Genomic DNA, 72,089 nt, shown 5'->3' with positions numbered 1-72,089 from the left:
TACATCGTAACTTGCCCACAAAATATTCTAGCTGACTTGATTAGCCAATCCTTTTATCTATTTCTCTCTTTCCTAAATATATTGTGTCCTACGCATCTACGGTTTCCTAGATTAACACCTTATCGACCCATATGGTCGAGTTGCACACTAGCCGCTCCTCATTTGGGGCGCTATCACAAAATGTGCACTCTAAGAGCACATATGGGGATAGATTTACAACTTGGGGCTGATCATTGATTATATCTAACAGTGGGCTCTATTCTTGTCCTTGGCATCTGGAACTGACGTTCTGAACGTCGTTCGAAAAGGAGGTTATCGCATCGTATCGCTCAACTGATTGTTTCTGTGAGCGACTTTGGTTTTTCGGGGAAAGTCAAGAGTCAATCCTTGACATCATTATGTAGGCCATAACGAAATTGCTCTATCAACGCTTGGTCATCCCAGGGAATATCGGTGGTGAGAAGACGGAAATCCGCGGCATAAGCGGAGGCTGGCCGATCACCTTGACGCAGTCTTCGGATTTTGTTGATTGCCATCCTAACGCTATTAGTATCTCCAAAACATGCTTTAAACTCGCTAATAAACTCTTCAAAATTATTTAACAACGGAGAGCCTTTTTCTAATAAAGGGGTGAGCCATGCCAGAGTTGTGCCATTAAGTAGTGTGCCTACTGGTCCCACTCGTGATGCATCAATGGGATATCGAGAAGGATGCATTTGAATCACCAAATGTACATGAGTAAGAAATCCTCTAAATTGTGATCGTGTTCCATCAAACTTCATAGGAAGACCGATCTTGGGTTCTTTGGGAGTTCCTTGAGTGCTTGATCCCTATTGTTGTAGTGACACAATATTTTCTTCAAGTTGTTGCACATGTAACGTCAGCTCCCCGTGTTGTTTTTCTAGAGCTATTTGTTGAAGATCCCCCAATAGACGTTAATTTTCTTGTTTTAGTGCTACAAAATTCTCTTTTAAGCACTGGAGCTCCGAGAAAACGGATTGGTATTCTTGAGCGCTAACAATTGCCATTTAGTAGGAAGGATAAGAGGATTCGTATGAAGGGAAGGAAGGATAAGAGATTCAATTCAAACTGTCAGAGATAGTACTAGAGACAGGGAGAATTAGTACTAAAGATAGAGAGGAAGAATGAGGATTAGTACTAAGAAGGGGAAAAGCGTGTGGAGACTCACGGGCACGCGCAAGAGAGAGAGAGAGAGAGAGAGAGAGAGAGAGAGAGAGAGAGAGAGAGAAGAGAGAAGAGAATGATGATAACAAGTGGTATATTATATGAAGATAAGATACAAGAGTAGCTAGGAGGCTTAAGACTGGCGTTGAACCGAATTGGTTCTGAACAATGCCATGTGCCTCTATTTATAGTACTCTCAAGAGTACTCCTGAGGTTTCTAGAATGTTCTAGAGTAATCTTGAATATACATGAATTTCCTATGGTAAAATAATAAATGAAAATAATATTGTTTGTATTACAATGCATGCTTTGATGGTAAGGGTTCAACCCATGTAATACAAGGTCATGGGTTCAAATCCTTTTGGAGCCATATCATGACAACATCTAGTATTATACAACTATGGCACCGCTCATGCTCTTGCGTCTCTCTTCCTCTCTGTTCTGTTACTTTCACGCTTCTTCACACATATCCAAAAGCTCTAACTTGCATACTGAAAGGATGATGATAGAAAGAAAAGATAAAGAAGATATATAAATCTAGAACTACAAAGATCCATTGATAATGAATGATCATGATAGAAGGAAGAGAGAAAGAAGATACATAAATCCAAATATAGAAAGCTATATTGATAACAACTAAACCACACTACATAAATGGGCAAGAAAACACAAAATGAAATAGTCTCTCTCTCCACCACCTTACTCTTCTTGCTTTATATGAAGGTCTCCTCCATGGTTGTTTACGTACCCGTATTTAACGTTTAAATACATATAGTACCTCATCATTTGTATACTACGTACTATACCTCAATGTTGTTCTGTCAAATATCATGTACATTTGTCCAATACGGTATTTAACCTATTTATACAAAAACAGGTATAATACGTATTTATAAAGAAAATGTAAGTAAAACCCTAACAAAAAGCAAAAGAAAAAAAAGATTTTAGTGAAAAAGAAGCCAAAGGAAGTAAGAAAGAAGAATAGAAGAGACGACAATGAAGAAGATGAAGAAGAAGAAGAGCGAAAAGAAGACAAACCTATCCTGAGTGTGATAATCGCAGAAGATAGAAGAAGAACAACAACAAAATGAAGAAAAGAGAAACCTATCATGAGTGTGATAATCGTAGACGATTCCTCAATCTATGAAGGCATAATTGTAAATAATTACAATTTGAAGTAGAACATCGTGATACACACTTACACTGATTTATAGAATAAGGGAATGTCGACATCCATATTACTACAAGTATTTTAGGATGTAAAATCTTCAAATGTCTTATATGCATTTTAGGATGTAGAACTATATTGTACATCACAAAATTGTGTAAACATAGATGTTTTTTACAATATTATAGATATTTTTTAGAAAAGTAAATAATTTTCAAATTCTAGAAGTATTTAATGTACTATACGTAAAATACGTATTTTACGTACTTTACGTATTTTATAAGTATTTAACATATTAAGAAAACGTATTTAACGTATTTTTAAATTGGGAGGTACTATACGGGTATTAATACGTTAAATACGTATGGTATCCGTGCCGTACCTAACAACCTTGGTCTCCTCTACTAGATAACTTTCCCTAGCTTTCATTTTTACGCTTTTTTTAGAAGTTTTCCATCTTCTATTCTTAGCTATGACACAACAATCTTCTAATCGTCATATCTCCCTCATCCGAGATCCAAATTTAGAGATCTAAAGTTCTAGATAGCTGACTTCACGAGCTTTCTATCCCATATTTGCACATTATAGTTGGGTTTCAAACGAAAGCGTTATGATGGTTTGTTTCAAACTGTATTTTCGTGGCCTGCGTTTTTCTTCTTTTACTTTTCTCCATGTTTCTTGCTTTTAGTTTGACTTATCCTCAAGACCTTGGTTCGTGTTCTTGACCTCCAGATGTGAATGCACCATACCTTATATTCTTGTAGTGTTTAATACCTTGAATTCTAAAAACACTTTCACACATACATACCATGAGGTTTGCCCTAGGTGTATTTATACTCGTAAAAAATATCGGCTATTTACAGATATGGTTGTTGTTATTATTATTATTATTATTAGACAATAATAATAATAGTCCTTAATTAGTCAATTGATCGGCCCGACTAGCTGACAACCATGTCAGTTATCCGGTTGACCCGACTAGTCAATCTTGTCTTCTACTTGGATCATCTATCCAATACTATCGACTCTCCGCGTCGACTCTCCCAATCGACCCTCCATGTTGATTTTCCTAGTCGACGGTCCATATTGACTCTTTCTTGTCTTCGACTATTGGCTCTTCCTTGGCCCGACTAGTCGACTATTCCTTGTTTCCAACTATTGACTTCTCCCATAGGAGGGACATATTCCTAACAGTGAGTTGTGTCATAAGAGGCTTGGCCACATGAGCGAAAGGGGAATGCACATACTTGTTGAAAAGGATCTCCTCCTAGAAGTGAAAGAACACATTTGGAAAAATGTGTTGATTGCCTCGCCGATAAGCAAAATGAGATTGCCTTCCACTCTAGGCCTCTGATGAGAAGAGAACATGCCTGGATGTAGTGGCATACCGTGGTGCACAGTACTTTGTGATGTTCATTGATGATTACAGCAGAAAGTTGTGGGCTTTCGTGTTGAAGAGCAAAGATAGGTGTAGTTGGCCAAGGCTAAAAGAGAATCCATACAGAAGTTGAAGGTTGTCTGGACTGGTAACGGTGGTGAGTACAAAGGCCAATTTGAGTTGTATTGTAAGACTCAAGGTATCAAACTTGAGTATACAATGCCGAAGACATCTGAGCAAAATGGTCTGACTGAGAGGATGAACCGCACCATAATGAAAAGGGTAAGAAGCATGTTGTTTCATGCAAAATTGTCAAAGTCATCTTGGGCTAAGGAAATGTTGACAATTGTCTACCTTATAAACATGTCTCCCTCAGTGCCTCTAAAAGGTGATGTCCCAGAGAGGGTGTGGACAGGAAGAAGTGTCTCTTACCAACAATTGAGGGTGTTCAGATTCTTGGCTTATGTGCCTGTTGCAAAGGATCAAACGTCAAAGTTGGACAACAAGTCAAAGCCATGTATCTTTCTGGGATACTCTGAAGATGAATTCAACTACAGATTATGGGATCTGGTAGACAAGAAAGTGGTAAGAAGCCGGGATGTTGTATTAATGGAGGAAAAAACGAATGAAGATTGGAAACAACAACTACCAGTGTCGTCTTCCAAGCTAGCTACATGTATGGATTCGGCATTTGATGACACCAGTCCCACACAGCCGTTCGGAAGACAACAGTCGACCAAAGCGACTGAATCTGAGCCGGTTGCCACATAGTAGCAGACTTGTGCAACCAAATCCAAAATGGATGATGAGTTGGGAGAAGTAGTTGAACTTGAGCTGATTGTTGAAGGAAGAAGATACCCGCTTAGGCAAAGGACGACCTCTTCTCGGTATCCAGCCAATGAATATGTCCTACTAACTTATGAAGGTTAGCTAGAATGCTTTGAAGAAGCCACGTGAGACGTACATAGCAAGGAGTGGTGTAGTGTCATGCTAGATGAGATGGATTCCTTACATGAGAACCACACCTATAAGTTGATGGAGCTGCTTGAGGGAAAGAGGGCACTCAGAAACAAATGGGTTTACAAGTTGAAAACTAGAGAAGATGGCAGCCCACCCAGATATAAAGCTTGAATAGTGGTAATGAGTTTCCAGTAGAAAAAGGGTGTTGATATTGATGAAGTATTTGCTCCAGTAGTAAAGATGGCATCCATCTGAATTGTTTTGAGCATAGCTGCTAGTATGAATCTGGAGTTTGAACAGTTGGATGTAAAAACAATATTTTTGCATGGAGAGGAAATCGACATGCAACAGCTTGAGGGCTTTATGGCGAAAGGAAAAGAAAATCTGGTATGTCGACTGAGGAGGTCTAAAGCAAGAACCTCGTCAATGTTATAAGAAATTTGAATCCTTCATGCTAAAACACGGATTCCACAAAACACAAGCCGATCATGGTGTATTTGTGAAGAGGTATGATGAAGCTGATTTCTTGATTCTCCTACTTTATGTAGATGACATGTTGGTTGTCGAACAGGATGCTAAGAAGATTGTGAGCTTGAAGAAAGCTCTAAGAAAATCCTTTGTTATGAAGGATTTAGGTCTGACAAGACAAATATTGGGAATGCATATTGTCCGGGACAAGACTAAAAATATGCTTTCAAATTGGTTGTCACAAGAGAAATAATATGTGAAAAAGATCTTGCAAAGATTTAATATGTATAAATTATGCAAAACATGTTGGATCGATACAAGTAGTAAACTGTAAGCTGAAATCTAGTTAATGTCTGAAAAATAAAAAGGATAAAGCTGAGATGGAAAAGGTGTTGTATGCCTCAGTTGTTGGGAGCCTAATGTATGCTATTGTTTGGTGTCTACTTACTGCTTTTTGTGGTTTTCGGTCTATTGTGAGAGACGAAAATATTACCAAGGTTGTGGCCTTGAGTCTTGGTGTTCTCCTAGTGATCTAGGGATATAGTGAATTGTCTCTATACACTACTTCCTACATAGTGAAATATTTGGAGTCAGAGGGCTCTGGTAGTTTTTCCCGTTTTAGGGCTTTCCACGTAAAATATCGAGTGCCTCTGTGTTGTATTTTACATTTATGTTTTGTTGGCTTTGTCAGTTGATTCATATCCCTGAGTAGCCAGTAGTAGGCTAAGTAGTTGGCCCATTCTGAACCCCTAAATACAACGTTTCCTCCTTCACCCTCTGACTTTCCTTCATCTCATGCTCCCACACATAATTTTCTTGTAGGATAGTGTGGATACATTCCTGCTCCTCAAGAGTGTTTTCATGCATATGGCCTTTTTGTTTTTGTTTTAGTCAGTGACTACTTCGCGCTCTTGTGTCTTGGGAACTCGATATTCCTTTGCTACCTTTAGTACATCGATCTCACATATCGAGGCAAAAGATTCCCTAGCGATTAAGTTGTCAATGTCGTCGTCATCAATTTCGTTGACCATGTTAAGGCCTTTTTTCGACCTCATCGAAAGGTCACCATGTCCTTGAACCAATTCGGTTCGATTCGGGTTGTCGTGAGCAAAGGGCTTCCCAATAGCCTGAGAAAAGCATTTATTCCCAATTTTAGGACAACAGTTGCTAGTTGGATTAACCCCCGTTCCGAATTGTGAGATCCCTTTTTGTTGGGATTACGGTCCCTTCGGATGGGATGGTCGGATGTCGGAGATGAATGCCGACAAGCCCGGTTTCGGTTTCGGAACCGGATGATGAAGACCCCGACTTCGGAGCCGGATGACGAATGTACCCGGAGAGCGATCCGAATGCAGGGACATATCCGTGAATATGTCTGCTATGGGCCCCTGAGGCTATAGTTGTAAATAGCCCCAAAGTCATATATGTATAAATATGACTTAGGGCAAACTGTTTTAGTGCTGCTGATCATTTTTCTGTTTTTCCACTCAAGAGGAGTGACGAGGGAGCAGCCGTGAGAGAGAGAGAGAGAGAGATAGAGCGCGAGAGAGGAAGAGGACGACGCCTCTGTGTATTTCCGCCGCCTGTGGCGAGGACAGCGAGCTCAAGGTCGTCGCCTTGCAGCTCGCCATTGTATACTTCTCTTTGTATAGTGTTGGTTTGGAGTCTTGTACTCCCGTGGTTTTTCCCATCTAGGGTTTTCCACGTTAATCCCTGTGTATTCGTGTGTTTCTCTCTTTGGTTCCTATTTTCTGCTGCATTGATTCGCGATTACTCGGTTGTGGCCGAGCGGTGAAGGTGAATCGAAGCAACGATTCCCAACAATCTGGTATCAGAGCGAGCTGTTGCAGAAAATGGAAGGCGGCGGCAGCGGGCAGCCGGGGATGATGGTGCTGAATGCGAAGAATTACGCCGACTGGAAGATCAAGATGGAGGATCTTCTGATTGTTCGGGACCTGTACGAACCGATTGACAGGTCGGAAATACCGAAGGGGGTACTTGAGTCGGAGTGGAAGCTCCTGAACCGGAAAGCCGTAGCGACGATCCGACAATATGTCGATGTAAGCGTCCTACAACATGTGGCGAACGACACCAACGCATATGAGATGTGGAAGAAGCTGTCGGGCCTCTACGAGAGGAAGAATGCGTTGAACCGGACCTCCCTGATGAGGAAGATAGTGAACCTCAAGTACCGGGACGGCGAGAGTATGGTTGAACACGTAAGCACGTTCATGGGATTCGTGAACCAGCTTGCGGCGATTAAGTTCCCGTTGGAGGATGCAATGCAAGCCATCATCCTGATGTGTACATTGCCGGAAAGCTGGGAGAACTTGGTGGTGACTCTCAGCACCTCCTGCACCGAAGATAACTTGTCCTTACAAACGGTAAAGACAAGTATTTTGAACGAAGAAGCGCGTCGAAGAGATAAAGAACCGGCCTCCGACTCGAAAGCGCTGCTTACCGAATCGGATCGGGGAAGACAATGGAACCGGAGTCCGCAAAGACGGGAGAAGTCGGGGACCCGGTCGCAGTCAAGAGGAAGGCCCACATGCTTCCACTATGGGAAGCCGGGGCACTTCCGAAAGAATTGTCGGCATTACCGAAAAGACAACGGAGCCGACGACACCGATTCGAAGAAGTCACCGGAGAGAAACAGTGCATACCGGGGAGCCACGGACCGGAGAGGTTCGGATCGGCGAGGGCAGGACCGGAAAGGAACAACGGCACTCGCGCCAAGTGAGGAAGAAATCATGCTCATCACCGAAGAAGGTGAACTAAACATTGCCGGCGATGAGACGACCTGGGTGGTCGATTCCGGAGCATCGTTCCACCTGACCCCGGAGAGAAGATACTTCTCATCCTACACAGCCGGTGAGCATGGCTGTGTTCGGATGGGGAATGAAGGTACGTGCCGGATTTCCGGCATAGGAGACGTGTGGTTGACAACCCCGACCGGATGCAAAATGCTGCTGAAGGATGTCCGACACGTTCCGGAGGTTCGATTGAACCTGATTTCGGCCGGGAGGCTAGACGATGAAGGCTACACAGGTAGCATCCGGAACGGCGTAATGAAGTTCAGCAAGGGGAGCCTGATAGTGGCTCGGGCCCGGAAAGACAACACACTGTACCTGATGAATGCCCGGTTATGTCCGGAAGAGCTGAATGTGGCAGCCGACACTGCCGGTGAGCTGTGGCACAAAAGACTGTGCCACATGAGTGAGAAGGGGATGAAGAGGCTTGCAGATGACAACCTTATTCCAGTGAAGCATGTGCACCTGGAGAAGTGCACCGATTGCCTGGCCGGTAAGCAGAACCGAACCTCCTTCCACTCAAGGCCACCGACGAGACGTAGCGCACCATTGGAGTTGGTGCACACTGATGTGTGTCAGGTAGAAACGAAGTCACATGGCGGAGCCCAGTACTTCGTAACATTCATTGATGATCATAGCCGGAAGCTGTGGACGGCACCGCTGAAGACAAAGGACCAAGTGTTGTGCGTCTTCAAAGAACTCCACGCGAGAGTGGAAAGGGAATCCGGCAAGAAGCTGAAAGCGATACGAGCGGATAACGGAGGGGAATACCGGGGGCAGTTCCAGGAGTACTGTCGCTCGAAGGGAATCCGGCTCGAGTTTACTGTGCCGAAGACGCCGGAACTAAATGGGCTGGCCGAGAGGATGAACCGGACCATAATGGAGAGGGTCTGGAGTATGCTGGCGCATGCGAAATTACCCAAGGGGTTTTGGGCTGAGGCAATGTCGACGGCGACATACGTGATAAACAGATCACCCTCAGTACCTTTGGACGGAGACACGCCGCAGAAAGTGTGGACCGGTAAGGAAGTGTCCTACCGGCATCTGAAGGTGTTCGGGTGTCTCGCATACGTGCATGTGGCAAAGGACCGGAGAGGAAAGCTAGATCCAAAGACCCGGCCATGCATATTCCTCGGTTACGGCGACGACGAGTTCGGCTACCGAGTATGGGACCCGGTCGACAAGAAGATATTCAGGAGTCGAGACATCATCTTCATGGAGGACAAGACACTCGCCGACTGGGAGTCGGAGAAGAAGATGAAGAGCTCCAAGTCGACCGGTGAGGATCAACTCTACGAGGAGCAGTCCCGACCGGCAAGGGACCGATTAGCACTCGAGGATCCGGCCGAAGACGGTGAAGAAACAGAACCGGCCGAAGAAGATGAAAATGATACCGGAACCGGCCCCGATCCCGAAATGGATTCGGATGAAGAAGAATCGGAAGAACCGGTTACCGAAGCTCCGGAACGGAGATATCCTCTAAGAGAGAGAAGGGCCCCCCGGAGATTTCCGGAACCAGAGCACGTGCTGCTAACCGACGAGGGGGAGCCGGAGAGCTTTGAGGAAGCAAAACATGACACCCAGAGCCGCAGGTGGTTGAGTGCCATGCAGGACGAGATGGATTCCCTGCATGAGAACCACACATATGAACTTGTGGAGTTGCCGAAAGGAAAGCGGGCACTTCGAAACAAGTGGGTGTTCAAGCTGAAACCGGGAGATGCCGGAAACCCCCCGAGATACAAAGCCAGGATCGTGGTGAAGGGGTTTCAGCAGAAGAAGGGCGTCGACTTCGACGAGATATTTGCCCCGGTAGTGAAGATGACCTCCATCCGGACGGTGCTGAGCATAGCGGCAAGCATGGACCTCGAGGTAGAACAGATGGACGTGAAGACGGCATTCCTTCACGGTGACCTCGATGAAGAGATCTACATGCAGCAACCGGAAGGATTCGAGAAGAAAGGGAAGGAGCACCTGGTATGCCGATTGAAGAAGAGCCTTTACGGACTGAAGCAGGCTCCTCGGCAATGGTACCGGAAGTTCGACTCCTTCATGACCGACGAAGGGTACCTCAAAACGCAGTCCGACCACTGCGTGTTTGTGAAGAAGTTCGAAGGAGGAGACTTTCTAATACTCCTCCTGTACGTGGACGACATGTTGATCGTCGGACGGGACCAGGTCAAGATACGGATGCTGAAGAAGGCTCTTCACCGAACCTTCTCAATGAAGGACCTGGGTCCGGCGAGGCAAATACTAGGGATGCACATCATCCGGGACCGGAAGAAGAAGCAGTTGTGGCTGTCACAGGAGAAGTACGTGACGAAGGTGCTTCACCGGTTCAACATGTCGGAAGCAAGACCGGTCGGATCGACCCTCCCGGCAAACTGCAAGCTGTCCAGCAAGCAAAGTCCCAAGACAAAGGCTGAAAAGGAGGATATGATGAAAGTGCCGTATGCCTCAGCCGTCGGGAGCTTGATGTACGCCATGGTGTGTACGAGACCGGACATAGGATATGCAGTCGGAGTGGTGAGCCGGTACATGAGCAATCCCGGCAAAGAGCATTGGAACGCGGCCAAGTGGATACTCCGATACCTGAAGGGCACGGCAAACGTGTGCCTCCGATTCGGCTCCGGTAAGCCCGAACTCGACGGCTTCACCGATTCGGATATGTCGGCTGATGCAGATACCAGCCGGTCCACATCAGGGTATGTGATGACGTATGCAGGGGGAGCTGTTTCGTGGCAGTCGAGGCTGCAGAAGACGGTTGCGTTGTCAACCACGGAGGTGGAGTACATGGCAGCTGTTGAAGCCGGCAAGGAAATAATATGGATGAAGGACTTCATTAGAGAGCTCGGTATCCGGCAGGAGGAGTACCGACTCTACTGCGACAGTCAGAGTGCAATCCACCTTGCGAAGAACGCGGCCTATCACTCCCGGACGAAGCACATCCAGCGAAGATATCACTGGATCCGGGAAAGGATAGAAGACAAGGAGTTCGTGCTGACAAAGATCCACAGGGACGAGAACGGGTCGGATATGCTGACCAAGGTGCTCACACCCGACAAGCTGGAAGCATGCCGGAAGAGGATCGGATTGGAAAGACATCCCATGCCGAAGTGAAGGGGGAGTTTGTTGGGATTACGGTCCCTTCGGATGGGATGGTCGGATGTCGGAGATGAATGCCGACAAGCCCGGTTTCGGTTTCGGAACCGGATGATGAAGACCCCGACTTCGGAGCCGGATGACGAATGTACCCGGAGAGCGATCCGAATGCAGGGACATATCCGTGAATATGTCTGCTATGGGCCCCTGAGGCTATAGTTGTAAATAGCCCCAAAGTCATATATGTATAAATATGACTTAGGGCAAACTGTTTTAGTGCTGCTGATCATTTTTCTGTTTTTCCACTCAAGAGGAGTGACGAGGGAGCAGCCGTGAGAGAGAGAGAGAGAGAGATAGAGCGCGAGAGAGGAAGAGGACGACGCCTCTGTGTATTTCCGCCGCCTGTGGCGAGGACAGCGATCTCAAGGTCGTCGCCTTGCAGCTCGCCATTGTATACTTCTCTTTGTATAGTGTTGGTTTGGAGTCTTGTACTCCCGTGGTTTTTCCCATCTAGGGTTTTCCACGTTAATCCCTGTGTATTCGTGTGTTTCTCTCTTTGGTTCCTATTTTCTGCTGCATTGATTCGCGATTACTCGGTTGTGGCCGAGCGGTGAAGGTGAATCGAAGCAACGATTCCCAACACTTTTGCTCCTTCCATTCTTCGGAAGATAGATATCTTCCGAGGTCTCCCTCGTGCTCTCACCTTGACTACATTAATTGTTGGTTCATCGAGTCGCTCATAGGGCAACTTCGACGATCTTCGTCATCCGAATCCCTCTCGGAGACATCCTCTTATCTCGCAACCTTTTCTCCGGTCCACAACCTCAAGGCAATTAAGCATACTCAATCCTCCCTTCATTCTCAATGATCTCGTTGAGTGAGGCACTTGCTAGATCTAGGCCTCCTAGGTTACTACAAATACCCTTCATAGTGCTCTCACGAATATGTGGGAGGTCTATATGCCACTTCTAGTCTTTTGAATGTGGGGCCAAACTTTAATGCGAAGTTTGCTACCGACTTGGCAGACCTCTTGTGACAATGCATAAAGCTTGTTCAGGACATGAGGTGAATCCCTCTCCTTTGGATCGAAAATGTTTTAGGAATGCAATGTTGACGTCTTCGAATCGAATCGAATCGAGGGGAAGTGGTTATCAATCATATGATTGAAACCTCCGTTGCTTCCTTTCTCAAGGATCGACGGAAAGTTCGAGATTTTTTAGTTGGCGTTTTGCGGCTTCTGCCAGCGTTTGACTTCAAAATTTCGCACTCCATGTGCTTAAGAAGTTATGCACATGGATATTAGGATCATTACTTGGGTAGACTTCAGGGTATGTGATTGGCATATCTATCGTCCACACTCAGAAACTTTGAACTGCTGCTGTTGTGGCCTTTCAGCTCACCTCCTCTTCGTACTTTCTTTTTGTCAGGTTCTTCCTCATCAGTCTCCTCTCTCTCTCTCTCTCTTCGTCTGATTTTTCGATCGAACCGTCGGCCTCTTCCTCGGATAAGTGTCCGCTAATCTATGCAATCTCCTACACCCTTTGCTCGAGGTTCCTCCTGCCACTTGATTCGTTTGCTCCCTCCTTCCGTTGGGGGAGTTCGGTTTACTCAACGTGGAGAATTTTCAATGGCAACAAACTATTGACTTCCTGGAACGAATTTCTTGAGGTTTCTTGGGTTATACCCCCATTGCTCCTCCACTCAAATGTTTTGATTCTTTTTACTTGTTCTAATGTGTCTGTCTCGTGGCGGTTGTGTTATTGCTTCAACCTTCTCTCCTCGTCTCCCCTCAGGTTGTAATTGAATGTCGATCCTTGTCCTTGGCTAGATATTTAGGTCCAGGTTCACTCCCATTCGCCAATGAAAATTGTTCGTCGTGGTCGCTAATGCGTTTCCTCTAAGAAAAACGTCCAAGATATTCACCACTGTCGAGCTCATAGACTTGCAAACAATTTGTTATCCAAATATATGTTCGTCAATTGATTCTTCTCTCATTCTAACTCCCTGGATATTGATTCTTATACATATCAGCTGTACAAGATAAACCGACGAGATCTGAAACGGTGTAACTGCCAAGATCTGAAATGGTGCAACTGTTTGAATATCTAATTCGATGCTACAAATTACAATATTATTTAACAAATAATGCTAGGAACGATCATTCCGTTAACTGCAATCACCATCACTATTGACTGAATATTTCAGACTAACGGAGAAAATCTCACCACATTACAACTTTAATCTACATAGCTCGTGCCGCCCATATCATGCTAATCTTTGTGTCTATGCACATGTATGCATGTCTTAATAAATGGAAGTTCACATAAGCATGTATTCAACCACACAGTGGTTTCCATTATATCCTTGAACATGCAACTAGCAACAACAATGATAAAAAGTTGACATTCGAAAAAGGAAAGTATGTACAAACTCGTACTGCAGTGGCTGACACCAATTTCATGTCTGATAGGTACCTATGCATGGCTTTATAAATTTCCACCCATCAGTACCCATAAATTTGGGTTATGGATTGGAGGCTGATAGGACACTCAATAACAGAGGAGCATGTCTAGCTTAATACAACATGAATAAGCATGAGGAAAAAAGAGCATATGTCACCTACACGACATGACTAAGCCAGATACAATACTCATTACACGCAAAAGGAAAAGAATCACATAAATATTAGAATGTCATCCTTAAGGGGGCATCATCCAAACAAACAGCCATCCATCTCATAGACGAGCAGGTGTGCACTTATTCAGTTGTTTGTGGGCGTCAAATAAATTTGCTGAGGTCAATACAGTTATGACGGTAGAATTAGGGAGAATGCTCCACAGGTTCCCATGAGTCTTGTTGGCCATATACATCATCTCATTGACAACATACAAATTGTTCTGAAACGATACTTGCAAAAAAACTGAACTCAACACTTGCTAGAATAGTGTCTCTCTAAGTTCCCCGAACTGTGCACGAGGTAGACACATCTAGGAAAACACCCTTCTATCCAAGTTTCTACGCCAAAATTCTGCAGTTCATTGTTGATGCAGTAATTCATCAGTATCAGTCGTTATTTACAGCTCTGAGTACCTATTGCTTTTCCAATAATGGTTGTTTAAGGCTACTCAATTTTGAATCAGCCTTCTCTTTCTTGTCCAGTAGCAATTTCTGGCTGTGTGCATGCCTCGAGTTTTTCTGTAAAAAAGACATTCATTTTTCCGATCAAACTTTAAATCACTATTAGACTGCAATTTGTGATATATATGCAACATGGTACATAGAAAGAATGAAAGATATATTAACATCTTTTAAGGGACCAAAATGGCCTATAAGACCGAACAAGAGATTATATCTTAAAATGTTGTCTTATCTTTGAGAACAGCGAACCAAAATAAACATAACTAAGAAAAAAAGTAAATAGAAATAGAATTAAGACATTAGTAAAAAAATCTTGTCATCTATACATGTATTGATTCTCAAGTCAGATACATATTGTACTTTTTCTCTTCAAAAGATCTCTAGCATAAGTCAATCAAAAATGGAGAGGTCCCCAAAAGCGAGGAACGCACTTGCGATGGTTTGAGATAATGGTCTTTATCTGTCGATGACAAGAGTGGTGAGATTGTGGTCCATGAGGCCAGGGCCTACGTGTACAACAGATGTTATTACCTGATCTATCGTAACCCCTTTACAATGTCCCGGTTGGGGGCCCATTTGTGTAACCCTTGATTGACTTGTAGCATAAGTTGGAGTGATAGAACTAAAATAAGTTGTGATTGTTCTTTGTTGATGAGCGTGTTTGGCTGTATTGTTGTCCAACGACTTCTCCCTGTATCTCTTGAGTTCTAACAAGAAAAGACCCAAGCACCATTGGTTCTCATATTCCATTACCTTGTGCAGCGGGCCAAAGCCTTGCTTAAAGAGGCAATGGTATCACAGTTCACCCTCTTATTTCATAAAAAAACACTGTAACAGTGACAAACATAGTGTTCTTTAGATTCCAGTCCCTAATGAACAATTGGTAGATTCTTTCTTCTAGAGGTATTCATGCATATCTGTCTACCTCAATCTCTTAACTGATGTGACGAAATTCACAGCTGCCCTATCACACTGTGTAACACAAGCGATAAATGTATGTCCATATAAGAGGGTCTGATGATGACTCCATACCCCAATGTGTGCAAAAAGTGTCTTATAGTGGGCCATCTTCCTAGAAAGAGAGATGTTGTGGGGATGATCCATGTTACTAGTTTGGATAACTCTATTCTTTTCCACTTTGTTCATGTTTAGATGGGGGCAATCCAGGCTATTCTAGAATAGAGTGCATTTATGCTTGTGCCATGTGACTCCTCTCTTAAGAACCCAAAATGTCTATGAGACTGAACCACAAACCAAAATCAATGTAACTAAATCAGAAGGACTACAGCATATGCCTAAGGTACCAAAGAATCTTGCTAAGCACTTATCATTCTAAACATAGATGAACTGAAACTTTGCCTCCAAAATATCTCCAACATGGGCCAATCCAAGGCAGAGAGATCCTCGAAGCAAAGAAGCAAAAGAAGCAACTTTAGAGCCAGGTGATAATGACCTTTTTATCTACTGATGACAAGAGTAACAGGGTCATGGTCGAAATGGATGTGGCCTGCATGCATTACAAATGGCTATTACCTTATCTATTGTAACTCCTTCCAAAGTATTGTGGTCAAGACCCTACTTGTGTAGCCCTCGATTGACTTGTCATGTGAGTGATGGAGCAAAGGACAGTTGCAATGGTTCTTTCTTAGTGACCTGCTGTAGTTTTATGTTTGTCTAACAACTTCTTTCCTTGTCTCTTGAGTTCTAGAAAAAAGGATCCCAACTATGTAGCAGAGGAGGACAAAATGTTGTTTGAGAAGACAACGCCATCTCTCCTCTTATTGCATAGAAAACAGCACTATGGAAAATATTGTCCTTCCAATTCCACCCCCAATGGCACAATTGGCAAATATATGCTCTTCAAGATCGGTACAATGGTATGTAGTAGGGAAACCTTTAGATAGCCCTATAAAAGAGTTGTCCGCAAGGAGGCACAAAAGGTAATTGGCATACTAAAATGCTTACCTGTTGGGATTAAAGGCCCTTAGATTTCTTCTATTAAACTAGAAAATCATTTTTATATATTTACACTATTTTCTGATTTTTGTTAAGAGTTGTACAGTCTTGTTTCTAAAACTGTACTACAACTTCTAAAAGATTATTTTGTACATTGAATGGGATCCTTGGACAAGATCCTCACTCAGCATTAAATAGGTATTTATGAGACCATGACTTTGCTGTCCCATCAGCCTTTGAAGCTCTTCTTCTAAGAGCATATTCTATGTATCTTGAATATCACACATATGAGGTGTGTGTGTGTGCACTCCTACCTTGTACATTTTCGTAAGTGGTGAGGTTTTGTTTCATAAAACTGCTGCTTTTTTTAATCTCTCCTATGTGTTAAACCCCATAATTTTATTAGTTTCTCAATTGTAGGTGCTTCCTTCAATTCGGAGACATTTCCATTCTGGATCGACCTATGCTAGAGATCTTTTGAAGACAAAAGCTACAATATACCTAACTTGAGAATCTCACATGTGCCAAAAACCAAATTCCCTCATTCTTCTGTTTTCATCTTATTTACTTTTATATTTACTATGTAATATTTATTTTATTTTGATTTGTTCTCAAAGACGAGACAACACTCAAGATGTAATCTCTTATTTGGTCTTATAGGCCATTTTGGCCTTTTAAAAGACGTTAATATATCTTTCTTTCTTTCTATCTCAACCTTTAGATATTTCAGAAAACTGTTATTCTATCTTCTACTTCTTTACAAGTTGTACCAGATCAAGTGTTGCATCCTTTCAGGATATCCATTGCTTAGTCTTCCACCTTGAATAAGTGGGTGTTTTGTTTTCGTGTCTAATCTGTATTCCTTCTTTTAACACAACCCCTTGTTCAGTTAACACAACCCCTTCTGACTTCATTTCACCTAACAAATGGTATGCCTCTTCTCCTCTTTTGTGCCTACAGAGGAACATAATGAGTGTCCCATAGGTGATAATTGAGGGTGATACCTTCCTTCTGATCATTTCAATCCGCAACCCAAGCGCGAAATCAAGTTTCCCAACCTTACATGCCCCTACCACAAGAGTATTATATGTGTACTCATCTGGATTATGACCCCGAGAGATCATCTCTTCTATGATTTGATAGGCTTCGTCTATTTTTCTCACTTTGCAAAGCCCTTTCAGCAAGACATTATATACAATACCATTTGCTGATGATTCTAGGACAAGCTCTATTGCCTTGTCGAGTTGGCCCAAGCTACATAGCCCTTCAACTAAGAAGTTGTGGGCGTACTCATTGGGTTGGATTCCATCACATTTCATTTGATCAATCATGCCCAGCACAAGATTGATCTTTCCTTCTTTGACAAAAGCATTGATGAGGTTGTTGTATGTCTGGACATTAGGTTTAACACTGCACCTTTTCATCTGCTCAAGACATTGTATGGCATCATCAACAAACCCAGATTTAGCATAGTATTTGATCAATCATGCCCAGCACAAGATTGATTGCATTAGGTTAAACTACAAGTGAGGACGTTGGCCCTCTCCAAGAAAGGGAGAGGAAGGTTAAACATGCAACCATTGTAGTATAATGGTAAGTATTCCTGGCATATTAAACAAGTAAACTAGTACTAATAGGAATACACTCACCACACTTCAATTACTAAGTCACCACAACACATACAATAAAGAGAGAGAGAGAGAGAGAGAGAGAGAGTGTGTGTGTGTGTGTGTGTGTGTGTGTGTGTTTGTGGGCGTGTGTGGGTGTGGGCATGTGTGATAAGAATTTAGCTTTGATGACTTTTAGCAATTGGGGCTCATCAGCTCCCTCTTGGTTCATTTAGTGCAAGCATGGAAAATTTGTCGCGCCTTTTGGAAGATTTCCCAAATTTTCCCAATATTCCCACTGAGCTATTAAATAGGTCTTTATGATGCCATGACTTAGCTGTCCTATCATCATTTAAAGCTCTTTTATTAGAGATTATTCCTAATGTAAGCATAAGACAAAGAATTATGATACATAATAAACAGGATCAAAGAAAAAGAAGGGTGTCGATCCACCCAACCACCCCCAAGTGAAGGGATCGAGACGTACTTGAGCCTTGGTCAACATCCCATACAACTGCCATGGCATCAAGTCGTACCTGGTATTGGCGTGCGCTCGCCACAAGAGTCTGTTCACCACAAGGTCACAATCTTGACGTAGTTGAATAATGTGTTAATGAAGATATATAGGCCTCATATTTCTAGCCAGACCTAAGGACCCCCAGGCAAGTTCACACTGGGCCTTATGGGTTGTCTCAATCTCTAGGATTGAAAGTAATCCTCCCTTCTTTACAGTCTCAGTTAACCTTCACACTTTTATTCTTGTGAGTAGAATACTATGGTACAAACTACCACAAGATAAATTATGATCATGCTCGTAACATCTTTTAAGAACATATCCTATGTATCTTGAATAACATTTATACACATTGTGTGTGTGTGTGTGCGCGAGCGCGTGTGCATGCACGTGCACTTGTACCTTATACATTTTCTTCAATGGTGGGCTTTTGTTTTGCAGAACTGCTTCTACTTTCTTTAATCCCTCCTATATGTTAAACCCATAATTCTTTTTAGTTTCTATAATACTACATTTAGATATTTCAGTAAATTGTTGTTCTATCTTCTACTTTTTTACATCATCTACCAATTCATCACAATCTTAGGCCTTTCCAAATTGTAACCCCAGATCTTGGGTTACAATAGATCAGGCAATAGCAATTTTTCATGCATGTATGCCCCAAGCCCCAAGCCCATGGACCACGATCTCAACACCCATCTTGGGCGCTTCCCTCGCTTCTGAGACCTATCCATTCTGGATCGAGCTATGCTAGAGATCGTTTGAAGATAAAATTTACAATATAAAGAATCTTACATGTGCCAATAACAAGATTCTTTAGTCTCTTTTGATCTTATTTATTTTTATGTTTACATCGTAACATTTACTTTATTTTGATTTCTTGTTCTCAAAGACGAGACAACACTTAAGATGTAATCTCTTGTTTGGTCTTACCGGCCATTTTGACCTCTTAAAAGACGTTAATATATCTTTCTTTCACCTTTTGTGAAGTAAAAAATGTGGATTCACATGGGTGTGGGAGGGGAGGATGGAATGTCCTAGAGAACCGTGGTATATAAATATCAAGTCTGAGTACATTTTTCATGCTCTTTTACTTCCTTGTCCTAGGAACAAGTCGATCAAAAGATATACAGTGGCAGGTCAGCATATAGAGGACAAAACTCACAACATCAACCCAAGGCGGGCCCATAATTGGGTAGAAGGGACGAAAATCACATCATATAATTGAATGTGCTTTCACCTCTCTTGGGATTCCAACATGTCAAAGTATCTAATCTTGGCCATTGAAACAAACCCTTGTATATCACAAATCCATGTGCATTACCAAGGGCTAGAATGTGTTTGAGTGAAGTTTTCAGGTAGATGTAACTATAATTGTCTTGTAGAAACTGTCTTTACAAGAGTCAAGAGATCAAAGGATACTCAGTGGCAGGTCAGCATACACAGGACAAAACTCATGGCATCAACCCAAGGAGGGCTGATAATTAGTAGAAGGATGGCGATACCAGCAAGTAATCGATTGTCTTGCACTTCCGTTGGGGTTCCAATATGTCAAAGCATTGGAGCTTTGGACATTTTGATAAACCGTTGTATATCACAAATACATGTACATTATCATGAGCTAGAAAGTGTTTGCCATGTTTTGTTGCTTTGCTCCTACCTTGAGCTCATTTTGCTACGCCAACTTCTACTATATCTTCTCCAGACATGGCCTTGTGCGTGTAACAAAGTTGTTTGTTCATCCTTAATATGTCAGTTGAAATCCCAAATAGTATTATATCGCCCATACTAGCAAATCTTATGATATAAATGTATAGTAGTAGAAATGGTGATTCTCTGAGAGGTACAAACCTTGAGTAGGCAGGTGAATAACAAATTACAACATATAACTCTCTAAGATCCCCTCGGATTTGTATCCGCATAGAAAGAGAGAGATCTTGTTAACTATTTCGTGTTGCATAAAACAACACTCATTGGATTTCTTGCAATTTTGCATCTGTTGTGGTATAACCCAAAACACATGACTCCTACAAACAGGAAAAAAAGAGACAAAAGAAAGAGATGATACTCACCCGTGACAAACTCAAGATGAGAGCTGCCGATGCAGTCCTGGAAGGCAACTTGGGAACTCTAATTCTGCTCTCAAAAAAGATAAAGAATCATTGCATAAGTATGTTCTACAACTTAAAGAGAATTAAGGCCTTTATGAATTTATCGTTTCTATTTGAATCTTAACTATGAAAGTTGCAAATAATAGAAAATTGACTTCATTCAATCATAAGATACCTTTTATGAACATCCACAAATTCATCTGTCTCATCAACGATCTCTTCCTGCAATTGTTCATGAACGCAATATGCATAAGAACAACTCCTTACAAGCATGTACATAAGGAATGAATGTATTTTCTCCCGTATATTTGTTGTCAGTAAATATATCATTCATCTCTCTTAAAAGCATTCATGAAATACATTATAAGCTCAGGTGCATGCAGATGGAAAAACTGATATTCAAATGGATAATAATAGGGATGCTGTAAAAAAAGATGGATCGTGCTAATTTGATGATAATTCTCCATGAGAAGCTTAGGGCTCGATGATTTGCAGGATGATTGAACTATAATATTAGGGTTTAAGAATATGCTATGAGACTAGGGTTCAAGAATTTACAGGCAAATTGCAGAAACTAACAATCAAAATAAGAATAATGACACCATAAAAGAAGAGAGATGTTGCACTAGGTCTTGCTAATTTTATGATATATCACCAAGGTAAAACGCCTGTTAAAGAGCTACAGCATCCCAAAGATGTCTATACATGTATCAGTACATTATATTTAGAAACCCCCTGCGTAATGCACAACCATATGGTTCAAGGGGCCAGTAAATTCCAAAATAATGAATGTGATAAAGCAACTTACTTGCAGCAGCTCCTCAATAACATCCTCAAGTGTAATAATGCCTATAACTACCCCATCTTCAGATTGCATTGATTCAGTCCTTGATGCTGCTTGATTTCCTGTTGAGCTATCCGGTAAATCATCATTTCTCGTTTCTATATCAATAATAATTTGTGATGCAACTTTTACATCAGAATCATTTGATTTGTCTTCCTTTGAACCAGAAACATTCTTTTCATTATCTTCAGTGGTGTTTTGTGTGTTGGAGATACTCCTGACAACAGCTGCCATGTGAGACTGCCCTTTCTGGAATTCATTCAGTATATCATACAATGGCATATCTGCAGGCACTCTACATAGTTGATGAATTAATAAGAAACGCAGTGTTATTGAAATCTGTTAAACATATAGCGATCAGTACTTTCAAACTTTACCGTGGTATTCTCCTTATAGAAATTGCACTTATAGGGGTTTCAGCTTCAGCACGAACTGTCAAAAGACTTTTAACCTAAAGATGGCCACCATATTAAAATCTTCGAGCCAATCATATATTACATACAAGTGATGTTGATTCAATTTCAACCAAGGATCATACGGACCAAAAGAACTCCAATTATATTTTGGGGGCTCCCTGAATATACTGGAATGCGACTATGTCCTGTAGCCAATATTCTTCCCATTGCTTCCCTGCACAATCAATTTGTTTTAACAATGAGTTTTGAGTATATTAATGCAAGAAAATTTAATATAAGACACACATCATATCTTTCAGACATATACAGGTTCCAAACAGTGAAATTGATGGAAGCAAGTTTTTGCATCCCCTTCATGGATCATTCATGATGAGCTAAATCTCTATGACTTATCTTAGTCTCATAAGGAAACGTATCTGTTGCTCACAGACTTTGTCGTGATCTAATATCATTGACTACCTCACACGTGACTAGTTGGCAGATTATGGTGAGTAGAGGGATGAACCTACAAGGGAAGCAATGAAATTTGAGTGTTTTTTGATCTGACGTCAGTAAGTCAAGTCCACTATCTGGCAGAATATGGTGTGACATCAAAATGATGAAGCATGGCTCTTGAAGCATGGCTCTCTCTTTCTCTCTGACATCATTGTATGCAAGCATATTACAAAAGTGAAGAATATGCCAGATCACAGATTCCCAAAACTTGCATGGAACGTGGATGCAAGATACAAGAAACAAAAAAGAGTAAAATTTTCTCATCTTGTTGGATGCTGACATCAAGGAATTGTTCAAAAGATGGGGTGTCAATGATATATTGAAGCTCTCAAGTATATATCATCTAAGAAAGGATAATACTGCAAAAATCAACACCGAAGACATATCAGCCAGAAGAGAAGGAACAAGCGTGGCATTTGGAAAAGAGGCTAATGGTATAGTGAGAAAAGGGTCAAACATTGTAAAAGCAACTTCTATATGTCTTTTAACCTTCTTCTTAACTTTTAGAGAACTTGAGCTGGAGTTTTAGCTTTTTCTAATTTTATCTCCTCCTAAGCTATAACTTAAATATTAATCTTCTTATCTACTTCCACTACTAGGAACAAAACTTAAGCTTGCACTTTAAGTGTTAGAACCATTGTAACTTATTGGAGAAGACTCCATACAATTGTTCGTTCTGTGTTCTCATCCATTTCATGTCTTTTTTGGGTGTATTTGGGGGTGAGGTTTAGAGTTTACTTGTTCATTCTCAAGTGTTCGCTAAATTGCAAGTAGACTTCAGAGTGATTTGATAACCCCTCCTACTCATCTTGCCAATGATAGAGTAGACGTTGTCATGGACCTTATTGATCTCGATTCTAGGTTTGTGCGGACTAACTAGAATGAAGTGCAGTAGGGACTGAAAATCCACAGACAAAGAAATATAAATATATATATATATATATATATATATATATATATATATACACATCTTTTAAGAGGACAAAATGGTCTATAAGACCAAACAAGAGATTACATCTTAAATGTTGTCTCATCTTTGAGAACAACAAATCAAAATAAAATAAATATTACTAAGTAAATATAAAACTAAATAAGATAAAAAGAGACTAAAGAATCTGGTTTTTGACACATGTAAGATTCTCAAGTTATATATATTATAACTTTTTTCTTCGAAAGATCTCTAGCATAAGTCGATCCAGAGTAGAGAGGTCTCCAAAGCGAGGGAATCACCTGCAATGGTGGGAAATAATGGCTTTTATCTATCGATGACAAGGGTGCTGAGGTAGAGGTCCATGGGGTTAGGCCCTACATACATGACAAATTTCTATTGCCCAATCTATTGTAACCCGTTTGTTATGTCCTGGTTGGGAGCCAATCTGTGTATCCCTTGACTGACTTGTAGCATTAGTAGGAGTAATAGGGCTAAAGAAAGTTGTGATTGTTCTTTGTGGATGAGTTTCTTTGGCTGTACAATTGTCCTTCAAAAACTTTTCCCTATGTCTCTCGAGTTCTAGCAAGAAAAGTCCTAGACATTGTTGATCCTCATATTCCATCACCTTGCGTAGTGGGCCAAACCCTTGTTTAAAGAGGCAATGGTATCTCCCTCTGATTTCATAAACATGGTGACAAACATAGTGTTCTTCGAATTCCACTCCTTGATGAGACAATTGGTAAATTCTTTCTTCTAGGGGTATTTGTGTATATCTGCCTACCTCAATCTCTACTGATATGATGAAGTTCGCGGTTGCCCTATCACACTGCGTAGTGCATAGGATGGATGGATGTCCATATAAGTGGGCCTGATGATAAATCCATCCTCCGATGTGTGTAAAAAGTATCTTGTAGTGGGTCATCTTTGTACCAAGTGATATTTTGGGGCTAATCCATGTTATCTTGTTTTTCAAGTTCATAATTTTGGGGATAATGGCCCCAAGAACTCTCCTTTTTGTATATTTTGACCCTTCCATGTAAAAGCTCCCTTCGAGAGCTTTCTAGACACATCTTTACTATATTTTTGGCCCCAATTTGGGTCTTACAGGCATTTACATTATCTTTATAACTTTTGATCATTGGCCATGTATGAACATGCCCAAATGACCTAAAAGCTACTTATCAATAAGAATTGGTTCCAACCCACTCATAATGAGATAAGAGACTTGGGTTTCCTCTCCATTTTCTACACAGTTTTATCTACTTTCTCTCTCCTCACACAACAGACCACTCCCATAGTCTTTTGAATCTAACCACGCCATCACATCATCTCTCTTTCACTAGTATCAGAGCGAGAGAGTTTCATCACGACAAATTTTTGTCTCATCAGGTGATTCTGCACAGAACAGCAAGTGGTTTTATCTTTTTTTGGTGAATTTTTAACTGCAGCGTGCAAAAATGACTGCTACCTCCTCTTATCTCAAAAGTTTGTTTGAGATCAAGTGATTTGAAGGTAGTGAATTTGATTTATGGAAAGAGAGACTGCTAGGCATTCTCTTTTTGAAAGATTATGAAGAAGCATTGCTTGAAATCAAGCTTTGAAGATATGACAGATTTAGCATCGATGAAACTAAATAAGAAGGCCCTCACTTACATTAAGATGGTTGTATCCGATGAGATCTTAGTGGATTTGGAAGGCCTCACAAATGCTTTTGAGGTATGGGAAAAGCTAAAAGCTACTTGTGAAATTACCACACCTATAAATCAAGTGCATCTCATGCATAAGCTGGTGTGTATGCAACTTGATGGGTTCAGCCAATGTGGCTAAAGGAAGAACACAAAAGAAAAGTGAAAATTTACAGAGGAATAGGAGCAAAAGCAAAGGCAAGGCTGAAGTGACTTGTTATCAATATGGTAGGAAAGATCATAAGAAGCCTAATTGCAAATATTACAAAGCTAATTAGAAAGAAAGAAGAACACTAGTGACAAGAAGAAATGTTACAACGAGAATGAAGCACATAACAGCTTTAAGGACAAGGATAACGGAAAGGCCTATGGCCTCTAGTGTCATTATATGAGAAAGCCATCAGATGCAAAAGATATTCTTTGTGCTACCATGGCAACAGATCATGCTGAAGTTAATGATGGTTCTGTTTTTTATTCATGCACAAGATATGCAGATTACAAAGAGCGATATAATTGATGGCTTGCTTACGCTGAATGATGCTTGTCACAAACCTGGATTGTGGATTCAGGTGCATCATTCCAGATTACGCCTATTAAGGAGTGTTTTACTACCTTTCGTGCAAGCAGCCATGGACATGTGTATCTTGGAAATAACCATGCTTGTTCTATTGAAGGTATTGGCATAATGCATCTCATTGTGGATGGTACTAATGAGCTGGTTTTACATGATGTAAGGTATGTACCAAGCATCAAGAAAAGCCTATTGTCTATTGGACAAATGGACATGCATGGATATAGTACCCTCTTTGAGAAAGGGTCATGGAAACTTATCAAAGGCTCTAGGCTAATTGTTAAAGGTACAAAGAAAGGGACTTTGTATTGCTTGCACGGTAAATTTTTTATGGGCAAGTTTATTGCTATGGCTAAAATCCATTCACGTATGGAATTATGGCATAAAAGGCCTTGATAAACTATGTAATTTGGACAAGTTCGATGCTAAAGGCTCAAAACTTGATTTTTGTAATGAATGCCAATATGGTAAGCAAGTAAAGAAACTTCGCTACATTTAAGAAATTTCATGCATTTGTGACCACCCATACAAGTAGAAAGCTGAAATGCTTAATTTAACAGATTTTGTGAAAATATTGGTATTAAGAGGGAGCTAACAGTCCCATGCAGCCCCTCTTCCAATGGTGTGGTTGAACGGTATAACAGACCTTTATATGAGAGGGTGAGATGCATGTTGTCCACAGCTAATCTCCCTCATGGATTAGGCCTTGAAACTGCAGTTCATGTTTGTGATAGGTCACCTCATATGTCCTTAAAGGTGGCATTCCTGAAGAGGTTTGGTCCGGCAAACCGGCTTCATATGAACACCTATGCATCTTTGGCTGTGATGTGTTTGTGCATATAAGGCCTGAGTTGAGAAACAAGTTAGATGCAAAGTTCATGAAAGGAATCTTTATGTCTTATGGAGATGAAGGTGAAATAGTCTACAGATTTTGGCTACCTCAACTCAAGAAGGTAATACAAGGCGAGATGTTGTATTTAATGAGGCAAGTCCACAAGTATACACATCAATTGTCTTGCGAGTAAATTGATACTTAGCCAGCCCACTCTGCTTAGCATATACATCCCTTCTGCATCCATCCTTCACCTCAAAGCGTAAATATGCATGATCTACTGCCAAACCAATAGGTGTAGGATATAGTGAACTCTCTTATTTCAGGTATAAGAGATGGAGACCGTATTAGGCAATCGATTGTGCTTGCACCTCCTTTTGGATTCCAACATGTCAAAGCATCCAATCCGGCCAATTGTGACAATCCATTAGATATCACAAATCCATATGCACTTCCCAAGGCTAGAAAGTGTTTGCCATTTTCAGTTATAGCACAGATATTCTTGAGCTTGTCACTTTAGACCAACCTCTCCTGCCATAAATTCTCCATAAACAACTTCATTGATGTCAAACATATAGAGAAAGATATATTGACATCTTTTAATAGGCCAAAATGGCCTATAAGACCAAACAAGAGATTACATCTTGAGATTTGTCTCATCTTTAAGAACAACAAAGCAAAATAAATTTTACGAAGTAAAAAAAAAAAAAGAGTAAATAGAGACATAGGGAATGAATCCTTATATTAGCATATGGTACATAGAAAGAAAGAAAGATATATTAACGCTTTTTAAGAGGCCAGAATGGCCTACAAGAATAAACAAGAGATTACTAACGAACGACAAACAAAAATAAATGTTACTAAGTAAAAATGTAAATAAGATAAAAAGTGATTAAATAATTTTGTTATAGTACAAGTAAGATTCTCAAGTTAAATAGATTGTAATTTTGATTTCTAAATATCTCTAACATAGGTCAATCCAAAATGGAGAGGTCTCCAATGCGAGGGAAGCACCTGTGATGGCCGGAGATAATGGCCTTTCTTTGTTGGTATGCTAAAATGCAGCAATGATTCAAGTCACATGGCATGAGTATAAATGCACCACCCCCATTCCAATATAGTTTGGACTCTCCCCATCTAAATATGACCAAAGTGGAAAAGAATAGAGTGATCCAAACTAATATTATTAACTTGGAAAACAAGATAACATGAATCAGCCCCAAAATATCACTTGGTACAAAGATGGCCAACTACAACACACTTCTTACACATATCGGAGGATGGATTCATCATCAGGCCACCTTATATGGACATACATCTATCCTATGCATTGCGCAGTGTGATAGGGTAGTTGCAAACTTCATCACATCAATTAGAGATTGAGGTAGGCAAATATACATGAATACCTCTAGAAGAAAGAATTTACCGATTGTGTCATCGAGGAGTGGAATCTAAAGAACACTATGTTTGTCACTGTAGTGTCTATTATGAAATCAGAGGGAAATACCATTGACTCTTTAAACAAGGCTTTGGCCCGCTACACAAGGTAATGGAATATGAGGACCAACAGTGCCTAGGACTTTTCTTGCTAGAACTCATCCAAAAAGAACAATCACAACTTTCTTTAGCCCCATCACTCCTACTAATGCTACAAGTTAATCAAGAGATGCACAAATGGCCTCCCGACCAGGACATAACAAAGGGGTTACAATAGATCGGGCAATAGCAATTTGTCGTGCACGTAGGCCCCAGCCCCATGAACCACGACCTCAGCACCCTTGTCATCGACAAATAAAGGCCATTATCTCCCACCATCGCAAGTGCTTCCCTCGCTTCAGAGACCTCTCCATTCTGGATCGACCTATGCTAGAGACCTTTTGAAGACAAAAGTTACAACTTATCTAACTTGAGAATTTCACATGTGCCAAAAACCAGATTCCCTCATCTCTTTTTATCTTATTTACTTTTATATTTACTGAGTAATTTTTATTTTATTTTGATTTGCTGTTCTCAAAGACGAGACAACACCAAAGATGTAATCTCTTGTTTGGTCTTATAGGCCATTTTGACCTCTTAAAAAACGTTAATATATCTTTCTTTCTTTCTTTCTGTCGATGACAAGAGTGGTCCATGAGGCCAGACCTACGTGCACGGCAAATTTCTATTGCCCAATCTATTGTAACCCCTTTAGAATGTCCTGATCAGCAGCCCAGTTGTGTAGCCCTTGATTGAGTTGTAGCATGCGTAGGAGTGATAACACTAAAGGAAGTTGTGACTGTTCTTTTTTTATGAGCTTGTGTGGCTGTTCATTCTCCTTCAACAACTTCTCCCTGTCTCTATTGAGTTCAGTACAATATCATCAGTATATAGTAATAGTTGTATGGCTATACCTGCTAGGCATGTTCCCGAACCGCCAAATTTTTCGATGTAATGTGATATCTCATCTATATAGAGACCAAAGAGAGTGGGTGATAGTGGGCATCCTTGTTTTACTATAATTGTGCTAGGCACAGCCTCTGACAAAATATTGGGAGACAGCACTTTTCCTGACACAGATTCATACAGTGCATAGATTCCCCATTGCATATTTATAGAGAAAATCACACATCATCACTTTCAAAGGACAACACCTCTCACAACAATGCATTAAGGTGTAACCATTGAGCTAGTAGAGGAACATTCACAACAACAAAGACAGTAGGCACATGATACCAGACACGTGCGATAACACAGCCAAATCATGGAGATCATTGTTCGTGATGTCCGAGATGCTAGTGACATCTTGATGTAATCACTATCATCACTTCAACCCCAACCCATGATATCAAGGAAGTTCTTCATGACGGCTCCAACCCTGATATTAGCACCTTGAATTGTGAGGTTTGAATTGTGTCAAGCATCCAGGTTCAGGTGGGCTCCTTGTGAGAGTAGGAAGGCTAGTTTTTTATGCCTCTTTTATGAACTTTGGGTCTTATAGTGCTGGGACGATTTGCTGCCCAATCTATATTGATTGGTTACAGGGTGAATCGATAAATAGGCGGCTTACATAGTCCATGGATGGAGCTTGTCCGCAACTTTGCAAAAGCCTAACCCATGCTTTCGACCTCAGGCTCTGATCCTTCACTAATTCGTCTGAACCCCATTACCCATGAGCACCTACACTACTGCACAAACGTTGACAAACTAACACATTGTACTCCACACAATAGCTCTGCATGTGGCCATTAAGACTAACTCAACTCCTCAATATCTTCTTTATAAGCAGGAAGCTTAATGGGAATGTAGGAGCATTTACGAGTAAGCTGGTGTCATAACTATGTGCAAGTACTTGTAGTCATTGTGTTACCTCTTTCACTCTATTTATATATGTTTGGGTTGCATCTGTCACGGAACATTCCAGGTCAAGACTGTGTCGAGAATTGTGTTGTTTTCTCAATAGTTGGCAACATACCGCTGCTCACTAACACTTTGTTCACTTATTCAAACACCATGCACACTTTACTCAAGATTATATATGTTTCATAGCATTGCCCCAAATCTCATATTGAAATGCCCTCATTCTTTTAGATCTTGAAATAATCTAGAAAGGAAGCAAGAACACACCAATCTAATTTTGATTCAATATCCAACGAAAATGTTGACTCGATGGGAGTCATCGCTTCTTCTGCTTTCTGCATAGAAAAACATAAATCTGATCTTTCCTTACTTGCTATAAAGGCTGTTGGAAAAGTTTCAATACCTTCAAGGTTAGATCGAGTGCGCCATTAATGATTGTAGTTTCATCATGTGTAAGCTCACCTCCTTTGCCTTCCTACCTCAAAAGATCATAAATAATCTTTAGCCTTCAAGCTTCTATAGTCATAGAAATATAAAGGATGCGCGACTCACCTTTTGCCCATGAATGGATACAAGTGCCTTTAGCTGAGCTCTTCGAAACATACCAGCAGTACTATGACCAAGTAGTAGATCCAACAACTGAAACAAAAGTAAACAATTAGGTTGGTATTTATACTCCCCTAACTGAATTCATCAATGATATATGTTTAAGAAAATAAGAACTTTTCCTAATGATGAAAAGAATAGGTGATTTACTTTGGCCACTGGATATGCAACTGGAAAGCAAATCACCATTAATATCCGAACCAGCCAAACCAAATTGGCTCCAATTGCAAGTCCATATCTAGAACAAATTGCTTGAGGTATAACCTGCAATGAACAATAGCTTGATTAATGTATCCACCTCAATAAGAAGTACACACAATTTCTCGCAATCTTCTTTCAACCCAATCTGAATAAATTCTAAATAATTTGTAAGATGGATTATAATATTGATATAATTGAATTGAAATACACCTCCAATGAACAATATAATGACTCATGCATCCACCTGAATAAGTACACACAAGTTCTTGCAGCAGTTTCCGTTCTACTCCAAACAAACAATTCAATTATACTAAAAGTATAATTCATCTTACAAATTAATTTCTAAATATATTCTGGATATTTGGAGTACCCAAAAACTTTATAGAGATGTTACAATGACTAGAAAAAGGATATTTGTAAAGGTTTTAATATCTCACCAAATGCCAAAAGGAACATTAATTGAAATGGTAACATCAATAAGATTAAGTTTGGATATAATACCTCACCAAATATCAAAACGAACGTAACAGACAGAATGACTGCAACCACTTCGTTGAATATATTATCCAAAAATATAGGAAGTGCCTGAAAAAGGACTCCATCATTACACCACAAGAAACAGTGTTCTTATAAACTGCAAATTCCAGGTGTGGGGATGAAATTTGACCTCCATTGCAAGTGCATTGCATAGTAGAAGTGTTACCAATAGCTGATGTTGCTTTTTCACCACAGGGAAAATGGCAGCTATAAAGAAAGATTGTTATTAAACATTGTTCATGGTCTTGATTCTTAAATGTAGAGAATACACTGTAACATACACTTAGTCTTTAAGATGAAGGAGAGATATTGATACTGATGGTGATGACATACACACAATAAAAGGAAAGGCGAGACATGATAAAATGTATATGTTATACATATGTGCATAGCATATACATTTTATCATGTCTCTTCTTTCTTTTTTGTTTCTTTCTTCTTCTATACACACAATAAAAGGGAAAAGAGAAACGATGAAATATATACGTTCTACATAGATATGTATCTTCTTTTCTCTAGTTTTTCTTGCTGGATACTAATTAGTCAGCCTCGTTAATGATGGGTGTCCTAATCTAAATAGATCCACCATAGATATCAACTTGATCTCCACAAAATGGAGTAAAATATCAAAAAAAAAAAAGATTTAACAAGCAGAACATATGAGAAAGTTTAGTAAAAGGCCAAAAATATTTTCCCTGTTCATTATGCTAAGGGATAATGTTATTTATTAACTATTAATGAACATAATTCTTGTGCAAATAGATTATCAAAATATTAGTGCTGGTTTTTAATAATCAATGCATAGTTTACTAACATTGGTCAATGTTGCTATTAGTCGTCGTTTCAAGCAGGGTGTATTGTGATATGTTTCCCAAATTACGAGGAATACTTTCAACATTATCCTTCATACAACGGGTATATTAACTTCCCTATAAATTGATATTCCTATCGTATGCAGATATGAGCATGATCTTTTTAAAGAAGTTAAACTAAGAAATCAAGTTCCTAATTGGATATTTCAAAAATACATGAGGATTGTGTTAAGGGAAATAATGTCATATTCTTTAATTTTAACAATCCTTCAAAGTTTAATGTTTCCAGTTTAAAGTATTTTTCATAGACCAAAAACATGGTCATATTGTAATTTGTGGGGAATTTTCAAATTATATATAGTTAGAGTTTTTTGGACATGAGGACATGAACAGGTGAAGGACCGAAAACATCATCAACCTCCCCCTGGTGTATGGTGAGAAACCACCAGATACTTGCAATCCTCATTAATTACAATCTTTCTAATAAGTGTTAAAGTTTCATCTAAAAATAGATTAATATAAAGCCCCTATCTCTTCTTTCTATTCTGATCAATATCGTCGAAGGTGGTGGATGATTGAAAATTTCTTCGTGGTCACTATGAAACCAGGAGTGAGATCAGGATCTATCCTCTGAACAGATGCAGGGAGGCGAAAATTAATGTTGAGCGAGAAGTTGACCCAGGGTATGTTGTGGTATATTTCTCAAACTACGAGGGGTACTTTCGATATTATCCCTTATATCAGCAGTATATTTGAATCTTTTCCACAAATACTTATTTCGAAAGACGGTACACACACCTGCTTGCTTCTGTTCTTCGGGTGTGCCACTTCTTTGAAGAACCTCCATTTCAACAAGATCTAGAGACATGAGTCCAAGGGTAAGGCCAGACATTGTGCCACCAAACAAGACCAAAATGATTGAGACGCATCCATCTATGAAGGTTCCCCATGAGGCTGCAGGTTCTCTGCAAACCAGAGGAAGCTCAGATTCCATTAAAGTTTTCATACTAACATGTCAAGGAATTAAAGCACTTTGATTTATTAGAAATGGAGATTGATTGCACCATGAAATTCAACCACTCAAATTGATTAGAGATGGACACATTTACACCTCCAAATCAGATTCTCTAGAAATGCAAGAGTTTACACATTAGCACATTAATTAAACAGCTCAGATTCATTAAAAATTTAAAAATATACAGATAAACACATTATTAAACAACTCACATCCATTAGAATGGAAATTTTCACAGATTCACTACATCTGAAAGTAAATAGTTTAGTTTGATTAGAAATGAAACTTTTACACATTAGCACATGACTTAAACATTGAAGATTGATTGGAAATGGGAATAAGAACTAAACAAATTTAACAACTCAGATTCATTAGAAATGAGAATTTTCTAGGGATCAACATGTCAATTAAACAGCTCATAATTTGTCAATCAACACATTAATTGACGATCACAGATTGACACATCAGTTAATACAGCTCAGATTTATAAAACAACGCAAATAATCTGTAGAAAAATGAAGATTTTACAGAAGAACATCTGAATTGAACAGCTCATAGGAATGGAAAATTTTGCATGCCAACAGATCATATTCATTAGAAAAAGGAAATTATTTTGAATCAGAATTTTACAGCCACACAGCATCATATTAGAAATTAAAACATGAATATTTAAACCCAGAGTTATTAAAAACGGAAAATATAGCACATAATTTGTAATGGAGAAGCTTAATTCAACCTGCATTGGAAAGGTAGAAAGTGTAACGCATGAAACCAAACAGCATCATATTAGAAATTAAAACATGAATATTTAAACCCAGAGTTGTTAGAAATGGAAAATATAGCGCATAAATTTTAATCGAGAAGCTTAATTCAACCTGCATTGGAAAGGGAAACTTTCTACCAGTAAAACATGGAATACACATCTCATAAGGAAACTTGTACAGAACAAAGCTCTTAAACAACAAAGATTCAGTAGAAATGGGAAATTTATACAGATTAAGATGTGGATTATTCATTTACAATAGGCCATTTTAACAGATTAACATGTGAATCAAAAACCTCGAATATAATTTTGTGCATACAAATACACGAATTAGTTCCCTGGCATTCATTATAAATGCTTTTAGAGATTGAAGCATGAAATTAAATACGAACTCAGTTGAACATGATCAAGATTAAAAGCAATAAAGCGACCCAAATTGGCTTCATGGAATTAGATAATAAAAGAACATGAATCAGCTCAGTATTTTTTAAAGATTGAAGCACGAAATTAAAAGGGATGGGAAGGGGAAGCTTTGACAGGATTAACGCCGTCGGAAAGCTTTGATGGATGGCCATGCTCAGGAAAAAACTTTTAAAGGCAAGAAGGGGGGGGGGGGGAATCGCTTACACGAAATTGAAAGGCGTGGTGAGGTTCATGGCAGATTGCAGAGAGCTCGGGGAGCGGCGAGGCGGATGGATATTCTGCAGGAAGCGTCCAAGGAAGAAGGAAGAAGGAGAGAAAGAAGAAGATGCCACAGACTATGAATGAGAGAGAGAGAGAGAGAGAGAGAGGAAGCATATCATGATGTGTTAGTGCTTTAATTTTAATGTTTTTTCCGTGTTTTGCTTTTCTCCCTTTCTTTTGCGTTTTGCTTTTTGCTCCTGCTTTTTGCTTTTCTTGTTCTATACAAAATCTGTGTCGGTATTTATTTTTATTTATTTTTTTAATCTCTTGGGCAAAGGGACTCGTTTTTTTTGGGGGTGGTTTTCTTTTGATCACATCCGAAAAAAAAAGAGTCCCAAAGCCCCAACACCTCTTTCTTCCGTTAGTGTGCCTAACAATCGGCAACGGTTCGGTTCGGTTCGGTTCGAGAGGGTCCAAACCAAACCGTTTAGAGATGTTGAAACCGTGATTAAGCCATTAAACTGGTAAAATCGCGATTTCGTGGTTCGGTTTCGGTTTTCAGCTCGGGTCAAATTTTAAAAATTTTAAAAATTTTCCCAAAATGTGAGAATAAGGCATGAAAATGAAAAGATTTTTTTTTTTTTTTTTTTTGTTTTTGAATTTAAAAAACAAATAATAAAATAAATAATAAAAAATTGTTAAACCATTTAAACCACGGTTTTTAACTGTTGAAACTGAACTGAACCGTTTTAAGCGTTAAGCCGCGGTTCGGTTCGGTTCAAACCAAACCGTTGCCGTTTGTTAAGTGTGCCGCCTTCTTCTTCGTCTTCTTCTTCTTCAGTGGTGACTGCAACGCAAGCAAGTTCCCACCTTTTGTCACCACACGTTTATACCATAACACTACCTTTTTCTCTTCTCCCATCTCTCGTCCATCAGGTCTCGCGACTAGCTACCTCCCTTGTTGTTTTATATATATATATTGTCCGTTCACAGACTACAGTCCCAAGTTAAGAGCTTCTTCTTATGCGTATTTGAATATGTTCTGATTCCAAGCCTTGTTCTCTTGTGATATCCAAACGGTCCGAGATTTGGGCTTCTCGTATTCCAAGTAGCCTTCGCTAACGTGTTGTATGGCTTATTTGCATGTTTTTATGTCTTGCACAAATATGAAACATTTATGTGGATTACATGAAAAGCCAGCTCAATCCATAGTTACGGATTGCAATGCCTCCTCTTCTAACATTTATTGTACCTTCTCTTGTGTACATAGCACAAATCTTATTTGCATGATTTTATGTCATGCACAAATATGAAACATTTATGTGGATTACATGAAAAGCCAGCTCAATCAATAGGTACAACTTGTAATGCCTCCTCTTCTAACATTTATTGTACCTTCTCTTGTGTACATACATGGCTGAGAGCAATAGCTACATTCTATAGTTATTCTCATCATATGCTAATTGGTTTTGTTCATGGATTGTTTTAGCTTTTCTGCATGCCTTTATGAGGTGTACTATGATTTGTTGGTGAAACCTCAGCCTTGACAATAGTTACATTTTTGCAATTAATTCTTATTTTTTTACATAGATTACGTCTTTTTCATTATTGTTGCAAATTCAAATTTCAATATAATTGCAACAATCCAATTTTTGTTAGTGTCCATTGACTTCTGTATTTTAGTGGGTTGTATAATTACTTCATTGTCACACAAACTTCATCGATAACTTGATGGTAATGCATTTGCATTCACCAATTCTTTCTCGAGCACGCCATGATGGTCAAGATTATCGAGGATGGGTGGAATTGAGTTTTACCATGATTTATCTTAGGCATTTTGTCAAGGTTTTAAAGTGGGACCAAGAAATACTTGCAAAAACCCAAGACAAGTAATTTGGAAATAGATGTAGGTTCAATAAGCGATCTAGAAAATCTATCTTCACTTATGTTGTCTTCAACTTCACATTTTCCCTTGGTGGTCAGTTCAACCTAATCTATTATGAAACTTGACATTTCGGTCTTTTACTCCCTTTGCACATGCTACCGCACGACAACACACCCACTTCCCGCCTATCAACTTGTTCACACATTGTCCTACACCACCCTACTTACATCAATCCCATCTCCACCCCAACCACATCCTCATCACCTCCCCCTCTTCCCTACATATAATTCTCCCTCTTTTGAACCAAGTTTCCCTCCCCTTTGTCCACGACTTCCACATCTTCCACTTCATCCCCGCCTCCAACACCATCCACCTCTCCAACCTTCCTTGACTCTGTAGACCACATCTAGGAAACTGCACTGAGGAGTTGCACTCATTAGGTCGGGGGGAGGTTTAAGTACCTATCATACATTTCACAACTCAACAATTATATTGGCATGGTACCAAGTGTTAGTGTTTTTGGCCTCACACTTTATGTGTGTGTGAATGGACCATGGATGCTCTTTTGTTATTTTTTAAATATACTGTGAACAAAATCACAAATATACATGCTTACAAGTTGCATACATTTACCCATTTTTTAAAATTGAGAAAGAGGGGGGGTGGGGGGTGTAACACATCTGATGTGTTGAGGGGTTCCATGATTGGAACCACAACACCCCACCTCGACGGATTGAGGTGAGGGCCTTTCTCGACGGATAGAGAAGGCGCCCATGACTCGAGGTAAGAGTCATGGGCTTCTAAGTCTTCTCGATGGATGGAGAAGACACTCATGACTCAAGGTGTGAGCATGGGGCTTATGGTACATGTACCATTCCCAAGGTAAGGTGCACATGGGGAATGTGACATCTAGTGCATTTAATACCATAGTACTCAAGTACCTAAGTGGGGAAAGGGAATCTCCCTAGGCATTTGAATAATCTTTAAATGAAGTCAACTACCTATGTGGAAGAAGGGAATCTCCCTAATGACTTCTATTAAATACCATTATGACGGATGTAAGGTACTTATGTACTATATGGGAAAACTTATGAGAGAAAAGGAGGATCTTGTATATAAGTTGGATAGAGAGTGGTTGGGCGGGGTTCAACATATCCAAGTTCTCTCCCTTAATTATATTTTCCCTTAGTCAAAAAACGTAGACACGCGAGTTCGAATCCAATCGGCGATCCACCCTTATCGCGAAATTTCGGTGGTGTTACAGGGGGGGGGGGGGTGGGATGAGCTGATTTTTGTGTGTGCATAGTTGAATCTTAAGAGCTCAATTTCACTTATTTGCTTCCTTTATCAAAACCTTGTTGTACAACAATTAAGTGTTGACAATTGACATCTTGGACATCCACCATCTCCATCACTTACTGCATTGATTTTTTGGTTGTCATTTCACCATGTTGGCCTTATGTATTGGAGGATATTTTACTCTCTCCTCTTTGCATAACGTTGTACTCTATCTTGAGTACGACTTTTCGGTACTTTTTTTATCCATTGATAAAATGTTTATAGAGTTAGCTCTGTGGTTTTTAATCCCTCCTAGAGGGTTTAATGATGGTTATTACATTACTCATAATTTGGTTCTGATTTCCACCTCCCACATAACTAAGGAAATCTATGCATAGATTTTTCCTCAATATTTGGATTTTCACTCCAAAAATCCGTAAAATCCTCAACCAAATACAAATGACAAGGAAACCACATTTTTTCATGAAGTGTAAATAGATCCCTCAAATTACAACAATTTCTTGAAAACAACCAAAATCAGCTACAACAAATAGTTTTTTTCAATGATTAACCCTATTATATAGGGTGTGTGAAATTAGGGGGACATGCAAACAAAATAGAGAGGGTGGAGCGAGATCTTTAAATTTCAATGGCACGAGTTTGCAACCAATAGCCACATTTCCTTTCATCATAGCCCTTCTATGTGCCTAAACACCCCCATTGATGGTGGTCTAATTGATTTTGAATTGATCCCTACGATTAATGATACCACACATAGAAATGCTTCCCTACAAGAATAAAAAAACAAGGATGTTGATAAGCCATGTATTGTAGGTGATAGGGTTGACTCTAATCATGATGTTGTTGTACCACAAACATGCATTGAGCAAGGAGAGGAAACTTCCTTGCGAGATGTGGCTAATCGACTGATGTAAAGAATGCGGAAGAATGTATGAGGACCTGTAGTGACATGAACAACAAACAACACAGATACGTGACAAGAAGAAGAAACAATATAGTAAAGACTTAGATTCAAGCTTCAATGGAAGTTCTTATTCCCTCTTTTTCTCTATAACTCTTTCTCTCCAAGACTCAAGAAGATCATCGTTACAATGTTAGTGTTGAGCTTATATACTCATGCCCTAGATATGAGACATATTCACACTAGGATACAAAGTGCAAGGAATCAGCCTTTTATGCCAACAAACTCCCTGTAAAAGGGCTACTCTTTCTTGTGTATACAACTGATTTTTGGGGTTATCTCCCCCATAAGCCTAGATTACAAGTCTAATCTTAAGTTACAAGTATACATACAATTTTGTTGGCATTCAACCGAAATTGCAGAGGTGAAGTCAGAATCTAGCTTGATTTTGCTAGTTGTCCGGATTGTATGTCATCCGAGTCGGCTTGTCTAAGTTGGTTGGATTTATTTGTTCGAATCGTCTTGTGTTTGAATCTTCTTGACCGATTTCCTACCACAATCTTCTTGACCGAAGGTTCGGAGTCGAATGTTCGACCTATTGTGTTTGTTGGATATAGTAGTTGATTGTCGGCAGATCAACACAATAATTTGGCACGCCCGGTTACATCTGCTATAGGTAGAGAAAAAGAGGAATGGATGTCGTCTAGTTCGGAGAGACCTGTGGGCAACAAAAGACCACGCATGCGATCAGAGACCCGACTACAGATAATTCTGAGAAAAATAATCAATGAAAATTGTTATCTCCTTCTCGGGGATACACCTTGATTACTCCCCTCCCCGAGTAATCAAGTCAAGGAATCGTGGTTATGTAGGAGGGTACGATAGGTCCGAATAGGACAATCAGTTACACGATAACCGGCCACAACCGGTATTCTACTTACAACTTAAGAATAGTCGAATAGACAGTACGGGTTACAGAAACAAACATAAAGATGACCCAATAAGTATGTATATTGATTACGGAACACAATCAATTACAAGGAAACACAAGCTGAGTACACTAGTCACTCTTCCTTATAACATATGCATATATCTATTCGCTCTCTTTCCTTCTGTTGTTTCCACGATTTATATAGCCTCTGTGCTCCAACTACTTCCCCTAATTCACAACCTTTATTGTAGGTTGCATATATTTCATTCTCCTTCCTCGACTATGAGTTCTCGGCCGATTCCCTTTTTACCTACTCGTCTCTTTAGATTCATTTCACACCTCATGTCCTTTTGTCCTATGGATAACAAAAATCGAACTGACTAGGATCAGAAACTCCATAGTGCTTTATGGGCCTTTCGCACCACTTATAAAACAATGATCAAGTCGACTCCGTTCCGAATGGCGTTCGGACTAGAGGCAGTGATGCCTATTGAGTTTCAAAATCTGACACTGTGCATACAGGTTACCGAACGACTCAATGAGGAGCAGTCGGAACAGTTGCGAAAGGTGCAACTTCTGTTGATGGAAGAAAGTCAGCTACAAGTCATGCATAACTTGGAGCAGAAGCAGAGGCGAACTAAGGCGTTTGTGGATCGACACTGACACAATAAGGAGAAGCTATTCAAAGTCGGTTAACCGGTGTTGGTTTTCCAAACGAAAATGGGTTTGATGCCGGGAAAACTAAGATTCCAATGGACCAGCCCATACTGGATTGTCGATAGCAAGAATGGCACATATCAATTCAGGACATTAGCTGGAGAAAACTTGCCTAAATGGGTTAATGGGTTCTGACTCAAACCATATTGGGGACAGACCCCGACAAACCCATTCGACAATGACGCCGAAATAGGTAGTCCATCGACCACAATGTGAAAGCTGACGATAGGACAAAATTGTAAATACTAGTATATAAATAAATAAATAACCGAAAAATGGAAAAAGAAAAATCAAATCTTGGTAGAAACACACGTAACAGAAAAGTAACCTTGTCATAATTAATTCTTGGCATTGTCCCTTTCAGACTATAAATGGACATGCAATCTTATGATTCGATATTCATTACGAGTGGTGGTCATTAAAGAGCTAATAATAGCAGATTCTAATTGTAACATTCTGTCTCGAAAAATGGCCCATCTTTTCACAAAAATTCCTTTGGCTACTTTTTTTGTCAAAGTAAAACACAGAAATATAGAGGCAAACAAAGCACGAATCATCCTCCCACAGGCAAAAATACCGAGTGCAACAGACAATAGCAGAGCACCCGCACAACGCTCAGGCTTTCTCCATCAAAGACTGACAACAATGAAGTGAGTTACGTAGAAGAAGTAGAGGACATCATGCCGATGCAAGTATCGGAGTGATTACGACGATGGCTGGAGATGGAAGGCCTACATATGTACCTCTGAGTAGTGGACGTAGAGCCTCACCCTCACGTAGAAGCCATCATCAAGGAGATCAACATCGCCAAACTCACAAATAAACAAGTGCATTGATTCCTTAATTTGAAAAGAGAAGGGTATGATGGAATGGATACCCTCAAAGCAGACATTCCGCAATCATATTTCGGGGAATACTCTCCATCTACAAAAACCTACAATGCGTCTTATCTTGAGGGCACATATGGCTCGAACACAAAAGATGGTCATCAACTCATTGGACAAAGGATGGCAAACATGGTCAGCACAAGCAACCGAATTGCAACTGCTCCGAGCCAACAGAGAAAAGTGGAAGAAGCAAGGCATAACCTTCTTCAAAATAGATGACGAAACCATCACTACCGACTTAGAGTTTGACATGCGATATATACGAGCTTATTGCAAGCCACTGGGAGGAGATTACACGATTGATGAAGGAATACGATGCCCATGAGATCGACATTGTTGTATGACTGGATGGATATAAACAAGAGTGCCGACAGTGGACTAACCAATTAGGCCCAAACACAGAAAAACCAACCTCTCTAGCCGACTTAGTGCACACAATACCACTAAATGAAGATGACATTGACTCGGAACCAGATCAACGCGACAGTCGGAGGAGGAACAACATACGATCGATGCCGACATCCGAGCTAAAACGGAACGAACATTGTTTGACATTCTAAATGAGGAAGTAAGTGGGGATGACGAAGATGTCGAACTTGACGAGGTCCACGACCAGGAGTAAAGGGTACGGGTTCGATCATGTAAGGAATTGTCCCACGGGTTTGCCAAGTGTTAGTTGGTCGGGTATACAGTGTTGAAGAGGTCAGAGTCGGACAAGTGTGAAAGAAAGTCGGAGTCGGAGTCGGCAATGTTCAGTGTCGACAATGTGAATAGGAGTTGAAAAGGAAAAATAGAATTAATCTAATTTTTACCAAGTCGAAAAATAGTTAGTTAAAACAATTTTGTTATAGTTCTTGCCAAACAAGGCAAGTGTATTCTTGAAAGAAAAACTCTCGGATCACCTATAAAAAGGGACCAAGAGCATTGTAATTTTATTATTCTATTTTGAATTAATATAAGTTAGTAGTTAGTATATCTGTTGTGTCGGCTATATCGTATTCTTAATTGCGTCGATCATTAGTGCTTAGCAATCAGACTAGTATTCTCTATGTAGTAATTCTGGAGTATAGAAATAGTGCGATTAGTCTAATTTCCTACCACAATCTTCTTGATTGAACGTTCGGAGTCAAACTTTCGACCTATTGAGTATGTCAGATACATCAATTGACTGTCGATAGATCAACAACCATGGCTAAGGAGACAACAACATTCTCATTATGGGAGAAGTTATAGGTTGTATTTGAGAAGAAGTCCTCCTCTTCAAAGTTTATATTGATTCGATCGTTATTCAACATGAAGATGAAAGAGATAGATCCAACAACCTCCCACATCAACAACTTTAGTCGGGTGTTGTCAGAACTCTTCTCCCAAGGGATTAACTTCGAAGAAGAAGTTAAGGCCCTTGCCCTCCTTTTGAACTTGCCAGCGAATTGGGAGGTATTCTGCATGGCTTTCGCCAACAACTACCCTAGGTGGAACTTGGACGAGACAATTGGCCAAGTCCTCACAGAGGACATTCAACGAAAATCGATGGGACTCACCATCAATGAGTCAGCAAAAACCCACCACTCAACCAAGTTGATTGAGCGATCGAGCCAATCGAGAGAACAAGTCGGAAGGACCGGTCGGAACACCAGTCGATCGAGAAAGAAGGGAGACTAACAATGGTCAAAGTCGAGGAACCGTCGACCAAGTGACTTCTGCACACATTGTAGAAAAACTGGTCACAATGTTTCCGACTGCTTGTCGATAAAGAGGAAAGAGATTGATCGACGATTTGAGCGGAACTCAGGACGATCCAACTCAAACCGTTCCCCAAATGGCAACCAAATCCTCTCCTGATCAGGAGAAATCCTCTCCCTAGAGGACTCGATGATCGAAGAAGTCCTTAATAGTGTGCAAGACGCACAAATGTGGCCACATTTCATGTGACCCCGGACATCGAATGGTTTTCGAACTATTCAACCGGAGCTAGCGGCACAATCCGACTAGGCAAGGGGCAGGAGTGCGTAATTGCAGGGATCGGAGAGGTCACCATCCAATTGCCGAACGACAATACTATCACCCTGCACCAAGTCCGACATGTACCGCGCTTAGAAGGAGTATGGTCTCCATTGGCATGCTAGCTGAAGATGGGTACTGAACGATTCTTAGTGAGTCGACATGGATGATCTGCGAGGAAATCGAAAAATCGGAAGCAGACACAAGTACAATAACTTGTACCCACTTATGGCGATCAATCCAAAAGGGGAAGTGAACATAGCCGAATCGTGGGACTCAAACTTATGGCATGGCCGACTCGGCCATATGTCTCAAGGCGGATTGGACTAACTGATGCCGATCGGCTACATCCCAAAGCTCCAGTGAAAAGCGGACTTCTACGAATATTGTCGTTACGGGAAGCAGACCGGAAGTTCGCACTCTCTCCACTATGAGACAGTAAGATAGCCCCTAGAGCTCGTGCACACAGATATATGTGGGCCTATTGCCGAGCAATCACTAGGAGGCTCTTAGTACTTCATCACATTCGTAGATGACTATAGATGGAAGGTCTGGGCCTAATCGATTAGGTCGAAAGATGAAAGGCTCGAGGTCTTCACTCGATGGACAATTGAAGTGGAGAACCGATCAAGATACAAAATGAAGACACGCTGATTTGACAATGGAGGTGAATACACCTCCCAAGCCTTCAAATAGTACGTGCCCAACAAGGGGATCCAGCACCAAAAGACCATTCCATACACACCCATGCAGAATGGAGTGGCAGAACAGATAAACCGAACAATCCAGGAGAGGGTTGTTCTAGTACTCTAGACTGAAGTTGGAATTCTCGGCCAAGGCACTGCAGATAGTAGTTTATCTAACCAATCTATCAACGTCAAAGGCAATGCGGCTTGAAGTGCCACAAGCACTATGGTTAGGCAAACAACCGATCTATGACAGACTTCGTATATTCGGATGCTAAGCCTATGCCTTATCCTTAGGGAGAAAAGGACCAAGTTGGTGCCCCATGCATTGAAATGCATATTTCTCAGTTATGGAATTGATGGGGAATTCAACTACAAGTTGTGGACCTAGAGAACTGGAAACTGATCTGGAATAGTGACGTAGTCTTCAATGAAGACTCAATTCTCTTTGTGTAGAACCAACCAAAAATCGGCAAAAAGGTTTCCTTCGAAATCGATAGAGATGTTGTAGAAGGACCGACCCACCTGGACGAATCCGAGATTTGACAAACAGTCGAAATCAACCGAGCCAACACCACCCCTATAGACTCTGAATCTGTACGAGGTCCAGTAGTCGAAATAGCTTCGACTAAGAGATTGACAAGAGGTCAAAGAGACAGAGTCAAAACAACCAAAGTATCCAAACTAGCCTAGGTATTGAAAGATCGCATAGAACTAACCATGGCAACAACCAATTTGTCGATCAATCTTGAATAAGGGGAGGATGACTCGACATCGTCGAAATCCAATTCCAGGGGTGAGTCATCCAATAAGACTCTTGAAGGTGGTTCAAGTAATTCCAATCAGCCAACCAAGCTGATTGAAGAAATCGAACAAAAAAATCGGCATCTTGGAGATCCAGACGAGTCAAAAGGCCATTAGAGTTTTATCAATCGGGCCTCGACTACGTCAACTACACGGATGCAGGCAAACCAAGCTCCTACGAGGAAGCCATAGCCGCGCCTAACGCCAACACATGGATCCACACCATGAAATCCAAGATGGACTCGATTCATCAGAATCAAACATGGGAGATGGTCGAATTACCAGCCGGAAGGAAGTCGCTGCCTTGCAAATGGTCTTCAGGTACAAATATGTATCTGACTCAGAGAAGCCCAAAGACAAAGCCCAAGTCGTCACTAAAGGATTCAAACAAGAACATGGGGTCAACTACGATGGGATATTCTCACCAATAGTCAAGATGACCACCCTTCGGCTCCTACTCGGGGTCGTGGCGACTAAAGACTTAGAGCTCGAGTAGTTAGACGTCAAGCTAGCATTCCTACATGGAGACTTGCAGAAGCCATCTATATGTCTCAACCAGCAGGCTTCACAACAATAGGGGAGGAAGGTCACCTTGTATGTCGATTGAAGAAAAGACTTTATGGCTTAAAACAAGCACCAAGGATGTTGTACCAGAAGTTCGACTCCTACATCAGACAACTTGGTTACGACCGGTCTAACTCCGACCCATGCATGTATATTCGGCAACTGGCCGACGAGTCCCGGGTCTATATGATCCTATATGTTGACGACATGCTGATTGCAGGGAACAATCATGCCTAGATTGGAAAGCTAAAGCGGAGCCTTCATGACAAGTTCGAGATGAAGGAACTTGGATAAGCTCGACACATACTGGGACTATATCCGAAAGGTGTTGAGGCGCTTCAACATAGAGAACGTTGCCGGGAAGGATTCTGGCCACAGAGGGAAACGGAGTGAGACACACGGGAATGGGTGTTTACACGGATAAATAAAGTTTAGCCTTTATATGTGAAACATGTAATAACATTGGACAAGTAATTACTAGGTAGTAGGGTTAATGGGCACTTTAAAGACCCGCATGGATAGAGAGGAATGTGGGAGTTTGACATTAGGGAATCGAGGAAACTCTATGTCGGGAGCGGCTGACTTAACTACCTGAGGTAACAACTCTCTCTCGCCTTGAGTTATAAAAGGAGGGAGAGAAGACTGAAAAAGGATCCAGGAATTGGGAGGAGGAAGTGTTATTTGATTGAGCATAGAGTTCTCTACCTCTCTCTCTCTCTCTCTCTCTCTCTCTCTCTCTTCCTGTCTTGTGCTCTACACCGTTTTGAACAAGGAGAGGAAGTCTCTGCTCGCGTTGGCAGCTCGTGTGATCCCTACTAGAGATTCTTTGTTTTGTCTCCCTGTGTGTGTGTCTGTGTGCGTCTTTCCTGAGAGAGCTAAGCATTGTTGCAGGTTGCACCCAATTGTACTCTTTGGATTCTATGTTAATCATTAGTTTGTTGAGTTCCCTTTGTTGGGGTTTTTGCGTGGCTCCTGCTTGTCGTGTGTTGGCTGTGCTTTGAGCTCGTGTCTTATTCCCCTCCTGAATTTGTTGCATGCACGTATGAGTCCGCGAGCCTTTGTGCTTGCCGCTGCTCCCAGGCATCCTGACTAGGGAAAGGTACACTCCCTTATGTCGGCGAGTTGCTCCGCTCCTATCGGGGTACTGTTCCATGTCCGATAAGCGTCCGGGGACTGGACAAGAGTAGTTATCTGGACTATGTCACGGTGTCGTGAAGATCCGTCACTAGGCACGGATCGCGAGGCAGAACCGCCGGGGTTCTAGACCGGAAGGATCGAAGTTTGCACCAAGCTTAGCGAGAAAGTATTTAGGATAGATTGAAAGAGAGAGAGAGCTTGAGATAGAATAGAACACTTGACTTTAGATTGAGAGAGATTAAGATTGAACTCTTGATTTTAGATTTTAAGAAACAAGTTACACGATCAATTCGATAATGAATTCTCTTCTTCTTAATTTCATAACAAAAAAAAACCTAACCCTTCTTCTTTTTCATCCCTTCTTTTATAGATGCTCTCATGCATATGATGCATGTGAGGGTACAAGACATGCATAAAATGCATGTTTGCCATTTGGTGCTCATGTATTATATGTGGTGCATGATAACCATGTCACTCATTTTAGCTCTCATGTATGAGAATTTACATGTAAAAGTACAATGATAGAAATATAAATTCAATTAAATGTCATGGCTTAGTGGTAAGCCTATTGACTCTTAACTAGGAGGTGCAAGGTTCGAATCCTCACTTGCCCTCCTTGTGTAAATATGTGTGATATATATTTATTTATTGATTTGGACGTCGGTTTGCCAGATACCGATACTGTCGGATGCTTGTTCCGCCGAATCACCGGTTGCCGGTGTGCCACCGTTGCTTTGCCGGTTGCCGTCAAATCATCGACTCCATCGTCTGTCTGGTTTTGGTTGGCCAAAACCTTTATGAGTGGCTACACCACCTACACTCTTAGTTCAAGTTACCTTGAACTCTCTATGCTCAACACATAGACACAAAGATAATAGCTTTTGCTCTACCTTATATATGATGAAAGCCGTATTTGTCGTGCCTATGTGGGATATCTCACAGTTTTCTCTTTTCCTTTCACAAACTTTATATCCTCATATCTTGACATCTAGTTGTTCGTTTATTGTGTAATAAAGTGCATTCGAAAGCTCTTGAAGACCTCCATCATTTTGTACTTAGATACTTCACTATTATTGTTTTATGTGATTCATACTTGATTTTGTACATTTTATGTGATTTTCACACGATTGCCGAAAATCTTCACGACATCCACCCCCACCAAACCGCACGTCCTCTGGTACGTGCCAAGAAGAGAGAAAGTGAGATTTCGGCTACGGTGATCAATCAGATTCCTCCATGTCTTCATTTACATCCGCCCTATTATGTTCATCGTCGAGGTGATCGAGGACAGGATCCTCGTCTTGTCTTTTCTTGAAAATCTTTACTCTTTTTCCCGCAATGGGTACGACCAACCTTGATCCGTCTAGCTCCGCAAGGTGGTATGTGGCATTATCGTTGGCAATTGTCACCACATACCGCCCGAACCATCTTCTAGTGAACTTTCTTGTTGTACTGTGTTGATTGTCAAGGCTGGTGTCGTAAACCAAAACCTAATCTCCTTCTTCAATCTTCTTGGGACGAAGTCGATGTGTGTTGTCGAACCGAACTTTTTTCTTTACTCGGGCTGCCTCCATCATCTTTCACGCTTTTTCTAGATCTTCAGGTCTTCTTTCAAGTTGCCTTATCCGCGCCGCTAATAACTCTTCTCGGCTCATCTCGTTCTCCCACGGTATCGCTACCCATGAGGCGATCGTCCTTTCGATGGGCATAACCGGCTTTTGTCCATACATAAGCTCTGTCGGCATATACCCTATCACCGAGCTGTGTGTCGTTCTATCGGCCCACAAGGCATAGGGTAATAGTCGTGGCCAATTCCCGACTCGACCATTGCATGCCCGTACGATGGCTTTAACGATAGGTCCATGCTCTCGCTCGATCTTCCCATTCGCTTCCGGATTGTAGGCAGTCGTGAGGGAGAGCTTCACACCTAGTCGTTCGAAGAGCTCCATCGCTTCGTGCGCATCCAACTCCCCTCGGTCAGCCACTATCTTCCCCACACATCTGTATCGGCAAACAACCTCTTCAAGCAAAAATTTGCAGACGGCTGAAGTCGTCTTATTTGTCAAGGCTCGTCCTTCCACTTGATTTGTCAAGTCTTCCCTCGCCAGCGCTAATTACTTCATTTGTCCCACTCCCATTGGCACTGAGACCAGATCCACCATCCATTTGAAGTGTATGGTGAGTGGGTATGTCAGTTGTAACTCATCACAATGACGTATATTTGAATATATTTGGCAAGTTTCGCATGTGGACACGAAATGGAGTACATCTTTGTACATGCTTGGCCACCAGTACTTCTCCTTCAACTTTTCGAACGTCGCCCATGTTCCTCTATGACCTGCCCAAGCACTCTCGTGGAATTTGGTCATCAACGTCTCTTGCTCGTCTTTCTTCACCACCACTCGACGTGGTATTCCTATCCTTCTTTTTGGATGTCGCCAAAGGAATCCTCCCTTCAAGAAGTATCAGTAAGCTTTCTTCTGGATTCGTAGGGCCTCCTCCTTTGTCAACGAAGCATCTGCCGTCAATGTTCTTAGGAATCTACCATTCAATAATCACTCTCCTTCGTACTTGTTCTCGTTGAAGGCGTGGAGGGTTTGCGTGTCCTGGTCTTCCGCCGATAATCGAGCCATCTTGAAGAAGTCGAGGGCGACATCTTCATCTTCCGAAACCATGTCGCTTCCATTTTCAAATCTTGCCCTCGACAGCATGTCAGCCATGGCGTTCTTCTTCCCTGCAATGTGACGGATCTTTGGGTTTAAAGACTTGATGTAGGCGATCCACCTTAGCATAGCAAGATCTGGGGTCGCACATCCCGAGACCATTCCAAGAATTGGGAGACAATTTGTCTCTATTATCACTTCCGACCCGATCAGGTAATCTTTGTCCGTCTTCACTGCCGACACAATACCCCAAAGTTCCCGCTTGACTTGGGCATATCTTTGTTGCCGTTCGTTGAGAACCTTCGCTCCGAACCGGATGGCATATCGCGCATTATCTTCTCCTTCTTGGTTGATGACCCACCCGATTCCGGTTGGGCTCGTATCTACAGTCACATAAATCGGCTTCCTTTCGGTATAGTTGGCCTTTCTTAGTGCTGGAGCTTCAAGAAGTAGTTTCTTCAATCCTCGCATCGCGTTTGTATGCTCGCTTCACCATTCGAACTTCATTCTTTTCTTTAGTAGTCCATATAACGGTTCCGCAACATGAGCGTAGTGAGGAATCCATATATGATAAAACGCGCATGCTCCAAGGAACCTTCGAACCTCCGTTTGATTTTCGCATTCTTCTTTCATGTCTTGGATCGCGTTCACTTTGTATGGCGAAGGCTTCCGGCCGTATGCCCCACATAAGTGACCTACCACCAAGATCTCCGGTTGCCCGAATGCGGATTTTTCTCCCGAAAATGTCAAATTCGCATCTTTGAGCCTTTGAAGCACCTTCTCGCAATCTTTCATATGATCTGCAACAAACTTTCTACAACCTTCCTTATCTTTCGATTCATCTTTCTCCTCATCCGAACATCCTTTTATCGGAATATCATCCAAGAATGACATCGTGATGTCCGGGATGCAATCCTTCAAGACTTTATTCATGGGATTCACCATATGAGCCATCGAGTTCGTTGCGCCTTGGGGTAAGGTACACATCCGCACAAGCCCGATCGAAGTCCTCATGGTTGTAATGTCCCGACTGTTGATCGCCAATTGGAATTGGTCATATCCGGAGTAGAGATCGCCAATGGAGTAGATGGACCGGCCCCGCAAACTCTTCGGCAAATTCGTCCACGCTCGGACCGATTCCGGCATTTCGAATTGTCACCTTGTTGACGGGTTGAAGATCTTGGATGAATCGCAATGATCCATTCTTCTTCGGCATCGTGAACCACCTATTGGAATAAGGAGCATTCGACGGTTCTAGAATTCCCATACTCACCTTCTCCTTTAAGAGCTCGATCAGCTTCGGAAGGTGTGCTCTCGGAACCGGTATCGGTTTCAAATTCCAAGGCACATGAGGCACCGTGAAGATCACCATCGGCTCTATAACCTTTGGGTCGGCACATCCGATTTCTCGTGGGAAGAATGCGAAAGCCTTCCCATGTCTCTCAAGCATATCACGAAACATTCACTCCTCTTCAGGGAGAAGGAAATCCTCCTTTCCAACTCGTAGCTTCCCCTTCGTCTCTTCGGTGAAGACATGACCTATCGTCTTCGGATCTCTTAAGCTTGGATCGTTAGCGACTTCCTTCATCTTTTGCTAGCTATCTTCTAGTAGTGGAACCGCAACTGGCTTGATCTTCTTATCCACCGTTTTATATTTCGTGTTGATGTCAGCTTCCTTCATCGAGATGCCATGACGGTATTCATCGATGATAGCGTACATGTTGACGTAGTTAACTGAAATCACGCGTTGGTCGTGAAGATAGCTCAAGTCCACGACGTCCTCGATTTCTCTGATGGTGTCGTTAAATGAGGCTTCTTCCATAATATGAGTCACGAACTCTCCTTCTTCTATTATGTTTTCTTCTTTCAGCATCTTCTCGAATTCTTGTATCCGACGCTTGTCCTTCTTGTCGGGTAGACTAGTTTACATGCGCCACTAGGTGTGACACGTGTTGCTTCTCCTTGCAATCCACACACTCTTCTTACTTGTGGGGTCTTGTGATTGCTTGGAATATTTGTGCTCCATGCTTCAATAGTCCGCTCTAAAAATCCGAGGATTTGCCTCCGAGACTATCTCGATTCCTTTCATGATTGGCTCACACCGTTAGGAATTGGACCGATCTTTGGTTGTCAAGACTCTTTATTCGTGTGAAGGCTGCTCCATTATCAAACACTTTGGTCTCCATCCGAGATGATGTGATATAAGGTTGCCCTAGGATGACAGGATGCGACGCTGATTCTTGTACGAAGAAGTGTTGATCCATCTCCACATCCCCGATCGTGACTTTGACATTGGGACAAGCTCCGTAAGAGTCCTCCGTAGACTTTGTTGCTGCACGAATCTTCCATCCGTGGTTTGTATTGATTGGCAATCTTCCTTTTTTGTAGAAGTCGGTTGACATGAGGTTGATCTCCAAGCCGTGGTCGATCAAAGCTACCACAGTCTCTTTCTTCTCCCCGATCTTCACCAACGTCTCTGTTGTTGCTCATGCCCAATGAGGTCGAGTATAGTGGCTGTCCACCATATCTTCATTGACTTCGTCTCTTGCCATCATTATGGCATTCATTTTTGCTTTTTGTGGCTTCTCTTCTTCCTCTTCCGATTGTTGTCTCTTTCTCTTTACAAGGTCCACGATCGTGTCATGGAACTCCTTCTTCGTAATGCCAAGCAATTCCCTCAAGGACAAAGTCACGTGGCTATCAAGAACTCGTTCTTCGAGAATCTTCTTTAGGTCCGTCGTCTGTTGTATGTCGGACCTTAGCTTATAGGTAGGCATAGTCCTTGTCCTCCGAGCCGGGTCTTCGACACTAACCTTCACGGGCTGAACCGTTTCTTCAACTCGTATGCTCGGCTCCTCTTTTCGGCTTGATTCTCGTTCCTCCGTTTGTAAAGGTCGAATTGTCTCTGATTCGTCCTTCTTTTTCGTGTTCCTTGTTTCATGTCTTTTTGATGGTCCTTGCTCTTCTATTCTTTTTCTCTTTTCTTCGACTAACACCTCGTGGTTGTCACACATCACCTCCGCAAGTATGGTGTTGTCGTTCACCGGATCCAACCACCCGGTTATGCTTTGCACGCTTTGGTCCGCAAACTCTACCTCGTTCGATGTGACCTTCCCCATCTTCTCATACTCGAGAACGGAAGACCAAAACTTGGCTCCCACTTTTGCAGCTTCATTTCTGTCTTTCCCGACTCTTATTCCGGCCGACGAAGCATAGTGCATCGCATCCACATGAGTCGCATCGGCATCCTCCATAGCTTTCTTCATTCCTCCTCTTTCGAAATTCACCCGTAGGGGTCTTCTAGTCTCGCTTGAGCAGATCATGTTGTCATCTATGTACACGATATTTTGTTGGATCGCCTCTCGAAGGCTCGCGCAATCCCTTCTTATGTGGTCCATGCTATCGCACCACATGCATCTAAAGGGTTCTTTTCCTTTGGGCCCCCGACGATTCATGTTGGCTAGCGTGACCTTCTCGAACTTCTTCGCCAGTTCTTCGATGACGTCATCACCAACCTTCTTTTCTTCCACGTCACTTTGTTTTGGCGGCTCAGCTACTTTCGGCGGTCTTGCTTTTTCCGTGATAGTTGATCCCATCACGTCGGTGTCGTCAACCCATTGGCGACGCTTGTCGAGCCTATTGCACACCCGCTTCATCGCGATCCAGTCCGCTACAAGCCCATTTGCTTGGTTATCGTCTTCGAGAAGAGTCCCCAATTCTAGTCTATCCTTCATGTCCACAGCTTTGAAGAAGTACAAAGTCTTGTCCTCTTCAAGCAACAGTGTGTTCTTGTTGGGGAGACGTCTAAACATTTGGTCGAATTCGTCCTACACCCTCAAGGCGCTCATCTTCTTATTCTTCTTCTCTATCCACTTCATCAAGGCATGTTGAGTCATCCTCGTTGAGTCTTCAGTCGCGAACTTCGCTAGTATCGTTTTCTCGAACTCGGACCATGTTGTCTTACCTTCTTGAAGTTCGATGATGCGTCTTTGGACATTATTGGCGACAACTCTCTTAAAGCTTGCGATTTGACGTGCTTTGGACACGTCCCTCTATTCATCTCCCTTCTATATGTATCAAGGAACTTCGTAACATTCCTTCCATCAAATTGACCCTCGAGCTCTACGACACGGTCGACGGCCTTCTCCATGCTCGCATCATTGTCTCGAGATCTCATCATTTGTTTGACGATTAGCATCATCCTTTCAAGCTCGCCCGCTTGGTTGCTTGAGGACACCATCTCCAAGTATTAATCTCGGCTTGATCCTTCCTACCGCCTCTTTCACGTCGGGTTCACCACTTAATTATGTCATGAAGATCTGTCACTAGGCGCGGATCGCGAGGCGGAACCGCCGGGGTTCTAGACCGGAAGGATCGAAGTTCGCACCAAGCTTACTAAGAAAGTATTTAGGATAGATTGAAAGAGAGAGAGAGAGCTTGAGATAGAATATAACGCTTGACTTTAGATTGAGAGAGATTAAGATTGAACTCTTGATTTTAGATTTTAAGAAACAAGTTACATGATCAATTCGATAACGAATTCTCTTCTTCTTAATTTCATAACAAAAAAAAACCTAACCCTTCTTCTTTTTCATCCCTTCTTTTATAGATGCTCTCATGCATATGATGCATGTGAGGGTACAAGACATGCATAAAATGCATGTTTGCCATTTGGCGTACATGTATTACATGTGGTGCATGATAACCATGTCACTCATTTTAGCTCTCATGTATGAGAATTTCCATGTAAAAGTACAATGATAGATATATAAATTCAACTAAATGTCATGGCTTAGTGGTAAGCTTATTGACTCTTAACTAGGAGGTGCAAGGTTCGAATCCTCACTTGCCCTCCTTGTGTATATATATGCGATATATATATATTTATTAATTTGGACGTCGATTTGCCGGATGCTGGTCGCCATCGGTTGCCGATACCGCCGCCTCGCCGGCTCCGTTGGATGCCTGTTCCGCCGAATCACCGGTTGCCAGTGTGCCACCGTTGCTTTGCCGGCTGCCGTCGGATCACTGACTCCATCGCCGGTCCAGTTTTGGTTGGCCAAAACCTTTACAAGTGGCCACGCCACCTACACTCTTAGTTCAAGTTACCTTGAACTTTCTATGCTCAACACATAGACACAAAGATAATAACTTTTGCTCTACCTTATATATGATGAGAGTCGTATTTGTCGTGCCTATGTGGGATATCTCACAATTTTCTCTTTTCCTTTCACAAACTTTATACCCTCATATCTTGACATCTAGTTGTCCGTTTATTGTGTAATAAAGTGCATTCGAAAGCTCTTGAAGACCTCCATCATTTTGTACTTAGATACTTCACTATTATTGTTTTATGTGATTCATACTTGATTTTGTACATTTTATGTGATTTTCACACCATTGTCGAAAATCTTCATGACAACGGTCCTCCCTTCCCCCTTATTCCGGCTCCTTGGTCCGAGATCCCGGTGGTCCCGTCCTATTTCTATGCATCCACGCGGAAAACCGCGACATCTTTGGTGAACCCTACGTGAAAAGGGAGGCAGAGGAGTCCGAAGATGAGAGGAAGCGAACTCGTTGAAGCCATGACGGGGGTGGTTGACCACTTGGTGAACGCTCAAGAGGGCACGAGCGCCCTCGACAGAGCCGTTGAATCGATAGTCGTAGCGATAGGCCGTTTCAATGGAAAATATACAACTAGCTACCTTGAGGCCTACCGGGCCAAGATGATGATGAGGGACATACCGGAGGATAGACGGTTGGCCGGATTCCCTCGAGTCGTTACACCGAGCATCTACGCCGAGGTACTCGAGGTGCAAGCAGATTGCCGTAATTGGGCAGAATTTTAGGGGCGGCTCCTTGAAAGGTATGGTTTCGGTGACTTGCTCCGGCTGTCGAAGTAGGACTTTATGGATTGGGTCGAGAGCCCCAACAAGGGATGGAATACGTTGGCTTTGCTTCAAAATTTTGAATAGTGGTTCACACGACTCTCGATGCTAGACCAGACCATGCTCGATACGAGCAGGGTCCTATTGTTTGTGAAGTCGGTCGACATGCTCGACCGCGAGAAGGTTGGTCTCGTCTTGGAGATGAATGAAGGCCTCATGACCGACTAGGTTGTGGTCAAAAGAGTTTGCGACCGTTTAGACAAACGACCAATTGGAACGACGCGGGGTTGTCGACGATCGGCGCGGGTGCCGTGAGGAAGCCGGAGTAACCAGTTCTGACAAAAGCGGATGAAACGAGACAGTGGCTCAAGTCGGGCACGACGCCGAGTAATGTGGTCGCAGGATCGTCCGGGGGCGCAACTCTTGAGGAGCTGACCAACATGGTGTGATCTCGAGATTGCGCAAGCATAGAGGGACAACGGGGGTCAGTTGCACGACCGGAGGCCGCCATTTGACCAGAGGTGCATGTGGTGCGATACTGTCGGTCACGTTCGGAGGGACTGTGCCGATTTCTCCGAGGTGCTTAAGAGTAACATGGTGTACCTTTGAAATGGTCGGGTACACACTTGCGATATGCGAAGGGCCCTGGAGGTAAATACTGGCCGCGGTGGAATGAAGGAAGTTGTGGTCTGGCATGCCAAAACCGTCCACTATTCGGCATCCGCCGGGATCCGGGTAGGAGGGGTTAGGAGTGTCGACTCCAAATTCTGGCCACTAGTGTTGGGAGGCCTATCAGGGTAAGATTGGGAAAGGAAGAGGCGGCCCTCGCGAAGAAGTGGGTGCAGGAAGTCACCGGCTGGAGCAACCCGGTCAAAGAAAAGACTAGCTTCATGGAGGCTACGTGCCAGAACTACGAAGTTCTGGTAGAAGACAAACGGGCCCGGAAGAGCTAAGGAGTTGGACCGTTGAACTGGTACGATACCCGCAGTGCGCAGAAGAAGAAGGACGGAGATCTGATAGGCACACAGGATGGGACTAAGCTGACGAGCTTCCGGTTGAGCTTGGAGAAAGAGAGGGCGACAGACCTACGGAAGGTCTTGGAGGAGCGGATCCTCGATAACAAAGTAGAGTTGTCATTGAGGGAAGTGCTAGGGATCACAAAGAAGGAGTTCCATGACTCCATTGTGGATCTGGTAAAACGAAAGCGGCTCTCAACAGAGCCTGAGCTAGAGAAGCCCGTAGAGGTGAGAGCAGTACACATTGACGAGGGGACCGCGGAAGACGAGCTCTCGGCCAACCACTTTATGAAGCCGCATTGGGCGAGGGCGACAACAGAGACACACCGGTCTAGATCGGGAACGTAAATGAACCAATGGTGGCTTTGATCAACCATGGGTCTGAAATTAACCTAATGTCCATGGAATTCTACAATAAAGGGAAATGGCCGATCAACACCAAGCACAGATGGAAAATACGTGCGACGGCCTACGGCATAGAGGAGCTACACGGGGCATGCCCGAACGTCCAAGTGAAGGTCGGGGATGTCGAGATTGACCATCACTTCTTCATGTAGGAGACATCCTCCCATCCGGTCATCCTCGACGAACCTTACATTCATGTAGCTCGAATGGAAACGAAGGTGCTGGACAACGGTTCAACCTATGCTAGTGTGAAAAGTTAGGATGGTCGGCACTCCGTATAGTTCTTGGCAGTCCGGCCGAACCACGACTGGAATTGCGAGTCTCTCGACAACGACGACCAAGAGGATTTTTAGAGAGGGTTATCAAGGCGTGGGGTCATGATAGTCCAGAAAACCGGAAGAAACCCCACACTTGTACCGTAGGCAAGAGATTTTGGCCCTCCATTAATGAAGGTTGTTCCATAACCGGCATTAGCGGCTGGGAGAAGAGGCAAGTTGAAGGACACTTGAGGGCATGCAGCGCCTTGGGCCGTGGAGGCGGTCTCATTCGATGATACCCTTGGAGAAATCACGAGGGTAGCCGAAGAGGATCTGCACGAAGCCCGGATGATTCCGGTCAATTTAGTGGAGATGTACGAAGTCATCATGGATTTCGGGAGGATGTTCGGGTTGGATTGGACGGCCCGAGTTGACACCACTGATTAGAGAACGGTTCGAGTCAGATCATCTTGAATTCCGCTCGAATCGTTGACCACTCTCCTTCCTCTTGATCGACCAACAATCAGAAATATTGTGACTAGTTTTTCGGGAATGTGTGCAGAAATCACTTGGTCGACTTTTCCTCGACTTCGACCCCCTGTCGGTCTCCCCTCTTCCTCGGTCTACTAGAGTTTTGACCGGTTCAGTCGACTTGTTCTCTCGATTGACTAGATCGCTTGATCGACTTAGTCGAGTGGTGGGATCTATCAACTTGTTGATGGTAAGTCCCATCGATTTTTGCCAAATGTCCTCTGTGAGGACTTGGCCGATTGTCTTGTCGAGGTTCAGCCTAGGCCAACAGTTTGGAAAGTCATGCAAAATACCTCCCAACTCGCAAGCAAGCTCGAAAGGAGGGCAAGGGCCTTAAATTCCTCTTTGAATTTGATTGCTTGGGAAGAAAGTTTGTGAAAAGATACGTGTGCGGAAGCGTGTGGATAGACACCGAGTACACAGTCGATTGTTCGGAACTAAACAGTTAGGTAAACACAAAGAATGGATACATAGTGAGAGAGAGATAGAGAGAGCAGACACCAACACTTTAATTTCAAATAATGAACACTCTATATAGACAATGTGCTCGGTGAGCACTTTTTATACAAGCCCTCACAAGTGAGTTGACACAATTATCGTTAGTACTTGAATGCTCATAAATGAGCCTGACACTAATTCTGCCTACAATATTCCTATTTACTATTGTAAAGAATCACATATGTATTATGTGTATGCGTGAGAGGAAAGCGAGGAGAGAAGAGAAAAACACAAGATAGATAAGATAGAATGGAAAATAGAATACTCAAGAAGAAGGTGTATATGCACAAGGAGAATATGAAATGCAAAAATGTAGCATACAAAGGGAGTCACAACTGACATTCTATGAAGTAGGAGGAGGGTGCTTTATATAAGGTCACCCACTCTCTTCATTAACTCACTACAATGTCCACTCTCTCTCTAGAACCTCGAGGAATGTGAAGACTCAACCATCATATGCTTAAACCTCAACCATGGATAGATGTAGCTATGTTAGTCAGTACTTAAAGAAGTCAAGAAGTCATGGAGAATATGGGACTTATTAGTTATGTGTCATAGAATATGATTCTATGACACATAGTTAATGTGTAGAAAGTGGTGTGACTCTTGAACTTTGAGTGCTCATAGGTTCTCAAAGGGTGTGTTCACACACAATGTTAGGTTGAGCTTGATTCTCAACACGCCCCCTCAAGCTCAACTCGGGTCAGTTTCTTTCGGTTGATGTCCGCTTCGGCTAGTATCTAGTTCGGATGATCTCTAGTGTCCGCTTCAGCTCGTACCCGCTTAGAGAGTATCCGGTTCTCTCTTGTACTCCTCCTCAAGGTTGGCAAGTCAGGGATCATCAATCCAAGGTCTAACATGAATTGCCGAAGCTTGTCGACTCCTAGGGCCTTGGTGAAGATGTCGGTTGTTTGAAGATTTGTGTTAATATGTTGAAGGTCGACATCTCTAGCCTGAACGCACTCTTGAATGAAGTGATAGTGCACTTCGATATGCTTCGTGCCTGGGTGGAACACCGGGTTCTGAGCCAGATAAATACTGCTCATGTTGTCGCAGTAAAGGGGAGTTAGATCCTTGATGAGAATGCCCAAATACTTCAAAATCCTCTTGAGCCATACGACTTCACATGCAGCTACGACTGCGCCCCTGTATTCGGCCTCCATGCTTGAAAGTGCAAAGGTAGGCTGCTTCTTACTACTCCAAGATATTGCTCCGATGCCGAGCGAGAAGAATAATCCCGAGGTCGATTGCTGCTTAGCTCTGTAGGCGGCCCGTCGGCATTTGTGTACCCTTCGAGTCGAATTGGTGTGGCCGATTCGTAGAAAATACCACCATTCATTGCGCCGCTCACATATGGTAATACTCACTTAGCGCAATCCAAGTGAATGTCTCGTGGTTGTTGCATGAATTGGTTGAGAAGACCGACCAGATAGCTAAGTTTGGGTTGAGTGATCGTGAGATAGATGAGGCTCCCAATTAGTTGTCAATACTGAGTCAGTTCACATTCTTTCGTGCCGGAGTCTGCATCCAATTTGAGGTTTCTACCGAGAGGGGTTGCCACAAATTTACACTCAGCCATCCCGAACTTGTATAACAAGTTAAGGATGTAGTGTCGTTGAGAGATCATAATGCCGGCTGGAGTTACCTCGATGCCAAGGAAGTAATGGAGCTCCTTTATGTCTGTCATCTTGAATTTGTTGGAGAGGGGGGACTTCACCTTGCTGATGTCGACTAAATGCTCACCTCCAATAACCAGATCATCCACGTATAGGTTGATGACAATCAGGCTTCTAAAGTTGTTTCGTACGTAGATGGTGTTGTCGGATTTCGACATTCGAAAGCCAATTTGATGAAGATATTGTGTTATCTTCGAATGCCAAGCACTCGGTGCTTGCTTAAGGCCATAGAGAGGCTTCTTGAGTTGGCAGATGGCTTTCAGATTAATTGTAGATTTGAAGCCGGGTCGTTGTACCATATACACTTCCTCTTCTAAATCGCCTTGAAGAAAGGCGTTCTTGATGTCCATCTGGTGGTATGCCATACAATCGTTGTTGCTGAATCAACTAACAGGATTCTTCTCACAGGTGGGGCGACGGAGTTTTTCGTTTTTCATGGCAATGGCTTTCTTTACGCCAGGTGTCCTCATAATAGGTACATCGAAGCCACCGAACTCACTATCGAGGGAGTGAGTCGATTCGTTGCCGTCGAATTGATCGTCTTCATACTCCGGCATTTTTGCCTTGCCTTTGTCCATCTTCGGACTAGGTTGAGATGTGCTTTGGTTGCTCGGGGGCTCTTGTGGCCCACTAAGCCTTGTTGTAACCAAAATTTCTTCGAACATGTGTTCGAGTTGATCTCCATCTTCTATCTCTCGTTCAGTAGATTCCAGGTTGACTGGAAATGATTCAGGAGGAGTCGACTTGGGTTCATACCATGATGCCGATTCATCGAAGACTACATCTCGAATCCCACGAACCTTCCGAGTTGAGGGGTTATATCACTTATACCCCTTTTGCTCAAGTGAGTATCCTACAAAGATACATTTCTTTGAGTTCGGGTCGAGCTTTTGTCGCTTCTCGTCGGGGATGTACACATAAGCAATGGAGCCGAATATCCGAACATGTGATAAATCCGGCTTCTTCCGAAAAACTTCTCATGCAGGGTGACCTCATGCATGTCGGATGTTGTACACCAATTCATTAGGTAGACGACTGTGTTGGCAGCTTCTGCCCAGTACGACTTTGGCATGTGCTTCTCGTTAAGCATGGTCCGTGCTACTTAGAGGATGTGTTGATTCTTTCGTTCGACTACTCCGTTTTGTTGTGGCGTATGTCGACACGAAAACTCTCGCCGAATTCCTTCTTTCCGAAGAAAAGACGAAAATTCGTCGGAGAAGTACTCTTTTCCTCCATCCGACCGAAGACATCATACATGTCGACCGGATTCCTTTCCGACTCCACTCTTGAATTTTTGGAAGTGTTTAAACACTTTGCTCATTTGCCGCATAGGGAAGATCTAGGTGTGCATGGAGAAGTCGTCGATGAACGCCACGTAGTATCCGCATCCGCCAAATGTAGCCGTTTGAGATGGTCCCCATACATCGGAACAAATCACGTCGAGTACGCCTTTGCTCATGTTCCTCTCCTTCGGAAAATGGGTGAAGATGTTGCTTGCCAAATTGGCATGATGCACATATGCCTTCAATCTCTTTCTCTTTGAAGGTAGGGAGTCTGATGACGACTCCTTTCAATTGCAATGCCTTCAACTTTTGGAGGTTCATGTGGTCAATCTACTTGTGCCACAACTCTATGTCGGTTTCGGCTTTGGCGCCTTTTGCAAACATGGTCGATTTCATCTCGTGCGAGTCGAGAATGAACATTTGGCCCTCTCTTCGTCCGCGAGTGATGCGTCGACCCTCTTTTTCGATGAAGCAACCACCTTGGTTAAATCAAACTTGCATCCCTTGCTCAACAATTTCGCTGATGGAGACCAAATTCTTTGTGATGGTTGGTACATGCAAGACATTCTTAATATAAATTTCGTTACCTTCTTTGCCGAATGGAACATTGCCGATATGCTGAACCGGATAAGTAGTGTTGTCTCCGGTTTCGACATAACCGGGTCAATCCAGCTCTCGAAGTTCTCGGAACCATTCTTGATGAGATGTTGTCGTGAACATTTTCGGCAACGGTGTGAAAATTGCGAGGAATGTACAAAATCGAGTGTGGTTCTTAACACATAACATAAAACAACAATAGTGAAGATACTATTTTATACTAGTTTAATATTTTGGTACAAAAAGATGGAGGTCTTCAAGAGCTTTCGAATACACTTTACCACATAAGAAATGGACAACTATGTGGCAAATTATGTGGGTATAAAGTTTGCGAAGAAGAAGAGAAAAAAACAAAACTACGAGATATCCCATATAGACAGAACAAATAAGGATCCTTGAGTATATAAGCAGGGCCAAACTCTATTACTTTGTGTCTATGAGTGGATCATAGAATGTTCAAGGTGACTTGAGCTAAACTAATTGGATGAATGGGTGTGGCCTAACTACTTGTAAAGGCTTTGGCTGATCGGATGGAGCCGGCGAGCCAAGTCATTTTATTAGAAGCTATATTTTTATCATTATACTTATACATGTAAATTCTCATACATGAGAGCTTAGATGATGACATGGCAAGCATGCATTTCATGCATTACGTGCATGTCTTGCACCCTCACATGCCCCATATGCATGGGACATCTATAAAAGAGTGGAGGAATCAAGCAAATGGAACTAATGAAAAATTTGGGAAAAATAAGAAACTTGTAATCCTATTGTTGATGTATCTTCTCTCTTAAATTGAAAAGTTAAAAGTTCGATCTTTCACTCAATATCTCTCTTTCATCATATCAATCTCTCTCAATCTATCTTAAATACTTTCTCGCTAAAGCTAGGCAAAAACTTCGAATCCTTCCGGTCCAAAACCCCGGCGGTTCCGCCTCACAATCTGCACGTAGTGATGGATCTTCACAACAACGTCATATGGTTCGAGGCACCGGAGTCGACGAACCATATGTCTTCCGGACCGGAGGCACTAGTTGAAGTAGAAGCTGACATAGAATTTGCTCTATGTCTCATCACGAACAATCCACCATGATCGTCATAGTGGGAGTTGGTGACGTAATTGGTGAGTTGTTGGCTAGTGGAAGCCGACTCACGCATCTTCTTTTGGCACTCTTCTTCATGGTGGTTGATTTTGCCACAATATCTGCATTCAATCGAGTTTTGTCGGCTCGGACCAGAATGGAAACTCCCCCTTCTTCCGAAGGTTCCTCGATGACTTCCGTCTTATTGCCAAAATTGGGAGTTGTTTTCATGAGCCGGACCTCGTCCGCCTCGTCCTTGGCCAAATCGGCCTCTTGCTCGACCCTGTCCTCTTCATTCGTTCGAATGTGTGTAGAGCATGTGGCCTTCCGAGGCGTTGCTCCTTGTTTGAACATGGTTTTCTTCAACCACCAACATGGATTGAAGATCGAAGAAAGAGGGAGGATTCTCTCATGCTAGTATGACAATCCTCATCACGCCGAACCATAGTGCAAGGCCGCCAAGGCATATTTGTACCATCTCATCATCGTCCACATTGATGCTTATTGAGCCGAGCGAGTCACAAAGCTCCTTGATCTTCAAGGTGTAGCTTGTGATGGACATATCCCTTTGTTGGATATTATTCAACTCTTGGTGGAGTTGAAGCTTTCTTGTGGTTGTGTTGGCTGCGAAAATATTCCGTAGATTCTCCCACGCTTCCTTCGGCGTCTCAGCTTCTCAAATGTAGCCGAGCATGTGATCATGAACACATGTTGCCAAGCAATACATCACTCGGCTTGCCGCTTGCTCCCACATTGAGTAGTTGTTGTCTTTTGGTTCGGGTCGATTTTCTTATGCTCCTTTCATGTAGCTCCAATAGCCTTGGTCGACAAGGTATTGGTGCATCTTGTACTCCCAAGAAGCAAAGTTGTTTCGGTCCAACTTACTTACTAGGGAGAGCGCTCCCCATTTGAGTATTCATTCTCGATGTATATTTCTTTCTACTTTTCCTTCTCTCCCGAACATGAGCTAAATAGTTGCACTACGATAGCGATGAGCCGGTTCTTCTTGAACGTCAACGTAGAACACAACACACGTGGATGGGCTAGATCGAGCTACGAAACTGCTCTGACACCATGTAAAGAATCGGATATGATTCTTGTGCAGCGGAAGAGATATGTGCTATGTGTATGTGTGAGAGGAAAGAGAGGAGAGAAGAGAAAAACACAAGATAGATTAGATAGAATGGAAAATAGAATACTCAAGAAGGTGTATATTCACAAGGAGAATATGACATACAAAAATGTAGCATTACAAGGAGTCACAATCGACATTCTATGAAGTAGGAGGAGGATGCTTTATATAAGGTCACCCTCTCTCTTCATTAACTCACTACAATGTCCACTCTCTCTAGAACCTTGAGGAATGTGAAGACTTTTTAGTCATGGGGAATATGGAACTCATTAGTTATAAGTCATAGAATATGATTCTATGACACATAGTTAATGTGTAGAGAGTGGTGTGACTCTTAACCTTTGAGTGCTCATAGATTCTCAATGGGTGTGTTCACTCGGCTCACTCGAATCGAACTCTATTCGGTTCTCGGCTTCTTCAGTCGATTCGGGCCTAGTCGATCGGTCTTCAACTGATTTGGCTCTCGGCTTCTTCAGCTGATTCGACCCATGTTGAGCTTGTCTCTCAACACCCCCCCTTAAGCTCAACTTGAGGTCCCACCGTGTCAGCTTTGGCTGGTTTGTCACTCCAACCTCCTCTCCTAGCGTCTCAAGGCCTCGCTCACGCTCCTCGTCTAGTCCGGTCCTACGTCCCATGACCCCTCCGATCTAGCGCTCCTCGACTTGTCTGGTCCCACGCACCTCGACCTCTACAATTGGCTTGTCTCCTGCCTTGGCCCTTCTTAGCTCCCTTGCTGCCACGATATTGGCGCCCCTTGACCCGTCAGGTCCTCTATCTCGGCATCGGCTTCAACTGCCTTCTCGTTTGCCTAACCTTCATGTGATTCGGTTCGTTCGAATCAAACTTCTCGACTGAATCGGTTGTCTCCAATTCGTCCTCCTTCAGGACCTTCACCACATCTGCCCCATGTCTTGGTCCTAGCCTTCACTTGGTCGGCTTTGTCCTTTTTGACTCTACCGCCTCTCTCGGCTCTACCTGCCCTTGGTTCAGTTGGCTCGGGCTTTAGCTCTCTCTTTCAGCTGCCCCCCTTGCATCTGGCTAGTCTTCATTTAGCCGATCTTCTTCCACATGTCCATGCGTCCTCAGCTTCTCCAACAGATACGAACATTCTGACTTCTTCAGTCGTACCGAAATCAAATTCTTCATCCGATTCGGCTTTTCGAACTTCGTCTCTCTCCTTTTCGGCTTCACTCCTCCCCCTCAAGTTTGGCATGTCGAGATGTTGTAAGCCAAGCATACTTGAAAAAGGTCGCAAGTTGTCAAGGCCACGAGGTTTGATGAAGATATCAGCAACCTACCGATAAGTTGGAACATACACAAGTTCGACTTCACTAGAGATGACTCGCTCGCAGACGAAATGATAGTGCACCTCGATGTGCTTGGTCCAAGTGTGGAAGACGAGGTTCTTCACAAATTGGATGTTGTTGTGGTTGTAGTATATCACTGTTGGTTCAGACACCTCGACTTGTAGATCCTTCAATAGCCTTTTGGGCCAAATGGCGTCGCATGTAGCAACAACTGCCCCTCGATACTCGGCCTCAATGCTCAATAGTGCCATTGTCGGCTGTTTTTTGCTACTCCAGGCGATCACGACGCTTCCCAATAAAATTTGAATCTGGATGTTGACCTGCGATTTGCCGGCATTTTTGGCCCAATCGGCATCTGTGTGGCCGACTAACTCCTCGACTACTCCTGCCCATACAACAATGCCTTCTCCTTAGTGCCGCGTACATATCACAATATCCTTTGCATGCACTAAAGGTGTTCGGCCTTTGGCTGCGACATGAATTGACTGATCAAGCCGATTGGGTAACTGAGGTCCGGTCAAGTGATTGTCAAATAGATGAGGCTTCTGATAATTTATCGAAATCGTGTCGGGTCGCATGCCATTCCCGAATTTTGGCGAAGCTTCATGTCTTTGTCCAAAGGGGTTAAAACGGACTTACAATCCTCCATCCCGAACTTGAAGAGCATATTCAACACATAATGGCGTTGGCTAATCAATATGTCTTCGGGGGTTCAGATCAATTCGATCCTGAGGAAGTGATGAAGGTCCCCTAGATCCTTCATTTCGAATGACGGCCGAAAGCTAAGACTTTACTCAGCCTATTTCTCCGAGGTAGGCGCCGATGATGACTAGATCATCGACATATAACATAATGCTAATTGGTCTGGTTCGACTTATCCGAATGAACAAGGAAGAGTCTGATTTTGATGGAGCAAACCCCATCCAATGCAATCGTTGCGTGATCTTCATGTTCCAAGCATGTGGGGCTTGCTTAAGTCCATACAACGACTTCTTCAATTGACAAATTGCCAATGTGTTTCGTTCAGATAGGAATTCGTGGGGCTGTACCATGTACACTTGTTCTTGAAGATCGCCTTGCAAGAACGTGTTCTTTACATCCATCTGATGTAAATGCCACCTCTTTGCCGCTGCTACCACTAGCAAAACATGAATGGTCATCATCTTCGCGACCGACACAAAGGTCTCGTCATAATCAATACCGTGTTTCTCCACGTAGCCCTTGGCCACCAACCAGTTGATAGGGACTCATACCACTCCCGGGCTCTTGAGTAGAAAGTTGCCACCAACAAGGGAAGTTTCTCTATGTCATTCACCTTCCCAATTGAAACCGAATGAGGCTCGAAGGATGCCAAAAAAGCTCCCGCATCCTGAACACCATCACCTGCAAAGGCAAATTGAAAAGCCATATCCACGTAATACTATGACACAATCAATCTTCCCAAGATGCGGAAAAGATCGACCCTCCCTGGAGCGCCAATAAGAAAGGATGATGATAGAAAGAAGAGAGAAAAAATATATATAGATCCAAAACCACAAAGATCTATTGATAATGAATGATCATGATGGAAGGAAGAGAGAAAGAAGATCTACATATTTTTGAAAAAGAAAAAAAGAAAAAAAGAAAAAAAGAAGAAGATCTACATAAATCCAAGTCTACAAAGATATATTGATAACATCTAAACCACACTACATAAACGGGCAAGAAAACACCACATGAAATAGCATCCCACCCCACCACCTTACTCTTCTTGCTTTATATGAAGGTCTCCTCTACTAGATAACTTTCCCTTACTTTCTTTTTTACGCATTTTCTAGAAGTTTTCCATTTCCTGTTCTTAGCTATGACACAACGATCTTCGGATCATCATATCTCCCTCATCCAAGCTCCAAATTTAGAGATTTAAAAAGCTACGGATAGCACTCTTTACAAGATTTCCAACAAATATTTGCACATTATATTTGGGTTTCAAACGAAAGCGTTATGATCATTCGTTTCAGACTATATTTTCGTGGCCCACTTTTTTCTTCTTTTGCTTTTCTCCATGTTTCTTGCTTTTAGTTTGACTTATCCTCAAGACCTTGGTTCATGTTCTTGACCTCCAGATGTGAATGCTCCATACCTTTTATTCTTGTAGTGTTTAATACCTTGAATTCTAAAAACAGTTTCACACATACATACCATGAGGTTTGCTCTAGGTGTATTTTTACTCATACGAATGAGTTATGAGCGTTCGTTTCAGACTGTGTTTTGGTGGCCCGCTTTTCTCTTCTTTTACTTTTCTCCACGTGTCTTGCTTTTAGTTTGACTTATCCTCAAGACCTTGGTTCATGTTCTTGACCTCGAGATGTGAATGCTCCATACCTTATATTCTTGTAATGTTCAATACCTTGAATTCCAAAAACACTTTCATATTGAAGTCTTTTTAGAATTCAATGTATTCAACACTACAAGAATATAAGGTATGGAGAATTCACATCCGGAGGGCAAGAACATGAACCAAGGTCTTGAGGATAAGTCAAACAAAAAGTAAGAAATATGGAGAAAAGTAAAAGAAGAAAAAAGTGGGCCACCAAAAGACAATCTAAAACGAACACTCATAACTCATTCATTTGGAAGCCAAATATAAAGTGCAAATATGGGTTAGAAAGTTCGTGAATTTGTTCTTAATCTACTTCTTGTAGTGTTTTTTCCATTCATGTAGTGTGATCATTCATTATCAATAGATCTTTGTTGTTTTGGATTTATATATCTTCTTTATGTCTTATTTCTATCATCACTCTTTCAGTATTTAAGTGCAAAAGAAAAAGAGGTAGATTACGTGCCCTTGCTATAAAAAAGCTAATATGCAAATGAGGTTGAGAGTCATGTCATGACGCTATACCTCAGTAAAGACATGAAAAAACTGGGGCAAAGAATTGGAGGATTTTGTTCTCCAACTAGGGTGTCATATACTATGTGCACATGTTAAGGTGGACATTGAATGCTTGGTTTGAAGTTTCCCACGTAATGCTTGGTTTGATAAAGAATGTAAGATTGACCTCAAAATGTTCAAGCTCGGAAAATATAAAAATGGAAAAGTCAAGACTCCTAACATGTAGCGATATTAAAGAAAATGCAATATTTTTTTGGAAAATAAAAGAAAAAAAGAAAAAAAGAAAATGCAACAAAGGAAAAAAACTCTAATGTTTATTAGTAATTAATAAGTATTGCACTAAGTATCTAAAATAAGTTATGAAATATTTGGGGTTTCATTACATATCTAACTATACAAAGAGTAAAATAATTCTCACAATCCTTCATACAAGTTCCAACAAATACACTCCTCTTAATGGTACAAACTTGTGGGACAATAGAGCAATCATACCAAGAGAAAAAGAAACAATAAATTTATGTACATAGCAACACCAAGAAACTGTTGTAGCATATTTGTTGTCATGTGCTTATAATGAATAGTTTATTAGTATTTCATGAGTATTGCACTGAGTGCCCAATATAAGTTTTAATGTTGTGAAATCTTGGGGGTTTCATTACATTTCTAACTATACAAAAAGTAAAATAATTGTCACAATCCTTGTGGCACACCCCGACAACTACACAAATCTTAATTACACAACCTCATGGGCATGGACATCTAGTTGTCATAGCTAAAAATCAATTGTAAGTTATCATATGTTTGCTGGTATTATCGTACATGGCAGAAAGGTGCCGTAAAAGTTTTAGATCATGTTTTGTAATTATATATGGTACATATTGTCACACGAATGTATACAACTATTAGGTCACTAAATGGTCTCCTTTCCACCTGTATGATTTGGCCTATTTAAAAGTATTTGTTGTTACATAAAGCAACATTTAAGAATTTGTTACATAAATGCAGAAACATTGTTGATGGTTGATATGAAGGTCATAATACGATTAACTTTGAATATTTAATACGTGTTATAGAATATTAAGCAACCAAATATTAAATATACAAGTTATAGAATGTCAAGCAATTGGATATTGAATTTAAGGAGTGTGCACGAACAAAGCATTACATGTTAAAGCTTGATGACATTATGTTTCAACATATGTGGGCCCAATGATATACTGGTGAATATTGTAGATAAATTCAAGCATTAAGGTTCTGGGGCCGAGTCTTAAACAAGAGGTTCGATTTTATGTTGATTAGTAATACTATTCTAAATTTTGCTCCTAAAAGTTGGCTCTACAATGCTCATGTTGACATATTTCTAGCCTAATGCTTGAAGATGACATAAATATTGTAAACATTGTTAATCAATCAATTACAAAAAGGTTCTTAAAGAATATGTGGCATCAAGCTCTACAACAATCACAATTATTTATTGTTGGCATATATATTGTAGGGTTGTTGTACGTTGTAACACAAATGTGTGCAATCAATTTAAATAGGTTACGCCTCTATGTACTATTCAGTCCCAATAATGCTTCCTTTCCCTTTCACTACTCTATTCCCGACAATTTCTTCAATGGAAAGAGACAAGTTTGACGGGTCATTAATGTTGAAAATGGATGTACAAATTTTCATGTACTCTAAGATATGTTATGCTTTAGTTTTCTACTTTTTTAGGAGTCTTACTTTTAGAGACATAGTGTCACGTGTGTTATTTTGTCTCAAAAGTGGATCACTTTTTTAAATTATGGTATGTTGGAAAATGTTTTGACAAAACAAATAGTGAAATCTCATTAATACATTTTGTGTCACAATATTGTGAAATGCAAATAGTGAGGACCCAAACTAATCTGTCGTGCTCCTTACTTATTGCTTAATTTATAGTTGATACAAACATACGCATTCAGGTTTTGGTTTGGCTACCAACCAATGCATGCAAACATGCATGAAGGCTTGCTAAAAAGGTGGCACAAAGGTACACCACATTTCCCCCTTGAGAGAAACAAGGAGTTTTACGACATGGTTAAAGGAGGGGTGCCAGTAGATGGGCCCAGGACAACATAGCTCTAGATGCGAGCAATGTGGGCGGAGGTGACTCGTGTTGGAGTCACGTTGGAGCAAGTAAGAAGTGGATTTGATGGCGTGAACTATGGTGAACGACCCGATCTAGCGGTGCATGAGGGATTTGCTAAGGTTGAGCCACCGGTCCAGGAAGTAAACTAGGACTTTGTTTCCCTTAGAATAAGTCGTGGTAATTTGACGTGGATGTTGTAGTGCCGCTTCTGGCACTATTGTTCGACTTGCAAGTTCAGGAGTTGGCACATCATAATAGTGGGCGCATCCATTGGAGATCGATCCCCCAAGTGGCACCATCCATGTGGGTGGGTATAGAATGGACATTGATGGACGACTCAAGTGGGAGGCGAGGGTCGCGTTTGTAGTGTCCGAAAGGGGCCGATCTTGGTTGATGCGAATGACAAGATTTGTCCCCAGGTTTCGTGGAATGGATCGATGTAAGTGGTGGTCTTTTGCTTGAGGGTCTTGTTGAATGTTTTGGGACCTTGGTCCTAGGTGCGGAGGGTGATGTCATGGCGTAGACAGGGGCCACACGAAGACAAGCTTGACATGCTTAGGCATAGTAGGATCGGCATGAACGAGGAGTTGATTTAATTGAAGGACAAATTTCCCCATTGGTTCATGCGCTTATTATTGCAGCGTCGTCTGTGTCGAATTTTGATGGGTGAAGTTTTGAATGTCAAGGAGATCCTTGAGGATTGTCTAGTTCTCTTTCACTTCGCTTGCTTGCTGCACGAACTAAGTGGTGGCGATGTTCTCCAGGAGGGTGCGAACTTCCAAGGCTTTGCCCACGTCGAACCATTGATGGTAACTATCACAATACAATGGCATAAAATATATTGTTGATGAGGATTGAACTTGCAACCTCACATCAACAATACACCATGCTCAACCATCTTGATATGAGCATTGTATAAGATATATTTAATCTACATATCATTGTGTAAGATTGTACTTGATCTAGGTATACTCTCTAGACATCTAGAAAGTTTTGGAAAGTCTCAGGGTTCTAGAAGGTTTCAAAATATTCTTCAAATATTCTACTGCATGTACCTCAACTCACAATATAAATACTTGTAACCTCCTTGATCCCAATCAAGGGATTCAACACCAGTCATTGACACATCAATGTAGACTTCTTGTTCCATGCCATATTGTCTCCATTTTTGTTTTGAATGGAACAAGAAGACTAGATATGACTAGTGTTGAATCCCTTGACCGGGATCAAGGAGGTTACAAGTATTTATATTGTGAGCTGAGGTACATGCATTAGAATATTTTGAATAATATTCTAGAACCTTCTAGAACCCTAGGACTTTCTAGAAATTTCTAAATGTCTAGAGAGTATACCTAGATCAAGTATATCTTATACAATGTTCATATCAATATGGTTGAGTATGATGTATTGTTAATGTGAGGTTGCAAGTTCAATTGTCACCAACTATGTATTTCAAGTCATTGTATCATGACAGTAACTAGAGATAATTTCGAAGTGGTCCAACCAAGCTAATACGTCCTCCAAGGGAAGGTTAAAGAAGGATTTTGGGTGAACCTTGGAATCAGGCCAATCATGAGACCGTTCGGAGTTGACGAAGAGGAAGGAGAGCATAGCCTGATTCGTGTGGCTAATTAGAATCATGGTGTTGGAGAGGACTTGCAAGAGTTCCTCCATTTGGAAGTGTGGTGCCACTCGTGAGGTTGCAGGAACTCAGACTGCATAGGGGTATCACCTTCCGAGGCCACGGGAGGGAGTTGGGAGGGCATAAATGAGGCGGTGAGCTAGCGATTGAGATTGTAGCCCCCTTCCCCATCTGTATATGAAATGCACATAGAGAGGATCCAAACTAGTTTGTCTTGCTCCTTACTTCCTTCTTAATTTATAGTTGATATAGGTAATGCCCATTTGGCTTGGTTTGGCTACCAACTAATGCATTTATACATGCATGAAGGCTTGCTAAAAAGGTGGCAAAATGTAAATCACATGTATAATAAAGTTTATGTTGTAATGTTTTGTAGTAGTGTTATGAACCCATTGTCACAAAGTTATGTGCATTGTTGTGTAAAGTGGGAGAAAAGTGTTGGAATCCAAGTTTATGAAAGGTTATGGGTTTGATCAAAGACATAACTAAAAGGACATGTGATAAAAGGAATCTTAAGTTAGCAATTGAAGATAACATGCGTGACAAGAATTGATCACTAAGGATTTAAGGGTTTGAACTGCGCTAAAGGTAATATCTGAGCTATAATGAGCAAGTGATGACAATGAAGGAGAGATGGACACAATGATAGACATTTTGCTTGCACTAGGTGCCCTTGGTAAGATAAGGATAGGTGCAGGTTAAAGGTGACACTACTATTTTTATTGATCAGAGGAGCTCCAAAATGCTATAATGATGTAACATGAAGAGTGTAAAGAAATGTGTATGTCTAGATTTGAGTATCCCTTAGTGTGATATGTATTTGTGTAAGTGTGTATATGGGTGTATGTATACAAGTGTATTCGTATGCATATGTACTTGTATATGTATGTGCACGTGTGTATATTTATGTTGTGTATGTATGTGAATGTATATCTATATGTGTGTAATGTATGTATGAGTTTATCTACGTGTAAACTAGTATGTGGGTGTATATCATTATGTATATTCATATAAATGTATATATATATCTAAGTGTTATGTATGTGAAAATGACGTGTTTATTTTCTACCAAATCATAATGAGGCCTAGCGAGGGAATCGCGGCCACGATGGTGCAAGGTGCATTTAATGTTGGGAAATTGGTCCCTCTGGATGGGAAGAGGAGCATGACTCAAAGAAAAGGGGGAACCGAATCGGTTGACAACAACTGGGCCGAGGATGAAAAATTGAATCCGAATCGATTCGGCT

At 41.8% G+C, this 72,089-nt stretch overlaps 1 protein-coding gene across 3 annotated transcripts; it reads right to left on the bottom strand.

The window, feature by feature from the left end:
* Positions 1-13,721: 13,721 nt before the first annotated feature.
* LOC147863240 (DUF21 domain-containing protein At4g14240-like) lies at positions 13,722-34,192 on the bottom strand. 3 transcript variants are annotated; one of them, XM_087320710.1, is made up of 14 exons: positions 34,066-34,192; positions 32,459-32,625; positions 30,979-31,055; positions 30,813-30,896; positions 30,261-30,374; positions 30,057-30,143; positions 29,908-29,979; positions 29,772-29,839; positions 21,781-21,868; positions 21,616-21,689; positions 21,203-21,533; positions 20,570-20,616; positions 20,356-20,419; positions 13,722-14,263 (listed from the first exon to the last, which is right to left on the bottom strand). In XM_087320710.1, the coding sequence occupies exons 1-14, from the start codon at positions 34,092-34,094 to the stop codon at positions 14,159-14,161; spliced, it is 1,407 nt and encodes a 468-aa protein (XP_087176836.1). In that variant the 5' UTR covers positions 34,095-34,192; the 3' UTR covers positions 13,722-14,158. The 3 variants fall into 3 exon arrangements, with proteins under 3 accessions (XP_087176836.1, XP_087176838.1, XP_087176837.1); XM_087320712.1 differs by having other exon boundaries at positions 30,297-30,374; XM_087320711.1 differs by lacking the exon at positions 13,722-14,263 and adding an exon at positions 15,508-15,609.
* Between the last annotated feature and the right edge of the window lie 37,897 nt (positions 34,193-72,089).

Source organism: Azolla caroliniana, unplaced genomic scaffold (genome assembly GCF_043228905.1).
Source record: "Azolla caroliniana isolate FFs.n. ecotype wild unplaced genomic scaffold, voAzoCaro1.0.p SCAF_6, whole genome shotgun sequence".
NCBI classification, from domain to species: Eukaryota; Viridiplantae; Streptophyta; class Polypodiopsida; order Salviniales; family Salviniaceae; genus Azolla; species Azolla caroliniana.
This window is presented reverse-complemented; position numbering and strand designations above follow the sequence as displayed.

Excerpts from the sequence above, each read along its gene's own strand:
- LOC147863240 (XM_087320710.1), bottom strand. The coding sequence starts at position 34,094 with ATGAACCTCACCACGCCTTTCAATTTCGT. Across the intron at positions 30,897-30,978 it reads GCAATGCACTTGCAATGGAG|GCACTTCCTATATTTTTGGA; the intron begins GTCAAATTTCAT and ends GTCCTTTTTCAG. Across the intron at positions 21,690-21,780 it reads ATATAATTGGAGTTCTTTTG|GTTAAAAGTCTTTTGACAGT; the intron begins GTCCGTATGATC and ends GGCCATCTTTAG.